Raw genomic sequence first — 72089 nt, 5'->3', positions numbered from 1 at the left:
ATAGCAGCACGAGCACGAGCACGAGCACAAGTACTGGCACGAGCACTAGCACAAGCTCAAGCACGAACACCATCAGCATCTAGCAGCAACAACAAAGTATATTTGATTAGGATTTTCAATTTAGGTTTGTTGGATGCTTTATGGGACTTTCTTTGATTTTCCTTTTTTTTTATGGCTTGCATACCTAGAATAAAAAGTTGTAAAGAGACGATGAAGATGGATTAAGGTTTTTCTCTTGATTTTATAAGTTTCTTTGTCTAATCTATTGTTTAGGAGTACATTGAAAAAATAATTTGGAAATGACTTGAGGGGATATTTGTTGGTTTAGTATTATTATTAATGTTTTTCTTAAAAAAAACAATTTAGCTAAAGAGAAAAGAAATAAAAAGTTAAGCTTGTGAGCTAGCTCTATTTGCACTTTTATGGTGTACTAGGTTTTTGGATTCATCATTTAAAAAGGGCCCAAAGCTCTTGAGTCTGATATTACAGACAGACTCACTTAAACTTAAGTAAGTTTATTGTTATTATTAATATTATAAATTTTATTATTTATATTATAAATATTTTTAAGTTTATTATTATTACTACTACTATTATTATTATTATTAAAAATATTATTTTTCTATTATAAATTTTATTGTTTTTATTATAATTAATATTATTAATATCATAATTAAGAAATTTTAAAAATATATTATTAATTTTGAAAAAACAACCATAAATTTGTTTGAATTGTAAAATTATTATTATTATTATTATTATTAAATTAATAATTTTCAAGAAAAATTTTATTATTATCGAAGAAAAACAATATGTTTTATTTGAGGGGATTAAAAACTATAAAAACTTAGGTAAGATAAGTTTAATATTATTATTAATATCATAAATATTATTAAATTTGAAATAAATTTTATTACTATGAAAAAAAAACATATATGTTATTTAAAATGTAAAATCAATTATTTTTATTAATATTAACTTAGGTCTAGAAGGGCATGCTAGATCCAAGTTGATTGGAAGTGACAAAGGGAAGACCGAAGTCCTTTTTGTATTGCAGCCCTGTCTTGCCCAAGACAATTAGGTCAGGAGCTAGACCCTAGGCTAATGGGTTCGTGTTAGGACCAAATGCTCTTGGGTCTTGCATTCTCACCAAACTCTAATATGTTTTGATTGTAGCCAAATCCAAGACTTTTGGGTTCCTCATTTTAGAGGGGCCCAAAACTTCTGGATCTGGTTTTGCAATCAAACCCACTTACATTTGGGTACATTTATTGTTATTATTAATATTAAAAATATAATTTTATGTATTATAAATTTTTTTAATTTTCATATTATTAATATTAAAATATTATTATTTTAGTTTATAAATATTTTTATTTTTATGATGATTAATATTATTAATATTAAAATTATTATTATTTGTATTATAAATTTTATTGTTTTTATTATAATTAATATTATTAATATCATAATTAAAAAATTTAAAAAATATATCATTAATTTTGAAAAACACAATAGATTTAATTTGAAATATAAGATTATTATTGTTGTTGTTGTTGTTAAATTAATAAATTTGAAGAAAAATATTATTATTATCGAAGAAAAATAATAAGTTTTATTTGAGGGGATTATAAACTATAAACATTTAGTTCAGATAAGTTTAATATTATTATTAATATCATAAATATTATTAAATGTGAAATAATTTTATTACTATAAAAAAAATATATAGATATGATTTGAAGGGTAAAATCAATTATTTTTATTATTATTGACTTGGATCTGGAAGGGCATGTCAGACCTAAGTTGTTTGGAAGTGGTAGGGAAAAGACGCAAGCCCCTTGGGTATTGCAATCTTACCTATCCTAAGACAATTGGGTTAGGAATCAGACTATTGGCTAATGGGTCATTCTCTGGATTCGATGTTCTTGGTTCCTGCGTCCTCAACAAAATATATGGGTTTGGATTGCAGTCAAACCCAATGTTTTTTAGTCTCTCATATAAGAAAGGTCTAAAGCTCTTAAGCCTGGTGTTGTAGGCGGACCTACTTAAACTTTGGTAAGTTTATTGTTATTATTAATATTAAAAATATAATTATTTGTATTATAAATATTTTAAATTTTAATATTATTAATATTAATATTTTTATTATAATTAATTTTGTTAATTAAAAATATTATTGTGTTATAACTTTTATTTTTTTTATTATAATTAATATTATTAATATCATAATTAAGAAATTTTAAAAATATATCATTCATTTTGAAAAACAAACATAGATTTGATTTCAATGGTAAAATTATTATTATTATTATTATTATCATCGAAGAAAAACAATAAGTTTTATTTGAGTGGATTGAAAAATATAAAAATTAGGTCCTATAAGTTTAATATTATTATTAATACCATAAATATTGTGAGATTTTTTATGTATGGGGCATGGATTTTATGGGACCCTTTCCTAGTTCTTTTGGTTTTCTTTACATTTTGTTTGTTGTGGATTATATTTTAAAATGTATAGAAGCAAAGGATACCCGTGCTAACAATTCTAAGGTTGTTGTAGGATTTCTCAAATCTAACAATTTCAATAGGTTTGGAATTCCAAGAGCAATGATAAGTGATCAAGGCACCTATTTTTGAGATCAAACTGTTGAAGCATTGATGCGAAAATATGGAGTACATAACTGAATAGCCATAACTTACCACCCACAAACCAACGGACAGGCTAAGATTTCAAATCGAGAAATAAAGAACAGCTTGCATTTAGAGGATGCATTTTGGGCATACCGCACATCATACAAAACTCCAATCGGAATGTCACCGTATAGGTTGGTTTTCGATAAGTTACGACATTTACAAGTGGAAATTGAATATCGTGCCTTCCGGGCAGTGAAACAACGCAATCTTGATGCTAAAAAGGCAAAAGAAATATGAAAATTACAGTTGCAAGAACTTGAAGAAATTTGATTGGAAGCATATGGCAATGCAAGGCCATATAAAGAGTGAAACAAATATCTTCACGATAAGTTTTTACAGTGCAAGCAATTTTTTGTTGGGCATATAGTATTCCTTTTCAACTCTAGATTGAAATTCATGCCCGAGAAATTATGATCTAGATGGATTGGACCATTTGTTGTTTTAAATATTTTTTCTCATTGTGTTATTGAAATCTAAAGCAGTGAAACTAACAAAGTTTTCAAGGTAAACGGCCATATACTAAAAGCTTCTTCAATCCACCATCATTGGGTATAAACTATGGCCAAGTTGCGGACAAGCTTCCACCACCATCATCCACCGCAAAGCTTCTTCAATCCACTTCAATTCAAAAGGTCCGATTATATGGTTCGGACCCTGCCATAATCAAAGCCTTAGCCAACACCGGAATTGGAATTGTGACCGGCACTGCAAATGGTGACATTCCAGGACTAGCCTCTGATCCCAATTTTGCCAAGAGCTGGATCAACACAAACGTGCTTCCCTTCTTTCCAGCTAGCAATATCATCCTCATCACTGTCGGCAACGAGGTCATGAATTCCAATGACCAGAACCTCATGAACAAGCTCTTACGAACAAGGCAAAATGTACCAAATGCTCTAAATGACGCATCGCTCGGGGGTAAAATTAAGGTCTCCACAGTTCATTCGATGGGATTGCTTAAGCAGTCTGAGCCACCTTCTTCTCGAAGCATTGATCAAAGTTATGGGGATCTGATGAAGGGCTTGTTGGAGTTTAATTGTGCGAATGGTTCGCCTTTCGCAATCAATCCTTACCCTTACTTTACAGAAGCGATACAAGGCCTGAGACTCTGGCTTTTTGCCTTTTCCAGCCGGATGCAGGACGAATGGATGGAAACACTAAGATCAAGTACATGAACATTTAAAGGAGATGCTCAGGTGAGAGTAAATCTAATTGCAAGTGCGAAAACTTTGTATCACTAGATGATCGAATAAAAATGCTACTGACAAGTGGTTTAATCAATTGCAGGTGGATGCAGTTTATTCTGCACTGAATTCTATGGGATTTAAGAATGTTGAGATTGTGGTGGCTGAGACTGGATGGCCATTTAAAGGAGATGACAACGACGTAGGGCCAAGCATTGAGAATGCCAAGGCTTACAATGGCAATTTGATTGCAGTCCTTCGATCGATGGTGGGCACTCCACTCATTCCAGGAAAATCAGTGGATACATACCTCTTTGCTCTTTATGACGGAGACTCGAAACCTGGACCTGGTTCTGAGCGATCATTTGGACTTTTGAAGACTGATCTCACCATGGTTTATGATGCTGGACTCTCTACAAGTAGCCAGGTAAGAACAAAATTTACGTGCATTTCATTGGTATTTCGAGTTTTCAACAGCCAAGTGTTCTATTCCTCAGCTTTCCTTTGATTTGGCATTTAAATTTATGAGTTTGGTTGGGAAGATGGGTTTTAAAACATCACTACGCATTTTGTTTGTTAATAGAATGGACGGTTCCTTTTCAAGAAAGAAAAAGGCCAAAATGTACTAACAAAAAGCCCCTTGAAATTAACTTTTGAACAAAAAATATCCTGATTTTCTATCCTAAATATTATGACTTTTGGAATAGACTTGTTCTGTTAGGAAATTATCAAAAAAAGAAAAACCCAGCCCATAACATCTTTTTAATCGCTCTCTATGTCTCTATTTATAATATTAAAAAAAAGGAAGAAAGAAATATTCAATTTTTTAATCTAACATCTTTATCAAAAATATTTGAAATACATGGAATCATCATTTTTAGACAAATAAATCCAAAATATTCTTTCATATTTCACCTGCAAAAACTCATTTAATTTATTGAAATAGACCCGATCACTAGCAGCAGCATCGCAACCGCTAATAGCAACAGCTACTAGCACTAGCAACAATAACAGCAGCATGAGCATGAGCACGAGCATTATCAACATTAGTAGCGGCAGCAACAAAGTATATTTAATTAGTATCAGAAACCTCAATTTTGGTAGATTTTGTTCGTGAAATTGTGAATATTTTTACATGATGCTTCTTTTATAGTTCCTATCCATGCCTTCCATGTTGCCACTGTTTCTTTCGGTTCATCTCCGTCGTAATAGTAGTTTATACTCTCTTCTGCATGGCAAGAGGATCCTATGCTGGTTTGAGATCATTTCAGGACTGAAAGTTAATTTTTATAAAAGCTCACTTTTATAAATTAATTTGGATAACGAATACACTTCAGGTTTGGCTAATGCAATTTTCTGTCGCAGTGACACCTTCCCAATCAAATACCTTGGGTTACCTCTAGGTGCTAACCCAAATAGGCTCTCCACTTGGAAACCAGTATTGTCCACAAACAAAGCAAAGTTAAGGTTGCTTGGCACGAGGTAATTAAGAGTAAGCCCCTTGGAGGTCTCGGGCTGGGTTTGATTCACAACAAAAATATGGCTTTGATGTTTAAATGGCTTTGGAACCTTGATAAAGGAGTGTTAGGAGGTTGGCAAGAAATTATCCTACGGAAGTACTGACCACATTTTGCAAATGGCCTTCCTGTGTTTGTAGGTTCTTTATCTTGAAATTGGTGTGGCATGGTATCTGCAATTTCCTTAAATCACAACATAGTTGTTTCCCTCCAATCCAATGTCGGGTTCAAGGTGGGTGATGGGAGAAACATCAGGTTCTGGTCTAATTCCTGGCTAGGCTACGCAGCCCCTCTCTAGTTCATGTTTCTTAGGCTTTACAACCTCTCCCTGCAGCAATCATTAAGCATTGCAAAAGTTCATAACCCAACTGATAACTCCATCAATCTTTCTTGGAGAAGACCCCTTTAATCCCGAGAGCTCTACATGCGTGAAAGCTTGATAGCAGAAGTGGAATGTGGTCTAGTCTTCTCTGATGGTGAAGACAACAAGATTTGGAATTCCCAGAACTCCAATGTTTACACAGTCTGCTCAGGGTGCCATCTTTTTTATGGTTTTAATGTTTCAGCAACTCTTCACTCCCCTGCTCTAGTTTGGAAAGGGTTTGCGCCTCCAAAAATAGATGTTTTCATATGGCTTCTTCTAAACGATAGTATCTTCACAAAAGGTTTCGTAGCTGAGAGGAGAATCATCAATTATGAGGAAGCTTTTTGTCGTTTTTGCTATAAGGAGATTGAGACTATACATCATCTATTCCATCTTTGTCCTACATCATGGTCTCTATAGGGTAGACTCTTTAGTTGGTTTGGGAGTGTAGGCTGCCTACCAAAAGACTCAAATCAAAACATTTAGGAATGGTCTGGCCTGGTAAAAGGAAAGTTTTAGTGTCACGCAATTACCCTTCTCTATAAAGGATTATACTGGTCAATTTGGAAAGCACGCAACCATATAATCTTTGACTCCAAAACTCTAGACTGAGATGTGATTTTTGACCTCACCTTTCATCGGTTGGCCTTTCGGTTGAAGTTCTCTGTTAAAAATTTCAACTATATAGCCTCCAATCTTTATAGAAATCCTGAATGTATCATAAATTGGACTAACTAGTCGGGGCTATAAATTCCTCGCTCTCTGTATGTTTTTTAATCCCCCCCACCCCCAAGTAATCTTCCTTATTTTGCAGCCCTCATCTTCTTAATGGGGATGCCTTATTTATAATATTCTTGATTATTATATAAAAAAAAGTTTTATTGACGTGATCTATTATGCTTTAAGACTCTGACTAAACCAAAAACTCCAGCAACACCATCTCTAAAGCTGTAAAAACAAAGCAACATGGTGCGTGCCCAAGTCTGGTGTATCAGATGCACAGTTGCAGGCCAATCTGGATTTTGCTTGTGGACGAGGGATTGATCGTGATCCGATCCAACCAGGTGGGGCTTGTTTTGAACCGAACACAATAGCATCTCTTATGCCATGAATCTCTTCTATCAAACTTTTGATAAAAATCCTTTGAACTGTGATTTCTCACAATTAGCCATTTTCTCTTCCAACAACCCAACGAGTTCTCTCAAAACACTTCCTTCTTGGTTTTACTAATCCCTCTTCATGTTACAGCATTTGCGCATAAACTACAGCTGTGTAATATTCTTTTATTTTTGTACTACAGGCTATAATGCTTGCACTTGCCCAAGTGAGGACCCATGTAAGAGCCTTTTGGAGGTGACGGGTGCATTATGCCATTCTCTTTCTCACTTAAAGTGGTGAAGCCATCATCTTTTTACTAGTAAATTAAGGAGATTCAGTGTGTGTGTAAGCTTGCAAAGAAATGTTCATACAATATTTTTTGCTAGAACGACCTATCCTCCATCTATTTGTGAAATTAGTCGGTCAAGTTTCTTACAACTGAGTAATGCTTAAGGTTATGCAGCAAGATTGTGTGATTTGATCAATGCAAAAAATAATAAAATATATATAGCCTTGTTGCAGGTCGTTAATAAAAGGATAAAAAAGGAAATGAAACCATAAAACACATGAAAAACAAATCATTTTATAAAATATATATATAGCGTTGTTGCAGGTGTCTTCATTAACAAAAAAAAGTCCTTCACCAAAACTTTTACTGTTTAGTCCACCATCTATTCACTAAATTTAAACACAAAGAAACAAAAACATTTAAAAAAAAACATTACAAATCACAGGAAGCTCAAACACCATTAAATCCAAACCCTCCAACACCTCTCAGTTGCATCCAAATCCTCGATTTGCGTGACATTAGGAGTTACAATTTTCTCAAGAATCAACTGCGCAATTTCATCGCCAACCCTTACCTCGATATTAACATTAGAGTAATAATCTCAACAGGGCCTTTGTAGTGAGCATCTATGACACCAACACCCACATCAATCGAGTGCTTCCATGCCAATCCCAATCTCAGTGCTAAAACAACAAATATCAATTTTAGAAATAAAACCAAACCATCCGTGAACATAAATTAAAAGGTACAATGCGAGATTTACCAATACAAGCATATGTTCCTTCAGGTATAGCAATGCTCAAATATGTAGGGATAAGAGCTTTTAATATTAAAAATATTTTTATTTTGGTTTATAAATATTTTTATTTTTATGATGATTAATATTAAAAATATTATTATTTGTATTATAAATATTATTATTTTTATTATTATTCTTATGTTTTTATTATAATTAATATTATTTTTATATAAATTTTATTGTTTTTATTATAATTAATATCATAATTAAGAGATTTTGAAAATATATCATTCATTTTGAAAAACAACCATAAATTTGATTTGAAGGGTAAAAATATTATTATTATTATTATTAAATTAATAAATTTAAAGAAAAATATTATTATTATTATTATTAAATTAATAAATTTAAAGAAAAATATTATTATTATCGAAGAAAAACAATAAGTTTTATTTGAGGGGATTAAAAAGTATAAAAACTTAGGTCAGATAAGTTTAATTTTATTATTAATATTATTAAATTTGCAATAAATTTTATTACTGTCGAAAAAAAAATAGATGTGATTTGAAGAGTAAAATAAATTATTTTTATTATTATTAACTTTGGTCTGGAAGGGCATGCCAGACCTAAGTTGCTTGGGAGTTGCACGGGTAGACCGAAGTCCCCTGAGTCTTGCAGTCTTCACTAGCCCAAGACAATTAGTTCAAGAGTCAGACCCTGGGTTAATGGGTCCGTGTCAGGACCCAATGCCCTTGGGTCTTGAGTGTTCATCCAACTCTATTGGGTTTGATTGTGGCTAGACTCAAGGCTTTTGGGTCCTTTATTTAAGAGGGGCCCAAAACTCTTGAGCCTAGTGTTGCAGTCAGACCCATTTAAACTTTGATAAGTTTATTGTTATTATTAATATTAAAATATTGCTATTTTGGTTTATAAATATTGTTATTTTTATGATGATTAATATTAAAAATATTTTTATTTTTATTTTAATTAATATTGCTAATATTAAAAAAATTGTTATGTGTTTATAATTAATATTGCTAATATTAAAAATATTATTATTTGTATCATAAATTTTATTGTTTTTATTATAATTAATATTACGAATATCGTAATTAAGAATTTAAAAAATATATCATTAATTTTGAAAAACAAAATAGATTTGATTTGAAGGGTAAAATTATTAGTAGTATTATTATTAAATTAATAAGTTTGAAGAAAACTAATATTATTATTGAAGAAAAACAATAAGTTTTATTAGAGGGGAATAAAAAACTATAAAAACTTAGGTAAGATAACTTTAATATTATTATTAATATCATAAATATTATTAAATTTGAAATAAATTTTATTACTATTGAAAAAAATATGTGATTTGAAGGGTAAAATTAATTATTTTTATTATTATTAACTTAGGTCTGGAAGGGCATGTCAGACCCAAGTTGCTTGGGAGAGAAAGGGGGAAGACCCAAGTCCCTTGGGTTTTGTAGCCCTACTTGGTCCAAGACAATTAGGTCAAGAGTTTGATCCTAGGATAATGTGTCCGCCTCAACATTCAATGCTCTTAGGTCTTGCATCCTCCCCAAATATAATGGGTTCAGATTGCAGCCAGACCCAAGGTTTTTGAGTCCCTCATTTAAGAGGTGCCAAAAGCTTTTGTGCCTTATATTGCAGCCTAATCCACTTAAACTTAGTAAGTTTATTGTTATTATTAATATAAAAAATATCATTACTTATATTATAAATATTTTTAATTTTAATATTAAAAATATTATTATTTGTGTTATAAATTTTCTTGTTTTTATTATAATTAATATTAATAATATCATAATTAAGATATTTTAAAACTACATCATTAATTTTGAAAAACAAACATAGATTAGATTTCAAGGGTAAAATTATTATTATTATTATTATTAAATTAATAAATTTGAATAAAAATATTATTATTATCAAAGAAAACCAATAAGTTTTATTTGAGGGGATTAAAAACTATAAAACTTTAGGTCAAATAATTTGAATTTTGTTATAATATCATAAATATTTTTAAATTCATTCATATTAATAAGTTTGAAATAAATTTTATTACTATATAAAAAAACATATATGTGATTTGAAGGGTTAAATCAAATATTTTTATTTTAATTAACTTTGGTCTGGAAGGGCATGCTATACCAACGTTGCTTGGGAGGGGCGGGGAGCATACCCGTGTCCCCTTGGTCTTGTAGTCCTACCTGGCCCAAAAATATTGTGTCAAGAGTCGGACCCTAGGCTAATGCGTCCGCGTCTTGGGTTTTGCATGTTCACCAAACTCTAATGGGTTCATATTGCAGTCAGACTCAAGACTTTTGGGCCTGTCATTAAGAGGGACCTAAAGCTCTTGGGCTGGTATTACAGTCAGACCCACTTAAACTTGGACAAGTTTATTGTTATTATTAATATTAAAAATATTATTATTTGTATTATAATTAATATTGTTAATATTAAAAGTATTATTATTTGTATCATAAATTTTAAAGTTTTTATTATAATTAATATTATTAATATCATAATTAAGAAATTTTAAATATATATCATTAATTTTTAAAAAACAATCATAGATTTGATTTGAAGGGTAAAATTATTATTCTTATTATTATTAAATTAATAAATTTGAAGAAAAATATTATTATTATTGGAGAAACACAATAAGTTTTAGTTGAGCGGATTAAAAACTATAAAAACTTAGGTCATATAAGTTTAATTTTATTATTAATATCATAAATATTATTAAATTTGAAACAAAATTTATTACTATAAAAAAAATATAGATGTTATTTGAAGGATAAAATCAATTTATCATAAATATTTTTATTATTATTAACTTGGGGCTGGAAGGGCATGCTAAACCAAAATTGCTTGGGAGTAGCAATGGGCAGACCCAAGTCCTTTTGAGTATTGCAGCCCTACTTGACCCAAGACAATTGTGTCAAGAGTCAGACCCTAGGCTAATGGGTCCACGTGAGGACCCAATGCTCTTGCGTCTTGCATTCTCACCCAACTTTAATGGGTTAAGGCTTTTGGGTCTCTCATTTTAAAGGGCCCAAAGCTCTTTGGCCTGGTGTTGTAGTTAGACCCACTTTAAACTTGGGCAAGTTTATTGTTATTATTAATATTAAAATTATTATTAGTATTATTATTTAAAATATTTTATTGTTTTTATTATAATTAATATTGCTAATATCATAATTAAAATTTTTAAAAATATATCATTAATTTTGAAAAACACATATTAAATAAGTTTTATTTGAGGGGATTGAAAACTATAAAAACTTAGGTAAGATAAGTTTTATATTATTATTAATATCATAAATATTATTTAATTCATTCATATTATTAAATTTGAAATAAATTTTATTACTATAAAAAACACATATATGTGATTTGAAGGGTAAAATCAATAATTTTTATTATTATTAACTTGGATTTAGAAGGGTATGCCAAACCCAAGTTGCTTGGAAGTGGCAGGGGGTAGATCCAAGTTTCCTAGGTCTTGCAAAAGCACCTGGCCCAAGACAATTGGGTTAAGAGTTAAACTCAAGGCTAATGGGTTTGCAATGCAGTCAGACCCAAGGCTTTTGGGTCCGCAATTTAAAAGGGGTCGAAAGCTCTTGAGCCTGGTGTTCAACCAGACCCACTTAAACTTGGGTAAGTTTATTGTTATTGTCATAATCCATTTTTGGATTATTATTATCAAATTCATTTTCTTTTTTTTAAAAACAAAAATAAAACCAAAACACTATCGTTTTAAACCACATTGTTCTCCTTTTTCCCCAGCTTGCGTAGAGGCAGGGAAGAAGGAGATTTTTAAAATCTTCTTTCCCTGCTAACTCTCTCCCTAGACTTGACACCACCTATACCCACCATACCCTGCAAACATGGTAAAGAAATGAGAGGGAACCATGCCATAGGGCGGCTATGCAGAAGCTGCCCCATGCCACCTTACCCTGTGCTTGGACAGGGTAGGGTGGCCCTTCCCCTTGCTTTGAAGAAAGACAGAGAAAAGAGGGTGAAACAAAAGGGGAAGAGAGGAGATTTTGGGGAGGTGGATAGAAGTTTTGAGAGAGAGACAAAATAGAGAAATGGAATAGAGAGGGGGGGAGAATAGAAAAAAAAACGACGACAAGGAGATTGTTTTTGAAACTAGAGAGAAGGAAACAAGGGGCGAAAAAAAAGACAGGGGAAAGGAGAAGAGATAATAGAGAAGAACAATAACCTCACTCTCTTTCTGGTTTCTCTCTCCACCGTTTGAAAAAGCATCATTGTCAGCGTCTCACCATCTTCTTCCCCCTGCGGGTTGCCCTACAACAATCATGAAGAAAAAGAAAGAAGAAACCAGTGCCTTTGCATAGAAGGGAAAAATAGCAGCAACAATTGGTTTTTTCCACCACTGCCTAGAACCAACATCCGATTGCCACTAGCAGCACTGCCAACGATAGCAACACCACCGCAAGAGGGAAGAACACCATAAAAAACATAAGAAGAATCAGAGAAAAGGAGGGAATGAAGAAAAAAGAGGAATAACATGGAGAGGTAGAGAAGAAGAAGAACTATCGACTAGCCACCCTCAGCTCCCCATTTTGCAACAGTAATGCCACCGCCACCACCATCGGCGAGCACCACCATGAGCCACTACAAGTGAGTCAGCTTCTCGCTCTTCTTCATCTTCTTCATAGCCTACACTGTTTACTGGGCCATACAGCACCAAGCCAGGCCAAAATGGTTGGGCCAGGTGCGGCCCAGTCCAAACAAAATCTTGCAAAAAAAAACTCCTTTAAAAAATGTTGATTTCCCACAATTTGTTATCAACTTTGCTTAATATTGGTTTACAAATTTGGTATTAAAATACCCGATTCTCATCGAAACATTGCAAAACATTATAAAAACAAAATTTTTTTTTTTTTGTTTTCATTCATATAGCCAAGTCTCTCAAAGATAAAAAAAAAAAATTAAAAAAATTCATATCATATTTTCATACAACAAAACTTCAACAACAAAAAAAATTTGCATGCAGTTTAGATTTGATAACCTTTTTATTAAAGTTATGAGAATTAGGCCAGTATTTCAAAAATACCCCAAAATTTTTTTTTTCTTTTAGTATTTGGGATTAGAAATTTATACGTAAAACATATTCCTGACACTAAAAAGATAGTTCTTTTTATAGATGTTAGAACGATTAGATTTTACCCATAAGATAAGGATCTTTTTACTGAGGAGGACTTTTTTTAAACCTTAGACAGACCAACAATTAGAAAACACGACAAGACTTTATTTTTTTATCAAACAATTAAATAATACAGCCTACCTTAGGGTGTATTTGGGGTGCTAATACCTTCCCTTTACGCAACTAGTCTCCATGCTCGATTTCTAAGACCAATTAAGGTTTCTAGTGACCAAAATACTAGGTGGCGATAACCATTTTCCCTTCCCACTAATAAAAGACAAGAATTCCTTGTCTCCCAATATTTGCCAGATATATACTAGAGTGGACGATCGCCATTAACACTGCGCGGGCATGTGCGACATAATGAAAACTCCGATGGGGACCCTATGGACTAAGCTTTCTTTATGTCTATTTTTTGTGTTATTGTTGGGTTTGCATGGTTGTTTTTTTAAATATGCATTTTCCTTTTATTATTTACGCTTTTATTTTTACATGTATCGTTCACACATTGTATAAAATAGATTCATGCATCATTCACTTTTTTATGTGAGAGTTTACACTGAAAAACTTTAGGTTAAGTGGGGGATTAGCAGCTTACCTTATGACTTTTAGTCAAGGTTAACTCTGTGTAAACCCCAATTGTTCGCTGAGTGCTTAGACTAGTAATGATTGGTCCATATGTCATCCCATTACCTAATGAGCCCCTGCATTACCTTCACGAGGGTGATCATTAGGATAACAAGAGACCATTTTAAGACCAGGTAGAAAGCCTACCCATCATGTAATGTCCCAACAACTTGTTTTTAGAGTATAAGCTCCCTAAATAGCCATCCATATCTAATGACCATATACAAACATTTACATCTATTCATTGTAAATAACATACATACATGCATCAGGTTGAAAAATAGGTCCCTAAAGAATCTACAACACCTAACTTTGAGCAAGAAACATGGAAGATGAAGAGTGTACTCACCGTGATGCCTATTTTCAAGAAGAGTTGGTGTAACAACCCGGCTTTCCAAGCCCAAAACAACAGTAAATTTTTTTTTTTTTTATATATATATACTTAATACACATGGTGCCGGTAATCAGTGAACCTGAATCCTCACATAATCAAAGTACAATCCATACAATAAACATTTCATTTAAAAGTGAATCTTACACAAACACGTAATATTAAGGTTGCATGATTTGAAGTTCATATTAAAATATATACATAGACATGAGTTTGCATTCCTATCCTACTAATAGCCATCCCAATTTAAACAAAAAGGATCTAATAAAAGTTATACATTCAGTACATTGATCCATGCAAAATACATTGTGATTTAGAATGCATCTACATGATTCCTAGCAAAAGTAGGTTCTCGTGTATCGAGTTTCCTAGACATCTCGTTGGTGTGACATCCCTGCAGCAGTACAAAACATTTAAGAGAAGGCAAATACTTAATAATAATGGTACTAACAGTCTGGCAGTTAAATGAAGCATTAACATTTAGATATAACAACTAGTAGTACATATAGATGCACAAGTTTTCGGATGCCATTAGCCAAAGCTAATCATTCATTTTTCCCGGCCATCCATCCGAATGCCATTAGCCGAAGCTAATCAGTCCTTCATCCCGGCCATCCGTTCGGATGCCATTAGCCAAAGCTAATCATTCTTTGTCTCTTTGTCCCGGCCATCCGTTCGGATGCCATTAGCCGAAGCTAATCATTCTTTTATCCCAGCCATCCATCCGAATGCCATTAGCCGAAGCTAATCAACCATTAGTCAACATTTAAGCATTCGACAATCTAATATCGGTTCTAACAATATGGTAATACTCAAGTTAAAATATTTCAATATTCAACGTATGAAAAAGAAAGGTGCAAGTCACCTACCTGCTCCACTTGTGGGTTGTTCTTGTCTTGATGATGATCCAATCCCGACTGCACCACCTAAGACATTAATGGTCACAAATCAGCATAGTTGTATTTATTTTTTTGAATCACATTCATCATCACACTTATTTCAAGAGTTCATATGTTCACATTCAAGTGTTCCATATTTTACACCATCATATCATGAAATTGTTACTAGCATTTAAGTTATTTCTGCCTAGGAGGCTTATTGTAGAAATCGGCAGCGAGAATGGTTCGCTGCAGGCTGCCAGTTCGGCGACAACTGTTTCGTTGCCGGCAGCCAGTTCGGCAGCGAAAACTGGTTCGCTGCAGGCTGCCCAATTTGGCAGTGAGAAGTGGTTCGCTGCAGGCTGCCAGTTCGGCAGCGACACCTGTTTCGCTGCCGGCAGCCAGTGCGGCAGCGACAACTGTTTCGCTGCCGGCAGCCAGATTGGCATCGAAAACTGGTTCGCTGCAGGCTGCCCAATTCGGCAGCGAGAAGTGGTTCGCTGCAGTCTGCCAGTTCGGCGGCGACAACCATTTCGCTGCCGGCAGCTAGTTCGGCAACGAAAACTGTTTCGCTGTTGGCGCCACAGTTTCGCTGCACAACGCACAACTCCGCAGCGAATACTAATTCGCTGCAGCCAACACAGTTTTGACAGCGAATCAGAGTTTCGCTGCACAACACACAATTCAGCAGCGAATTAGCATTCGCTGCAGAAGGCTCAGTTTCAGCACCGAAACAGAGTTTCGCTGCACAACACACAAATCGACAGCGAATATTAATTCCCTGCAGAAGGCTCAGTTTCAGCAGCGAAACAGAGTTTCGCTGCACAACACACAAATCAGGGGCGAATATTAATTTGTTGTAGAAGGCTCAGTTTCGGCAGCGAAATAGAGTTTCACTACACAACACACAAATTAGCAACGAATATTAATTCGCTGCAGAAGGCTTAATTTCAGCAACGAAACAGAGTTTCGCTGCACAACAACGCAGTTTTGGCAGCGAATCAGAATTTTGCTGCACAACATACATTTTCGCGTGTACACACACCACACATGCTGTGACAACCTCAGTATATACACCGTCACTAAGTTCCAGCAGAACACACACATCGAAGCCATCAATTTCAACACATAATCCTTCAACAAAATTCCAGCAGAACATACACATGGAAAACCATCAATTACAGCATATAATCTTTCAATAAATTCCAGCAGAACACATCAATTACAGCACAACAAAATCCCAGCAGAACACATTAATTACAGCCTAACAAAACCCCAGCAGAATACATTTATGACAGAATGAAATCTTTCAACAAAACCCCATAGTTAAAGCCAGCCCTCTACCATGATTTGTTATTTCCATTTTATTTATTTTTTTCTTTGTTAGATGTTCTGAAATTGGCTTCATTTCACTTCTGTTTCCTTGTTCTCCTAGTTAATTTCAGTTCCCTTCACAGCTGGCTTAGGTCTTAGATCAATTTTTCTTAGGGTTTTCTTCTTCATTTCCGTTTCTGGTCTTAAGGGGAAGAGGAAGGGAGTTTCATGACCCATACCTTCTGAATTTAACTAAGTTTGAGGAAGGTTTGACACTATTCTTTTCTCTTCTCCTGCTGGTTCTCCTCCTTATTCTTCCTCCCACGTTTTCCAGCCCTCTTTTTCCTCTCCTCTAGGCAGCTGTCCACTCTTCTCTCAAGGTCTCATCTTTCCCTCACAAGTTCACAAAGAATTATCTACTGGTTTGATTTAAGTTTCTGTTGTGAAAGAGAAAGGGAAGAACGACATGCAGCTGTTGGTTTGGGAAGAAGATGGATCATTCTCTCTCCCCTCCTTGTATTTATACTCCCCATCAAATGAAATGGGTTGTTTGGGGGCTGGTTTAGATGTATCCTTATCCTTGTTTTGGTCTATCTAAAACCGGTTTTACCCCTCCCTCCCAGCTCTGCGTCGCTGTCGATCGAGAAATCGGCAGCGAAAACTGCATCGCTGCCGATTTCTACCTCAGCAGCAAAAACTGCGTCGCTGCGATCCAAAAATCGGCAGCAGAAACTGCATCGCTGCCGATCAAGAAATCAGCAGCAGAAACTGCGTCGCTGCTGATCAAGAAATGGGAAGCAAAAAATTGTGTCGCTGCCGATTTCTGTATCGGTAGCGAAGGCTGCGTCGCTGCCGATCCATAATCGGCAACGAAATACTGCGTCGCTGTCGATTTCTGCATCGGCAGCGAAAACTGCGTCATCACCTCTCTCTCTCTCTCTATATATATATATTTTTTCTTTTGGGTGTTTACAGTTGGAGTCTCTGAAGACAAGCATGGCTCACCTCACTAGCTTACTCGAGCAAATACTAGGAAATACCTCTGGTGAAAGTCCTCCTAACCGACCCATCACCTTCAATTAGACTTCGACAACAACTTAGCTTGAAGAAAGAATGAGTGAACATAGTCAAGAGCCTCAATGTAATCCAGTATTTGTGCAATCAATGATACATGTACCAACCCTGACAGTCATAAACACATTTGCCAATGAGTCCTACAAGGCCAAGTCATCGGATAACATCGATCAAGATAAAATGGCAACACTGGAGGCTAGAATTAGAGTCATTGAATGGGTGAATTTATATGACCCAGTACGAGCAGCAAAGATGTGTTTGGTTCCAAATATGGTTGTCCCCAAGATGTTTCGTGTTAATGATTTCATCAAATATAGTGGAACACAATACCCATGACCCACCTCAAGTCCTACTACAATAAAATGGTAGAAGGAGTATATGATGAAAAACTACTGATGTACTTTTTTTAGGATAGCTTAAGTGAGACAACATTGAGCTGGTACATGGGATTGGATAATACAAAGATCCAAAGATGGAAATATTTGGTGGACAAGTAGTACAAGTACAAGTACAACATAGACATTGCTCCCGAAAAAACCTGTAAACCCCAAAAAATTAATAATAATAATAAAGGTTGCTTAAATTGCAAACTAACTACATGGAAAATAAAAGTGAAGAAATTCATGCATAGGGTTAAACAAAAACAGGAATTCAGAAATTTTTGGATATAAATTTCCAAGTCGAATAATTCGAGACATTATAAATTAACCCGATAATGTTGAGGGTTCGATTTAATTGAGCAAAATAAACTTCTAGGGTGGAGTTATAAGAAAAGAAAAGAATACAACTTGATTCTAAGAAGAAGAAAAAAATACAGGGGTAAAAATAATACACTTAAAGGAAATGGGGCATAAGTACAAATAAGAGAAATTATAGAGTATAAATACTCCTCTCCTCACCAAAAATCTACAGCAACCAAAAGGAAATAAAAGAGGGAGTTTTGTATCCATTCCCTGACCCGAAGACTTATCAGTATACCTAATTTCAACAGAACAGGAGCTCATATGAGAGAGGTATAATTTTTCTAAGATGACACATGAATTCTGCCAGCATACAGGTTTTGTGAAGAAACAAGTCTAAAGTACTTCTCAAAGCATCCAAACCGTCATCCAAATCTTTATTTTTAGAAATTTAGCTTCTCTAAGTCAAAAGTCAAAGCTTGAAGATTTTATGCAAGGCTATTTCTTCTCTTTTAGGAAAATAGTTGTTGAAAGGCTTAAATGTAAGTTGTCTACTTAGAAAATACTATTTTATAGAAAAAGGATTAAGGTTTCCTAGGATATAAAAAGAAAGAGAAAGGAAAAGAGAGAGCAGCCAACCAAGAGAGAAAAAACGCCCCTTTCGTCCAACAACACCCAAAATCATGTTTTCTTCCTTCTTTTTTATTAATTGTTCAGTGGGCATGCAAGGCTAAAATTTTTTTCTTGGTTGCAAGGACACATAAACCTTCAGATTTCAAGAACTGTAAGATTTATTTCACATTTTCTTTTTAGTTTATATGATGAATATATTTGTTCTCCTATGCTTATTTTTTCTATGATTGTTTATTTTAATTGCTAGAGCGGACTCTAAGTTAATATTGTAGACAATTTGTTACTAAGTTTGATATCAAAACCGGAGTTGTGGTATATGAACTTATAAAACAACTGAGTTTAATAATTGTGGCGAAACTATGTTATTAACCTTAGGGAGAACATTCGAACAAATCAAACATGGACTACGAACAATTATGTTGTCAAGATTAATCAATTTACCTAGTTCTTAATGCTACCATTCAATTAAATTACTACTACAGACATTGTGGTTATTTGATTGTTAGAGTTAGTTATACAGCGGATCCGTTAATTAACTAATGTTAAGAAAGGATAAATGTTCAGAATATAAAATTGATGTATCATTTCAGTGATCAGTTCTATTTTTCGTAGGTGGATGTTTACTTGAAACCAATGTTTGCTTTCTTGATAATTTTCTGATTTTATTTAATTTCGCTTGATAGTTTTTTGTTGACTTTTGCTTTAGCCTAGATAACCTCCAAACCCCCCCTCAAATTTCATATCATATAGCATAAAAATCTGAACTGGACCTTCCTTGTGAGATCGACCCCTTGATTGCTCTATACTATCTTGTGTGTTGTGTTTTAAGTTAGGGTAATTAATTTGTGCGATCGCGACATCGCAACAATTCTCCTCAACCAACTTGTCTAGATCCTCCTAAACTACCCCCTGGGGTGAAATTCCCACCTTCTTTCTGGAACTGTCCCAATGATTGTATACTTTTCTCTTTCTTTGGAAAAGGTGGTTTCCCAATTAAAAACCCAAAATCTCTCCTCTTAGCATGAGCCGTTTGACTTGCTCAACCAATGGATTCATAGCATCCCTTATCACCCTCTCTATACCCTAAGCAGCCTGTACCAAATCCTGAATAGACTGAAACTGCATGACTATCAATATCACCCTCAGCTCCTACCTCAGCCCATCACAAAACCTCTCTACCATGTGGCGCTCGGTAGGAAGGTAAGTAGAGGTAAAAATTGCTAAGTCCTGGAACCTCCTCTCATACTCCAGAACTGTCATATCCCTCTACTTCAGGTCCAGGAACTCCTATTCTTTTTCCTTTCTATACTGCCAAGAGTAATACCTTTCTTCAAATTCCTTTTGAAAATCTCTCTAGTTCAACCCTTCTCCTACTCTTTTTCTCTTATAGTTTCCCACCAAGAGTGGTCACTCTGTGTCAACAATTGAGTCACACAATCCACTCGAGTTTCCTTTGGCACTTGCATTTAATCTATGACCCTTTCCCCTTTCCACCTTTCTCAACCAATGTCCTATTACTTTAGCATCTTCTTCCCTTGAATAGGTTGTACAACCCATCTCCTGCATACCTTTCACCCATTCAACTAAGGTAACCACTCTCTATGCCAGAGGGGTAGGACTGGATGTGCCTACGGCCATCCCTGCTACTATTGCCTTGACTAGTTGCTTATGGTTGCTGGTGCAGCTGGTGGAGGCCTATTTCCCAGTCTATGGCTGCTTGTTTCTTCAGGCAGCAACAATTTTTCCCTACAGGGTGTAGGGTCATCCTAATGCCCCCTGGATTCTCCCATCTCAGAATGGGTTGATACTACAATTAGATGAGAGGCAGTGTCTACCAGTGGATCCCCTTCAGCTTTTTTACCATCCAATGAGTCATACTCTCTCCTCCTTATAGAAGATGAGTCTGTCACTGCTCCTTGTCGTGTGCGAACCATCCTGCAATATATTTTTGAAACCACATCATTATTTCAGTTCCTAAAATTTCAACTAGATGCTTTGATACCAAAATGTAACATCCCCATATCCGGGATAAAACAACAATCTCATGTCGAATGGAAAATGGAAAATAGGGTATTTTGTATTTGTGTATATATGATTTTCATATTAAAGTCTATCAAAATTTTGACAGAGTCTACACTATACCAAGAGGTCCCAAGTTATCAACATATAACTTGTTTACACTTTTAATATCTTACATCTCATAACTCAATCACGACCCAATCATCCTGGGTCTCAATCCCACAAACATCATCGCCAACACAACCATAATATCTATAACATTCATTGCACAACAAATATCATTATAGAGGAATAAATAAGATAAACAAGCATATATGAAACATGATTATATGAATTTCAGAGTTAAGTTTATCTATTCAAGTTTAAACATAAAATATACAAATTACATTATATAAATATTGCAATATTACAAAATACAAGGATATGCTCTCTAGAAATAGATAACAAAAAGTGAACATAAGCTAGGATCTACTCTTGTCATGCACGTGATGGTCCTGAAACAAAATACATATTATTGAAACATGAATATTACAATAAGTATAGTAGCACAATAATCCAATAATTTTTTTAAAAAAACAAATATGTATTCATATTCTATTGACTTCTCCCTTTTTGTTTCCATTGGAACTCTTTCTCATTCAAGATTTCATAAGATCAATGTAACGGACCCAGCTGCACGATTTGATCAATACTAAAAGATCCCAACATATGCTCTTAATTTGAGGGTAAATTTTTTTAAAAAAGAATTCTACCAAAATTTCAACATATTTTCATTTGTATTTAGGAAATCTCAAGTTATCGACTACTATCAATTTACTCAATCAACCCATCATCACAAGGTCCCATAATTTCGGACCTTATTTCAACCATCAATATTCAATACCTCATACAATCCACACAATATATATATCCTACAAATAAGTTTACTATGAACATAGCCCACAATTCATATTATAAAATTTAAAAGAAAAAGGGATACTAACATGTAAAGAGAGAACTTAAAACATGTTAAGTATTCTTAAACATTTCAAAAGGGTTAATTACAAGATAATTGATGTACTACATGCTGAGCTAAGACTTTTATATATACATCAAGGTTTACACAAGAGCATACTGCATAATCGCATTAATTTCATTATGCTTAAGTTAAATATTTACATAAGCTTAATAAAGTGGAGTCCTAAACTAATGATCTCCCTGGACATTTGATGGACCTGCTACACAAACAACCCAGTAAGCATACCATTATATTAATAAAAGAAATATATATGATCATATAATGTAAACAAATGAAGTATAATTTTTCTATCGAATCCATAAGAATTCTAACAATCAACTTATAATTTGCTTGTGAATCATAAAACACTATTACAACTCATTTGCATATCATTAATTTGAATATTCTTATTTACTTGCATGAACTGAGTGATTTTACATAATCTAACCTAGACATTTTTAGGCAATTATATCTATCAATTTCCCCCAGGTCATTCAAACACGGATACACTTTAAAAATCGAGTCATATCAATCGTTCTCAGGCGTCCCAACGCGGACATCATTAGCCAAAGTCCTATCATAGATGCCATTAGCTGAAGCTAATCTTGTAATTCATCTCCCAATAATTATATCACGGATGTCATTAGCCAAAGCTAATCTTGTAATTCATCTCCCGACAATCCTATCATGGATGCCATTAGCCGAAGCTAATCTTGTAAATACGCTAGACTTTATTTACATTGAACATGACATTCATTGTAATTGCATTCACCAGAAGAACTTTAAATTGCATAAGTGCAAAGATGAGGGAAATCACACACCTGCTCCGCTTGTTTTGTGGCCTCCCCCAGCAGAAGATCCAATCCTTGTCATTCCTCCTGAATCACAAGGAAGTCTTTGGTCATGATCCCTTCAAGCCGAATGTTATCGAGAATCCATATTCATTCATTACACATGTGCTACTTTCTATGTATGTTCATTTCCTCATCATAACCTTCATACACATATCATGTATATTTTCAGAGTTAGTATCTCAATGTGCAAGTGTCTGCACAACTCAATTCTTATATATATACATATAGTACTCACATGAAAGTCTAATTGTTATTGTCTTAAACCTTAACTGTTACTGTTTGATATGTTCCTATCTTACACCTCCACCATTACTGTTTGATCTGTTATTGTCTTAAACCTCAACTATTACTATCTTAGACCTGATCTGTTACTATTTGATTTGTTACTGTCTTAGACTTGAACTATTATCGTTGTAAACTTGAATTGTTACTGTTTGATCTGTTATTGTCTTAAACTTCAATTGTTACTGTTTGATCTGTTATTGTTTTAAACCTGAACTATTATTGTTTAATCTGTTATTGTCTTAGACCTAAACTATTACTATTTGATCTGTTACTGTCTTAAACCTCAATTGTTACTATCTTAGATATCTCACATTTTATAACAATCCCATTGAATTTCATGGATTTTAGCAACCAATTTAACATCTCTAATGAATTATTATGTCTCATAACTCTATTACATACAAAATCTAATAAGAACCAACAATCAACTATATTCCTTGAAATTTAAGAAGTTGTAAAGAGATATTCAAAACAATAGTTCTACTACCTACATTATTCATCAATTCACATCATGGAGTATAAAACAACAAAAGATGAGTACATGGTAGCTACACAAGCTTTTAAAGAAGTAATATCGATGAGGGAACTTATGGAGGAGCGCGAACATAAATAAGAGAAGATTCCTTTGTATTGTGATAGTCAGTGTGTCTTGCATATTACAAGGAATTCAATGTTTTATATAAGAAAAAACCACATAGATGTTCAGTATCACTTTGTTTGCGAAGTGATGAAAGATGAAAGTGTGAATTTTATGAAGATTCACACTAAGAAAAACCTAGCAGATGCTTTGACCAAACCAATCAACACTTATAAGTATATATGGTGGAGATCCTCTTATGGCCTAGCAGAAACGTAAGCACATAAATATGAAAAGTATACAAAGGATAGAACAATCATGGATGATCAAGTGTGAAGACTTGATTAAATCATCAAAGTTTTCAAGTGGGAGAATGTAAAGCCAGTTGGACATTAATTGGTGTCGCCTAGGTCAACAATGTTAGGAACTAATTTGGTGCCACTTGCAGCACCAATTAATGCCTCATGTCTTTTGCAAGACAAAGGCATGGATGCCTTCCTATAAATAAGCAGTGCATCCAAGCCTTAAGATGTACACACAAGAGAGAAAGAAGAGAGAAAAGAAGGAAAGTGATCCGACAAAGTTGTAGGGTATTTGTGAGAGAGTAAAATAGGTGTTTTCTCCTATTAATGGAGAGATTCTCAATTGTTCTCCTATTAGCAAAAAGAGGTTGTAATTCCCACATTACTTAGTAAAATCCTTTTATACTTGCCTGTGGACGTAGCCAAATTTAGGTCAACCATGTAAATTCTCGTGTGACTCATTTCTCATTTTATCATGTTCCTTGCCTTTTGTCTTGTCGGGTTTGCATACTAGTATACTAAAAAAAGCGTTACAAATCACAAGAAGCTCATACACCAGTAGATCCAAACCCTTCAACACCTCTCATAGTTGCATCCAAATCCTCGACTTCCATGACATAGGAGTTACAATTTTCTCAACAATTAACTGCACAATTCTATCGCCAACATTTACCTCGAAATCAACACTAGAGTGGTTAAACAAGATAAACCCAACATAAATAAAATGAAGTTTTGAACCAGATTACAAAATGCTAAAATTAAAAGGACCAAAAGATAACAGAAAAAATTAAATTAATGAAATATTACTATTCATAAATTACATTATAATTAAAAAAAACTATAACCGAAACAAACTTACATTGAAAGGTCGTCCTTCCAATGTACTTGGTATTTGTGGGTGAATTGATTCCATTGTGAAGGCACATCGCCTCTACGCTATGAAACCACGCTTGAAGAGGCTGCATCGTGAGTCGGCGCAGGTGCCTCTTCTTGATCGGCACCTAAGGACAAGTCATCCCCGTTGCTAGAAGAACTAGCTGCAACCATATGCTCATGACATGCTGTTGATTTCATTCTATGCATCGACATAAATTTATATGAATAATTACATAATTTAAATCGATTATTAAAAAAAATTCGGCAGCACCTCCCCTATACTGGAGATTACCCAAAGTTTTCAAACCTCCAATTATTGACAACATCCACAAACCAATTCACTCCATTGAAAAATTTTATATATAACCTAACATCTATACAAATTTAACAATAAAATAAAGAAAAGAATAACATTTAATTTTATATATTCAACTAACATCTATAGAAATTCATCAATAACAATTAAAATTAATGGAAATAATTAAACACATATCACGCAATAATAGAGTAAAATTGAGATAAAAAAAATTAAATTTAATCATATATATTCAATTACCATTTACAAGGTAACTTCAACAATAACAAATAAAATTCAACAAAGTATTCAATTATTATGGCAATACAAACAATAAAATATATTGAATAATTTTTTTTAAAAAAAAAACTATAGACATGAGGAATGAAAAATGCTTACCTTAATAGTGTGTTTATTTCAGGACTTTATCTACATACAATACAAAAAAAACACAATAAAAATATAATTATTAATAAAACAAAGAAAAAACGAGAAAAATAAAATTATTAAGCATATTAAATGAAAATACATACGTTTTAATTTGTTGAAGATTTCAAGAAAAACATAAAAACATTTGCAGTAGAAGAGAGAAAAAAGATGAGATGAAACGAAAGAAGAGAGAAATGAGCTGAAGGGGTGGTCGCTGAGATTTATAGTGCAGTTTTACCAATGGACTCATCGACGTCCTATTTAAATACTATTATTTTTAATTATTCCGTCGGTGAATTTTCAAATATCCGTCGGTAAATTTTGAATTTCGCACTAAAATTTTTAAATGACCCTCCAAAATTTTTGCAGTTCGTCAGCATATTCACGCAGTCAGAGATGCATTAATACCTGTCCTTTGGAATTTGCATAGTCCATCGGTAATTGTGAACTGCACCGACAAATACCGACAGATTGTATCCGTCTATAGAGACATTAGTGATTATGGCATATGTAGTAAATATTTTGCAACTCTCTGTAAAATACCGACGAAATATGTTCGTCGATGTCGATGATGATAGCATATGTAGTAAATATTTTTCAACTCTCTATAAAATACCGATAGATGATGTCCGTTTGGAAATCCGTCGATGATGGTACACTGTTCATGACAGATTGTGTTTGTATTACCTATTTATCCTCCTGCAAACACTTAAATTACAAACTGATTGCACAGAACAATAATAACAATTAATAATTATAAAATAAATATTTCGTGTTACAAAATAAAAAAATTGCTTTACACTTTTGTGTAATGATAGTTAGTCAGAATTTTCTTCTTCATTGTCAATTGAATCATCATCATCTCCATCACAATCTTTAATGTGGATATCCTCATCATCTTCATCAATATTTGCTTGTTTGTTAGTGCTCAGATCAACATTCAATTCATCTACATCAACATCAACATCAACAAGACTATCATCGAAAACATGAAAAATTGAATTTTCTTATAAGTCAATCGAAGGAGCAACTCGATATGGTTCAACCAACTCACTAACTTGAAAGATTTCATCTCGCACACTTTGTCTTCGTTCTCATCCTAAATAACCTCGACATGACCCCTGGGTTTCAATTTTAAAACGGATAACCAATCAACTATTGATTGGAACTTTCTAAAGGAAGGGGTGTATGTGTAATAAACTTGTTGATATTGCTTTACGAAAACAAAGACATCGTTTACATTGCGGAGTCTAGCTTTTAAATTGATTTTGATCAGACCATAGTGAGGATCTACTTTGATTCCTCTGTCAGTGCTATCATACCAATAGCATTTGAATAAAAATATTATATTATGCTCACTATGATATTGCAATTTGACGACCTCTTCTTATTTACCATAATAGTCAACTCCAACCTCATTACAAGTCGATTCTTTAACACAACCATTGATGTTGTATGTCTTTCTTCCATGCTTGTATTTTTCAATATGAAATACATATCCATTGACAAAATACCCATTGTAGCACTTATCGTTTCTTTCAAGGCTCGGGCTTAGAGAAGACAATGAAATAGAAACACTTCTTTCCATTTCATAAACCTTGTATATAATGTACAACAATGAACAATAAATGAGAATTTTATAATGACATACAATAAATTTGCAAGAGATAATGAGTTTGTAATAGTACTTACATGTGTTATGAACCACATCGCAAATTGTTTATCTTGTAATCGAAAGATTTTGGATTCGGTCAGCTGTGAGTTATTGGATAATAAATATTGTCAATGTTGCCTACAAGGTTTTCAAAATTAGTTGAGTTTATGATATTACAATATATAAATAGTATATTTTTAACAAAGTTTAAGTAGTACATATATTTACTGAATAAAAGGTCTCAGCTCATCAAAGTTAAATAGAACATAATTGTGTGCTTGTCTGAACTTTATTTCAGACAAATATCTTCCACTTACGATATTTTTAGGTGTGGGTTGTCCAGGATTGGAAAATATTGACAAGTTCCCATTGGAAGACACTTCACCACCATCATCATGTCGTGGAAAGCGATTGATTCTTGTTCTCAAATGAGGTACGAAATAGTACAAGATAAATATTGAGATCTCCTTAACAATATAGGCGTCACATATCAAAGCCTCAATATACGCCTTGTTCTTAACCTTTTTCTTAAAATTAAACAAGTACCTACATGAAATTAATCAAATATTTTCAATTAACAAAAACAATGAAAATACTTTTATATATGAATTACATTGTAACTGTAATATCTAACTGTTCGAATGGATACATCCATCTATACTGGACCGATCCTCTAATTTTTGCCTTAAACAATAAATGCATGGGTAGATGCTTTATTGAGTTAAAAAATGATAGAGGGATTATCATCTCAAGTTTGCATATTGTCTCAATGATATTTGTTTCAAGCCTTTCAATATGATCAACATTCAACTTGTTGGAGCATATATCTCTAAAGAAATGATTGATCTTCGTGAGTGCATCCCATATCCCTTTTGGCAACAAATATCGATAAGCTAATGGAATGAGTGTTTACATAACCACATGGATGTCATGACTCTTCATTCCATATAATCTACATTCCTACATATTAACCAACCTTGATATGTTTGAGGCATATCCATCGAGAAAACAAAGACTCTTAAGTCATTTGTAAACTAGTAGTTGTGCACGAAGCATGCTCTTGGTTTTGCAACCCGTGACCTATCAAAAACCAACTCCATATATTTACAGTTACATAACAAAGCTATATTCAATCTAGCCTTGATGTTGTCCTTTGTCTTCCCCTTCACATCCATGATGGTGTTGAAAATGTTCTCAAACACGTTCTTTTCTATGTGAATGACGTCAAGGTTATGTGGAGGAGATTAGTCATCCAATAAGAAAACTCCCAAAAAATACTTTGCCTTACCCAATTGTGGATCAAACCAAAACCAGGAAACTTCTACTTACCTGATTGGAAACCAAACACAATGTCACCGTACTCTGATACAACATCATGCAATTCTTCACCAGAAAAAAGCAAGGGTGAAACATCCTTTTCAACTCTGCCAACAAAGAAATCCTTTATGTTCTTTCTATACCTGTGATTCATTGGTCAGAAATGACAATGACAGTAAAAAAAGAAGCTTTACCTCCATTTGTTAGCGTGAATGTCTTGTTGTTTTCCATACAGTATGGACATGCTAGTTTTCCATGCGTGCTCCAACCAGAAACCATTCCATGAGTTGAAAAATCATTGATAGTCCCCATCAAAGCCACTCTCATAACAAAATTATATTTCCACGATATATCATAAGTTAAAGCTCCAGAGGACCACAACTACGTCAACTCATCAATCAACGATCAAAGACAAACATCTATATTCCAGCCTAGACAGCTCAGACCAAGTATGACAGTAGATAAAAACATGAACTCCAACCTCATACTCATCCCCGCTGTCAAGTTATAAGCCATGAGTATGACCAACCAACAAGAATAAGGAGCAACAAATAACCCGAATGGGTTGAATCTGTCTATACACAACTTCAGATGCATGTTTCTTAATTCAGCTGAAAAGTGAGGATGCACACTATTAAAGTATTTTCATGCTTTGCCAACAGAAGGATGTACCATCACTCCATCAACTGCATCATGTGATTAGTGCCATGTCATGTGCTCAACAGTCCTTCGTGACATGAATAACCTCTGCAGTCTAGGTGTGATTTGGAAGTATCTAATCTTTTCATATGCCACGAGAGTCTTTCCCCTACCAGTTCTGGGTTTGTAACGGGAATGCCCACATGTCATGCATTCGGTTAGCTCAACATTTTAAAGGTAGTATAACATGCAGAAGTTAAGGCACATATCAATTTTATTGTATCCTAAACCAAGGGGTTTCATCATGGACTTTGCAGCATAGAAGTTCTCTTTCAGCTTGTTCCCTTCAGGTAAAATGCTTCTCGCCCATTCGATAATTTTGTCATAACCGGCCTCACTCATCCCGTGATATGACTTGATGGTGAACACCTATGCTATGACCGATAATTTATTGTGGTTCATGCAACTATCCCATAATGATTCGTCAGAATCTCTCAATAGATCAAAAAACCTTGTTGCATCTGCAATAGGTTTTTCTTCTACAATTGGACATTGACTAATATTATCTTGATTCATTCTTATTTGCAACTCCATGCACGTTGCTAGCACTAAAAGTTGACCCAACCACCCTTTATACCATGCTCTCATTACAAACAAATAGTTCTATGTGTGCATACCAACACAGGTAATCCTCCATGAACCCTTTGTAAAGAAGATGCATCATTACAACATCTGGATGCATATACTTTATATTTTTACACTTCCTGCATGGACAACTAATACTGCCTCCTATAAAATTTTAGGGAATAGATGTTGCAAAATTAATAAAATCCTGAACCCCATTACAATAACTCATCCTCCGCAATCCTTGCAGTGAATCTTAATACATCAATGAATGATCATCCATGACCTCTATTGAATCTCTATAAAATTATGATGACAACATGTGTTAATTAACTATGTTAATTAAATAAATTTGCAAAAATATTGGTTTAACTCGAGATTATCCAACAAACTAATTAAAACTTATAAATATTCATTATCAATTATCAACATCCATACAAATTTATACATATAAATTTACAGAAATTACAACTCCGTAATAGTATTGATAAAAATTAAAACGGATCTGTTAAACAAGTTATTAATCATTTATTCACAATACATCTAATTCGGTAATTCAACAAAGTTTCAACAATTTACAAACAAATACAATTTTACAAAATCTAAAACAAACCATAACAAATACAAAATTATACATTCATACTACAAGTTTGTTTGAGAAATAACAATAAAACATGTACATATACTAATAATAATAATAATAATAATAATAATAATAATAATAAAATTGCCATTTAAATGTTAAAATTAAAAAAGATAGATTTTCTTACAAAAAATAATAAAATCCATAATAAATTAGAACACGATGTTGTAACCACAAAAGTTATAGAAAGACGACTTTTGTTGAGAAGAGGGGGGTATTTTTAGGGGGTGGTTGTTGAGAGTTGGGATGGGAAAGAAGAAGGAGAAATAGGAGAGGAGAGGTCGGCAGAGTGGTGATATATTAACTCTAACTGAGGGAATCACTGACGGAATACTTCTATTGGTGATTTCATCGGTAATTGTGACGGTGAATTAGTCACGTCACTGTACAGAAATTCCAATATGAATCCCTCAGTCATTTTGTCGATAAAATTGCCCGCAAAAACTGCCACATCATCAAACTTCTTTTTTTTTTTTTAAATATATATTTTGTCTGTAATTTAGTCGGTATATACTAACAATATTAGTTCGTTTGTATATACTGACTGAATTACTAATGGAATAGCATCTATCAGTAATTATCACCGCAATTTACCGACAAAATTATTCTCTCGTACGCACTATAACTTTTTATCACAACCTACTAATACACCATACGTCATCTATGTTGTGCCCACGTATTAGTAGGTTCAGATAAAGGAAAATTGTGCATGTTTATTTCTACAGAGAAGCTTTGAAACTTGGAAGGAGAACTTGTGTTCAAAGAATCTATAAGCAGATGCAATGGTTTTGACAATGCTTAGTGTTAGTTGCTAGGGCTGGAGGAACTATAAATTCTTTGAACACAAGTTCTCCTTCCAAGTTTCAAAGCTTCTCTGTAGAAATAAACATGCACAATTTTCCTTTATCTGAACCTCCTAATACGTGGGCACAACGTAGATTTCAACGTTTTCAATACTTATTTTCAACATGTACTTGGCGCCTAACCATTTCAACGTCATCCACGTAAATTTTTTTTAAAAAATTATTATCAATATTAAAAAACAACAATAAATTTGATTTGAAATATAAAATAATAATAATTATTATCATTATTATCATCATCATCATCATTATTAATAAATTTTAAAAAATTATTAATATTATCAAAGAAAAACCATAATTTTTTTTTAAAAAGATTACAAAAAAATAAAAATTTTAGCTGACAAATAAATTATTATTATTAATATTATAAATATTAGTGTTGGGTTTGACATTGCAGTCAAACTCAATGATTTTGAGTCCGTCATTACAACTAGACCCAAAGCTTTTATAATGTTTTTACATCTTATATTTTTATGATATTTTAAAAATAAACCCGTGACGTAGCGGTTTCTATTTGAAGGTTCACCACCCATATGATATTCTATAATAAGAATATATCCGAAGTCATCTGTACGCTTCTGCCCTTGACTTGTTATTTAATGCCCACTCCAGTTTAAAAAAATGCAGAATAGAAACCACTCCTCCTGAGCCATGGTGATGCTTCCTTATACTGTTGCTTTCCTACTCCTTTCCTCCTTACAGACAGTAAAAATCGCAAGTAAGTTTGCATCTCTTTCTATTTTAATTACCTTCTTCCATTTCTAAAGAATTTACCTTAACTGAGCTGTCTTCATTTCAGTCTATGAAAACAAAAAATGTTGGTGTTCTGTTTTGTCGTTTAAAAATTGATGTTTGATCATCTGCTTTAAATTTTCTTCTTTTTGTGCAGACTCGCAATCATTCATCGGTATAAACTATGGCCAAGTTGCGGACAACCTTCCACCACCACCATCCACCGCAAAGCTTCTTCAATCCACTTCAATCCAAAAGGTCCGATTAAATGGATCGGACCCTGCCATAATCAAAGCCTTAGCCAATACCGGAATTGGAATTGTTAGACTATTACATCTGATTTTAGCAACGGATTGCATATTTATTATTTTTTTAAAATTAGCAACAGGCTTTAGGAATGGAAAATCCGTTGCTAAAGACAACATAGAATCTGCAACAGAATATCCGTTGCTGATTAAAAAAATAAATATTTAAATTTTTATATAAAGTCAAAATTACACAGACCGTTGATGAGGTATTTTACTTTTACAATCTCAACCGTTAATTAGCAATCCTAAACTTACACTCTCTTCCCTTCAGAAACGTAAACAGAACAATAAACAAAGAACCCAGAAAATGCTAATTAACTCGCAGTGAATCTTCATCCCCTTCGTCCCCTGATAATAACATCCATAACAGTAGAAAAACAATTAACTTAGCATTCTCTCTTCATCGATCTGATCTTCCTTTGTCCCTAACATTTCTCTTCATCTTCTTCTCATTCGTCTCCAACATCCCTAACAAATTCAATCTTTCTTCGTAAACCACCAAAAACACAAACCCATGGCAACATCCCACTATACCCATCATTATCACCATCGAACATCCTGATTTACCCCCACTCTTTGTATATGGATTGGGTTTTACATTCTGTTCTTCAATAATCTAGGTAATTAATTTTAGGAATTATTTGTTTCTCTGTTGCAATTAAACTTACTGTTAAAAGTTTTAACCAAACTTTCACAATCTCAAGTGTTCTTCTGCCGTGTAGATTTCATCTTGCTCGCCCAGAACTCAAGAACACAGGTAACAAAATTTTTTTTATCACTACTTTGATTAATGGTTTTAGGCTATTCAGTCGACAAATTAAGGGTTTATGAACTGTAGTCAGTGCAAATCTATTTATGAACACAAGTTTCAATAGGTTTAGAACAGTAAATTATTGAATTGAGGGCTAAATATGAACAACCTTTAATTTTATCCTAAGATTATTCTCACTTGGTGCGTCATTGTGTGTTTAGAACAGTAAATCAATAGGTTTCTTGAATCTTTAATAGACTGAGGAAACGTTAATTATTGAATTGAGGGCTAAATATGAACAACCATTAATTTCATTTTTTTTCCAGTTTAAATTCATATCAAATTAAGTACCTATAGAGATTTTTGTATTTTATCCAGCGAAATTTATCCTCAACAGGGAGGGTGTAAAGGTGTAAAGGAGTGTCTCTAGTTTAACTGTAACTAGGTGTCCAATTTTATAGAAACATATTATCGACCTCCAAATTAGTCCCTATAATAAAATATCGATAAGGATAAGAGCATGCTCCTTAAGGAGGCCATTCAGTGCTTGGAGATTTGAAGGTCAAATTCAGGGATGAGAGGTCTAATCATATAGGTAATTGTGTTGTTGGTTCATCCATTATGTAGATAATCTGAAATGAGGCTTGAAAGATTATGCTTGACTAATATATTTTTAATTTTGTTTGGATTTATTGTGTTATCTTAGATTTTATGTTATTTTTCTTTTATGTATTAGGATTTTAATTCTGTTACCTAGGCATTATAAATTGTGGATTTCTTTTCCTTGTTCTCATTTGAGTTGTGTGGTACATTTTCAACGTTCTCAAAACCATAATTATTTGACCATCCATCTCTTTAATTAAATTGATCCTTTACACTTGGCCTTGCAAATACCAACCAAGACTTCAATAAGAATAGCATGAATGGTGAAACATTTAACATGTTGCTGTAGACAGAGTTATTAACTTTGTTAGGGAGATTTGAATATCAAAAGACAGGAACAAAATTAAATGACTATCATGAGATTGAATATCATAACATGAAGGAAAAGTTGTGTAACAACAGCAGAGCCAACAATGTCATAATCATCATAGTTGGTCCATGCTTTAGCCAAAAAGAAGATAGGATGAAGAGAGTTTCAAGTTAAACTACATGCTCAAATATTGAAAAATCCAGATAGATTCAAACTTGTAGAACCAATGTTATAGCTCAAATGATGGTTTAAAATAATTATTGAAAGCTTCATAGGGTAGAAAGACCAAAATGTTGAGTTCAGAAAATTAAACATTTCAAAACAATGGAAAAGAAAAGTAGCATAAACAACTCTCAACTTATAAAAGATCTCTACAATAAAAGCAAAAGAATGCAAGACACACTCTTAAAAAATACAAGCAAGTGTAAGAATATTATAAAGCAGATGTGAATGGGAGTAACTAGGCACACAAGGAAACTTCAACTGTCAATTTGCTTTGCTATGCTAAAGATTAAACTAGATGAACCATAGGTACAAGCATTGATATCATTGCAACAAATCTAAATAAAAGCAAATTAATGTTACACTTAATTTCATTTACCCCCTGATTAGTAGTAATACAAAAGCAGAACCCCCCCACATCAACCAAAACATTAAAATCTAACCAACCAGAATAAAGAACATATGGGATACAAAAAAAAAAAAAAAAAACCCGCTAGTGAAAGCAGCTTTACCATGCCTTACTCAGCAGAAAAAGTTTGCAATCCAGTCCACCATTATCAATTGTGCAACCCTTATCTGCCATGTCTGCAATATCTGTAGTTAAGCAAACACGAAAAGGCATGAGTAAATTGAGCAAGATAATCTTCTGTGGCAGTTATAATGTTTCGATCAAACCTAAATTGGTAGAGCAACTACCCTTATCGATCTTATCAATAACATAATCACTCAATGCCTCTTTTTTTTCCTTGTGTTCTTCCTGCAGAATCAACCCATATTAAGTAAAATTCACAAGTCTCATAAAAAAAAATGTTTTACAGTTCATGTATCAGAAATGGTCCCTTTTAGTTTCCCTACTGCCTTTGCTTCTTTTTAGTTTAAGAATCCTTATGCTATTTGGATTTACAGTTAGCATGCGACTTCAACAAGTCCTTTTCCTATATGAATTAGGATTAAGTCCTTCAACTGGTATATATAGGTTGCCAAGACTGTTAGCGTATTATTGTTCTCAGTCCAGATGAAAAATGTTTGGTTTATGTGTATAATGCATGACTTTATGAATCTGGTTCGCCACACATAAAGAAATATGAGGTTTAAAAATGATCTCTAGAGAATAAAGATAGATACATAAGAAACCACCTCTCCAAAAATAATCTTTTGGCTGCATTCCCAGCAAGTAGCAAGAGAATCTTGTGAAACTTCAATACCATATTTTGTAGCAGTGACAGGATGTATAACTAGTGTAGCACCATCCCCATCATATTTTCTTATTGATCATCACGTTAAAATGACTCTATAGCAGCAGCATTAACACTCATAGCCACAAAACTTGAAAGTTACACATAATGAACAAGTATGGAACCCAAAAAGGAAGAATGCTATTGAAATCAGATGTTGAAACTATTTTCCTTTGAATGGTGGATGGTTATTAAACAACTGCTAGAAGTCATTATAATGTTGACATGGGTGAATTTATTGAAGATGAAAACAATGTGAGAACATTTGATGTTGATCAATCGGATGAGATTTCTCAACCATGTCATGTCCTTCCTACTCAAACAATTGATGATCCAAATATACTTGTGGAATCATCTTATTATGAAGAAATCAGTCAACATGAATTGCTTCAGCTTGACGTAAATTGGGGAAAAGAAGATGAAAGGGTTGCGGAGGAGGAAGAAGAAGAAGAAGAAGATGATGATGATTATGATGATGATGCTGGTGGTGGTGGTGGTGGTGGTGGTGACGACATGGTTTTGTGTGATGATGATGACATGGCTAGGAGTGATGATAATAATGAGGAGCACGAATTAATTATATTTTGTAGTATATGTAATGAATTATCTTTATTATATGTATGGATGATTTCATATTATTTCCTCATATTACTTGACAAGTTTAGGCTTTCAATGTTATTTATTTGCTATTTTATTCAAGTTTGTGTTATGGATCAGATGACATATATTATTTTGATTGAACTTCGAAACCATTTCTAATAAACTGGTAGTTCCTGCTTACAGGCTTACAGGCAGTACATATACAAAGAATTTTTGTTCCTACTTATAGGCTTGTTCCTTCTTCCCTAAGATAATCCTCATATTGCCGGTCTGCATAGACAAACAGGTATAATGTGTATGCCTTGTGACATGACAAAGGTTGTATTTTTATCTTACATTTTTGGAAAACACCATTGTGGACTAAATTTTACTTAATGACAGGATATCATCAGCAGATTCACAAGAAACTGACCCATCTGTTTTAATTAATGGCCATTTTGATGGTCCTTTTGGTTCATCAGGAGCTGGTGATTAAATTACATCTCTTAACCACTTGGGCTGCCTTAAATATCTCAAACGTACTTGTTGATTATGAATTTCCATGCTTAGTCATTTCAATTTGCATGTTTGATTGTTATGCAGCATCAATGCTGGAATTAGCTAGAGTTACTACAGAATCGGGTTGGATTCCTCCTCAACCTATTATTTTTCTTTTTAACGTTACTGGTATGATGTGATCCAATTTGAATGTTACTTTTGTTCAGCCTTTTTAGGATGCATATGGTACATTGACTCAATGATTTGGAGAAAAGGGAACTGGATTTCGAGAAGAAAATGTAAAGCAGCCTATGAACTACATGACATGCAACTTCTTTCTTACATCATGATTGATCCAGGAAGCATCTTAAAGTTAGTTCAAAGTAATTCACATAATATCATAATGATTTTACCATGTTTTAGACATCACTCACTTTCTAAGCTGCTAGATATGGAAATATAAGAAATGAATTCAAACTTTATCTGTTGTTAGTTGGCAACATATGTTTTCCACTTTTTCTAATGTTCCTGAGTTGCGTGTAATGGTCCTGCTACTCTATGCTAATGTGTCAATCTTGGCTTTATTCATGCATTATGTCCTCCATATTGGAAATCACTTCCTCGCAGCCAAAATATTTGGCTGGCTAAATTACACTTTTTTTTTTTGCAGGCTCCATTCTGTCAGCAACCTCTTAGCTTTGATTATTCTCAAAACCATTAATGTCATAGCTAGGTGGGAATTTCTGTGTTACTGATTTACATGCAGATTTCTCTATACTAGGAAACTCCCTATTGCTAGGATTGTTCAAAGACTTCGTTACATGCAAACTCTTTTAATTCCAGTTCTAGGTGGTCTGTCCTTATATTTGTGAATCTTATAAAAATTAGTAAGGAGTGTGTAATGATGAGACTATTTTATTTGCTCATTCACCTTTCCAGCATCATACTTAAAACTTAAAAGGGATAATGCTTACATCTAATAATAATTGGTTAGGCATTAAGCACTGGCAATGACCGATATGGTGATTTGCTTAAGTCTACAGCTATGGCCATCAGCCAATACGTTCACTAGTGAAATAAAGGTAATGGAATCACGTGTTAAGGACATCATTGCCAGCTCCAATCTCATCATGCTTTGATCACTACCATTTAATTCCATGATTATTGTCTTAAACAAATCATGCTGTCTTATTCCATTAATTAATTAATCACCACTAATTAATTCCTGCTGTTTTTATTTTTATGCTTAGCTTCTATCCATGCCTGCTTCTTCAATGATATATATGACATGTATGAAGAACAAAGGAAAGAATTTTGCATTCCTTCTTTGATATAATTATGCAGTTTGGTTGGTTTTATATTTTATGAACTCAATAATTATTGATAGTAATGCATGTATTTTTTATGGTTTTTAGCATGCCTCGACGAGGATCCATATTAGATTCTAGGAGTGACAGGTCCACTTCAAGGAGTGATAGGTCCACTTCATCCAAATCATTTCAAACTCCATCAAGGCGTAATAACAAAGGAGCCACGTTTCAGCAACCTGTGTATCAGAACTCGAAGGAGTATTATATACCTACTTTGGGGAGTACACATCCTCCTCAACATGATTATGGGAGGGTTGATGCATATCAACTTTGTGAGGGGTTTCGCTTCCAAGATTTGCTTCAAACTCAATGAGGTTTCTCTCGAGATAACCAACTTGTTTATGGAGGACATAATGCATATAGGAGTTATGAGAGAGTTGAGGGTGATGATGGTGATACTGATGATGATGTGAACATTAGAGATGAAGATGAGGGAGATGGTAGTAATGATAGAGGTGTATGTGATGAGAGAGCTGGTAGTAATGAGAGAGGTGTATATGACGAGGATCAAGATGGTATCCCATCAAACCACAGTTCAACCTGTTCTCCATACATTTATGATCGAAGTGTTAAAAGGAAGGGTTTTGACACACAAATAGATCCAATACAAGAAAAAAAGAGCTTTGTTTGTATGGAACAACAGAGTAAGTTGAAACTTTTAAAAACTAACTTATTAAGGTTATATTTTCAGGTTTGAAAAAAATTTACTTATTATTATGTAATTATTTTTTTTAATAAAAGTTTGTTATTATATTTTTTCAGGTTCAATAACGCATTGTGTGAACGTGCAATCGGAGATATTTTGAGGTCTAATTTTAAGGGAGCATGGCATTGTTGGGAAAAAGTAGATTCAATGTGCAGGGATGAGCTCTTTAAGGAGTTTAAGGTAAGAATCAACACTAATTGTCATATTCTTTTCTTTGATATGTTTATAATATTCTTGTAATTTGTTTGTGTTTGGGTTCAAACGGAAATATATTCACTCTTTAATTGAGACTACTTTATTGATGTGTTGGGGTATTGCTTCTTGGTGCTATGGCCATTGTAATACTTTAAGTTTCAAATCATGAAGGCCATTAAATTGCATAGCAAAAAGGTCCAGATAGAAGCCAACAATTACACCTAAAAGCCAAGTCTGAATGGAAAGGGACGTTGGGGGTGGAGGTAGGGATGGAGAAATAAAACTACCAAGAATTTAAGTTCAGCCTAACACTACTTGTAAGAGCAAAATGTACCAAGGCATATGATAAAAAACAAACTCGATTGGATGCCTTCATATGGAAATGGTATTGATTTTTGAACCTGCATGTGGAATTTAAAATCTTGTCAGGATTCACTTGCTTTATATTCCTTTTCTTTTATCTGTGGGGTGTTTAGTTTTTTATATAGTTTGCTGAATCAATAAGATATGGATTAAGGAGTTGTCATATTCCTCTCCTTTTTTATTTATGGGAAACCATAAATATGCTTCTCGTCTCCAACACAGGTATTGTAGTAGGGACTGATTTGTGTTCTAATTTGTTTTTATTTCTTATTTACTCTTTAATATCATTTAATTTCTTTAGTTATTACATAATCTTGCAAATTATGAACAAGATAACACAATATGATTAATCATTTTTCATACTTTGAAATTTTGTGCACTCTTTTTACTTGGTATATATATATATATATATTATTTGGTAGAAAAATTATTCCTTTCCTGAGGAAGATGAGTCGATTGTTCATAAAATTTGGGAAGATAAGGCTAGGATTGCTTTGAATCAACAATTGACACGAGCTCGCAAGAAAGCCATGTCAAATGGAAACACTACAAATATTATAGATTGCCTGATAAAGGTCCTGCTTGGATAAACAATGATGACTGTAATCAAATGATCAAAAATGTTTGGTCCACCCCTGAATTTCAAAGGAGGTCGGAATCTGCTAGGAAGAATCGATTAACCAAAACAGATGGCAAAATAAGCACTCATTCTGGAGGAACAGTGTCATTTGCATCATATCGAGCTAACATGGTAAAGAATTTTCTTAAGATAATGAATTAAATTTTTTATATTTATCTTTTATAATATTTATTAATCTTGAAAGCAAGAGGAAGCTGGTGGAAAAGAACCCCCATGGGATGATGTCTTTTCAGCTTTGCATCAAAGTACTAAGCAGTCTGGTAGCTTCATCGACAACAAGTCTAAAAAAGTGGTTGTATGTATTTTTATTTTATTATTGTTATAACTTAAGTATTATTTAACATTCAAATGAATTTATTATTACATGTATTTTATTTGTAGGAAAATTATAAAATGGAGATGATTTCAAAGTATGGAACTAATCGGGAAAATCATCCTTCATTTGATGGAGCAGCTTAGTGTGTGGCTTCAGAAGGAGTTACAAGGGGTAGGATATATGGTGCACCTCGTATGCCAAAATCTATAGTTAGTACAAGCTCTTCATCACATTCCTACTCGGTGGAGTCATCATATCCGAGTTCATCATATCGGGCATTGCAAAAGAAGATAAAGAATAAAGAAGAGGAGATAAAGAAAAAAGATGATTTTATTCTTGAAATGAAAAGGCAGATGGATTCCATGAAAGAATATTTTGTGAACAATCTTGGATACCATGGTGGGACATCAAATATTGCCCAAGGTATGCCATCACCTTTGGCCCCATCAATGCCACCACCTATAGCTCCCCAGATAATGACACATATAGGTTCCACATCTCAACCAATTTATCGACCTACACCTCGACGACTATATCCTAATTCATCTTGTGTCGATCCACAATATCATGGTTCGTCTATGCAACCAGCACCATGATTGTATCTTTTGTTGTTTCTTTTTATTGTATTTTGACTTATTTGTATTAATGCAAGTTTAACTAAATTTTTATAATATGAACATTATTTTTATTCCATTTTTTTATTAGTGATGCATTTATTTTGTAATATTAATTTATGTTGGTTATATATATTTTACAACTTTTAAAATATCTATAAATAATTAATTAAACAAATTAAAATTCATTTTGATAAATAAAAAAATTAATTTAATAAAAATAATATATTCAGCAACGGAAAGTCCGTTGCTAATTGTAAATAATTCATCAATCAACAACGGAAAATCCGCTGCTGGTTTCGTGAAACAGCAATGGAAAATCCGCTGCTGCGAAATTAGCAACGGACAAATCCGTTGCTGCAAAATCAGCAATGACAAATCTGCATCGGATTTTGTCCGTTGCTAATTCCGTTGCTAAATTGTTTTAGCAACGGATTTTAGTATTATCTGCAACGGAGTAATCAGTTGCTAATTAATACATTTTTTAGTAGTGACTGCAAATGGTGACATTCCAGGACTAGCCTCTGATCCCAATTTTGCCAAAAGCTGGATCAACACAAACGTGCTTCCCTTCTATCCAGCTAGCAATATCATCCTCATCACTTCACTGTTGGCAACGAGGTCATGACTTCCAATGACCAGAATCTCATGAACAAGCTCTTACCAGCAATGCAAAATGTACAGAATGCTCTAAATGATGCATCGCTCGGGGGTAAAATTAAGGTCTCCACAGTTCATCCGATGGGAGTGCTTAAGAAGTCTGAGCCACCTTCTTCTGGAAGCTTTGATCCAAGTTATGGGGATCTGATGAAGGGCTTGTTGGAGTTTAATAGTGCGACTGGTTCGCCTTTCGCAATCAATCCCTCCCCTTACTTTGCCTACAGAAGCGATACAAGGCCTGAGACTCTTGTTTTTTGCCTTTTCCAGCCGAACGCTGGACGATTGGATGGAAACACTAAGATCAAGTACATGAACATGTTCGATGCTCGGGTGAGAGTAAATCAAATTGCAAGTGCGAAAAGTTTGTATCAATAGATGATCGAATAAAAATGCTACTGACAAGTGGTTTAATCAATTGCAGGTGGATGCAGTTTATTCTGCACTGAATTCTATGGGATTTAAGAATGTTGAGATTGTGGTGGCTGAGACTGGATGGCCATTTAAAGGAGATGACAACGACGTAGGGCCAAGCATTGAGAATGCCCAGGCTTACAATGGCAATTTGATTGCACACCTTCGATCGATGGTGGGCACTCCGCTCATGCCAGGAAAATCAGTGGATACATTCCTCTTTGCTCTTTATGACGGAGACTCGAAACCTGGACCTGGTTCTGAGCGATCATTTGGACTTTACAAGACTGATCTCACCATGGTTTATGATGTTGGACTCTCTACAAGTAGCCAGGTAAGAACAAAATTTACGTGCATTTCATTGGTATTTCGAGTTTTCAACAGCCAAGTGTTCTATTCCTGAGCTTTCCTTTGACTTGGCATTTAAATTCTGTGTTTGGTGGGGAAGATGGGTTTTAAAACATCACTACGCATTTTGTTTGTTAAGAGAATGGACAGTTCCTTATAAAGAAAGAAAAAAGGCCAAATTGTACCAAAAAAAAAAACCCCTGAAATTAACTTCTGAACAAAAAAAATCCTGATTTTTTATCATAAACATTATGATTTTTGGAATAGGCTTGTTCTGTTAGGAAATTAACAAAAAAAGAAAAACCCAGCCTATAACATCTTTTTAATCGCTCTCTATGTCTCTATTAATAATGATTAAAAAAAGAAGAAGAAAAAAATATTCAATGTTTTAATCTAACATCTTTATCAACAATATTTGAAATACATGGAATCATCATTTTTAGACATATAAATCCAAAATATTCTTTCATATTTCACCCGCAAAAACTCATTAATTTAATTTATTGAAACAGACTAGGTCACTAGCAGCAGCACAACAACTACTAGCAGCAGCCACCAACACTAGCACTGACACCAACAACAATAACAGCAGCATGAGCATGAGCACGAGCACGAGCACAAGCACAGAGACGAGCACGAGCACAAGCACGAGCTCGAGCATGAACAACATTAGCATCATAAACGGCAGCATTAGCGGTAGCAGTAGCAACAAAGTACATTTAAATAGGATTTTCAATTTAGGTTTGTTGTATGGGTTTATGGGACTTTCTTTGATTTTTTTTTTTTTTTTTTTTTGCTTCTCGGGTATCCTCACACCCTTTTTAAAGGGCAAGACTAGTCTCGTTCGAGGTTTGTGGCCGCCTCTCCCAACAAGGGATCAAACTTGCATTCTCACCTTTACAGGGATATAACGGTGCCTCACTACTAAACCAACACTTCATTGGTTTTTGTCTTTTCTTTTATGACTTGCAAACTTAGAATAAGAAGTTGTAAAGAGATTATGAAGATGGATTAAGGTTTTTTTCTCTATTTTATAAGTTTCTCACTTAAAATGGTGAACCCATCATCTTTTTACAAGTAAATTAGGGAGATTATGTGTGTGTGTAAGCTTGCAAAGAAATGTTCATTCAGTATCTTTTGCTAGAACGACTTATCCTCCATGTATTTTTTAAATTAGTCGGTCAAGTTTCTTACAACTGAGTAATGCTTGAGGTTAAGCAGCAAGATAGTGTGATTTGATCAATTGAAACAACAATAAAATATATATAGCCTTGTTGCAGGTGGTTAATAAAAAGATAAAAAAGGAAATGAAACTATAGAACAAATGAAAAACAAACCATTATATATATATATATATATATATAGCCTTGTTACAGGTGTCTTCATTAATAAAAGGAGCTCCTTCACCAAACCCAAAACTTTCACTACTTAGTCTACCATCTATTCGCTAAATTTAAACACCAAGAAATAGAAACATTTTAGAAAAAACATTACAAATCACACGAAGTTTAAATACCAATAGATCCAAACCCTCTAACAACTCTCACAGTTGCATCAAAATCCTCAACTTCCATTACATCAGGAGTTATAATTTTTTTAAGACTCAACTGCACAATTCTATCAGTTATGACATGGCATATGTAATTAGCATCTATGACACCAGCACCTTTGTAATCAGAGCATCTGTAATCTGTCAATCTCGATATCAAAGTTAAAACAACAAAACTCAATTTTAAAAACAAAACTAAACCATCAGTAAATATAAATTAAAAAGGAATTTAGATATTTTAAATATATTAATATTAAAAATAAAATTTTATTTTAATTTATTTTTAAATAAAAAATATTTTAAAAATCAACTACATTTCTAAACACAAGTCTATGTCCAAATAGTTACCTAGTGTAAACCAATATCAAAATATCAAATGATGCCAATTTTTTGTTTACAATAAATCGCATGGGACATGACCTCTTCTTTTTTTTTTTTTTTCCTTATATAATTTTTTTTTTTAATTACTTATAGCTTAAATGCGATGAACATAAATAGTTGCAAATGCTATTTTACTATAATGTTAAGCACATATTCCCCGATTTCAAGCTAAAATCTCATTCTAGAAGTTTTAACATCATGGCAAGCAGATAGTGATAACAGATAGTGAGATTTACCAATACAAGCATAAGTTCCTTTAGGTATAGCAATGCTCAAATCTGTAAAGATAAGAGTTTTAATATTAAAAATATTATTATTTGTATTATAAGTATTTTTAATTTTAATATTAAAAATATTATTATTTTGGTTTATAAATATTTTTTTTTTTGTGATGATTAATATTATAAATTTTATTATTTGTATTATAAATATTATTATTTTAATAATATTAATATCATAATTAAGAAATTTTGAAAATACATCATTCATTTTGAAAAATAACCATAAATTTGATTTGAATGGTAACATTATTATTATTATTATTAAATTAATAATTTTTAAGAAAAATATTATTATTTTCAAAGAAAAACAACAAGTTTTATTTGAGGGGATTAAAAACTATAAAAACTTAGGTCAGAAAAGTTTAATATTATAATTAATATCATAAAATATTATTAAATTTACAATAAATTTTACTACTATATAAAAAAATAGATGTGATTTCAAGGGTAAAATCAATTATTTTTATTATTTTTAACTTGGGTCTAGAAGGGCATGCCAGACCCAAGTTGATTGGGAGTGATATGAGGTAGACTGAAGTCCCCTAGGTCTTGTAGCCCTCCCTGGCCCAAGACAATTTGGTCAAGAGTCAGACCCTAGGTTAATGGGTTCGTGTAAGGACCCAATGCTCTTGGGTCTTGTGTCTTCACACAACTAAAATGGGTTCGGAATGCAGCAAGACCCAAGGCTTTTGGATCTGTCATATAAGAGCGGTCCAAATCTTTCCAGTCTGGTGTTGCAGCCGAACCCACTTAAACTTAAGTAAGTTTATTGTTATTATAATTAATATTGCTAATATTTAAAATATTATAATTTGTATTATATAATTAATATTGCTAATATTAAAAATATTATTATTTGTATTATAAATTTTATAGTTTTTATTATAATTAATATTATTAATAATTATTAAATTTTAAAAATATATAATTAATTTTGAAAAACAACCATAGATTTGATTTGAAGGGAAAAAAAAATATTACTACTACTACTACTACTATTATTAAATTAATAAATTTGAAGAAAAATATTATTATTATCGAACAAGAACAATAAGTTTTATTTGAGGGAATTAAAAACTATAAAAAATTAGGTAAGATAAGTTTAATATTATTATTATCATCATAAATATTATTAAAGATCATGATCTTGCTCTCTTTCTTTGTATTTTGTAATGTTTAAGTTTTATTTTATGTTATATTAATTTCTTGTTTCTGCTTTTTCCTTTCCTTTCCTTTACTTATATAATTATGTTCTTATCTTGTTTATTTATGTTTCTTTCTTTCATTATGTTTAGCTAAATTTATTATGTCAAGGTGAAAAGGTTACACTAATGGTGTAAGAATAAGTATAGTATAAACTCAAAATGGACTTTAATGCTTGATACTAACATGTTTTATATTTATTATCTTGCTCACTTTTAATACCTTGCTTGTTAAATAATTAATCTAGTTTTGTGTTGAAAATACTTGGCACAATAAATACTTGGCACTTTCATAGCCCAACTGTATGGTATGACTGACACCTGTGCTATGAAAGGAACTTGATTTGTTGTTAACATAAATTATCACCATGAATACCTAATAATATTTACAAGTATTGACATTACTCGAATAAAATAATTAATGTAATCATGTTAACAATGTAAATCTGATTGGAACCTCCTTTGTGTGTGGTTTCCAGTTGAGTAATAAGAGTTTATACTTGTAACAACCCGGCTTTTGAAGCCCAAAATAACAATAAATTTTTTTTTATATACTTAACACACATCGTGTCGGTAATCGGCGAACATGTTCCCTTCACATCATGAATATATAATCCATACATCAACAACAATAAACATTTCATTTAAAAGTAAATCTTACATAAACTCATAATATTATGTTTGCATGATTAGAAGTTCGCATTTAAAATATACATGCATAGTCATGAGTTTGTAATTCTATCCTACAAATAGTCATCACGAATTTAATCTAAAAGGATCTAATCATAGTTATACATTCAGTATATTGATTCATATAAAATACATCATGATTTAGAATGCAACTACATGATTCTTTGCAAAAGTAGGTTTTCGTTTATCGGGTTTCCTAAGCACCTTGTTAGTATGACGTTCCTATTGCAGTACAAAACATTTACAAGAATGCAATTACTTAATAATAATAATAATACCAATAAGAAAATGGTCTGGCAGTTTAATGAAGAATTAACATTATCTCATGTTTGAAGCTTGGCATTTGTAGTTCCTTCATGTTCTTGGTATACACAACTTGCAGTACATATATATGCACCAATTCTTACAATCAACCATAATCTTAAATCCGGCCATTCTTTAAGACATTATTTGTCGCGGTTAACTGTTCATTCACCCCGGCTATCCCCTTCAAATGTCATCATCCAAAACTAATCAACTGTTTTTCTCGGTCATCCCTTCGAATGCCATTAACCAAGGCTAATCATTCATTTATTCTGGTCATCCATTCGGATGCTATTAGCCGAAGCTAATCAATTGTTTGTCCCGGTCATCCCTTCAGATACCATTAGCCGAAGCTAATCATTTGTTTGTCCCGATCATCCCTTCGGATGCCATTAGCCAAAACTAATCAACCGTTTGTCCTGGTCATCCCTTCGGATGCCATTAGCCAAAGCTAATCATTCATTTATTCCGGTCATCCATTCGGATGCTAAGAGCCGAAGCTAATCAATTATTTGTCCTGGTCATCCCTTCAGATGCCATTAGCCGAAGCTAATCATTTGTTTGTCTCGGCCATCCCTTCAGATGCCATTAGTCGAAGCTAATCAACCATTTGTCAACATTTAAGCATTTGGCAAGCTGATATCTAAATTAACACGATATAGTAACATTCATGATAAAGTATTTTCATTATTCAACATTATTTAAAAGGAAGGTGAAAGTCACCTACCTGCAGTAGAAGCTCTACTCGTGCTCCCTTGTTGCTGCTGTTGCATTACATCGATGGTCCCTCCTACAATCACAAACTCATCTTATAAATTTTCCTCATTCAAGGATATGTTTTATAATAATCATATCAATAGCTAACAAATCTTTCTTTCAATCATTTCTTTCTTTATATCTTATGTTTTTCTCATTACACCCATTAATATTGTCATCCTTTATCCAACCATAGTTATCATTCCTTCAGGCCGATATTATAGAGAATCCATATTCATCCATTACTCATATGGTACTTTCTATGCATGTTCATTTCCTCATAATAACATACATACATATATCATGTATATTTTCAGAGTTAGTATCTTAATGTGCAAGTGTTCGTATGACTCAATTCTTTTATATAATATTCACGTGAAAGTCTACAGTTACTGTCTACCTTTGAACTGTTACTGTTCAATTTCCAACTGTTACTGTCTGATTTTGAACCGTTACTGTCTGACTTTGAACCGTTACTGTCTAACTTTCAACTGTTACTGTCTGATTTTGAACCATTATTATCTGACTTCCAACCGTTACTGTCTGACTTCCAACTGTTATTGTCTGACTTTGAACCGTTACTGTCTAGACATTTGAACTGTTACTGTCTAACTTTGAACTCTTATTATCTAGACATTTGAACCGTTATTGTCTAACTTTGAATTGTTACTGTCTGAACACTCATAAGATTTTTTACTATATCTAGAGTTATAGAACTCTGTTTCAAGCGAGATTAGTCTCGTTGGAAAGCTAATACACGAGGCTACAAGTTTTTTAAGGAAGGAGAACCCAATTCTACCTTTGAGATAATCAAAATTGCTCATTAACAAACACTACCCTATAGGGTATGTCAAGACTCAATCTCGATTGATGACTCATAGCTGGGGTTCTACAGCTCCATATTGAACAAGAACAATTTTCTTAGTTAGATATAAAGAAACTTGATCCTAATTCTCTCATCCTCTTACTCGGATTCTCTCCAAAAGTCAGGAGACGAATCTTTCTAGATTCATCTACCTTTCCATTTACACACAATATCCACAATTTAACTTTTCTCTTTTATCTCAACCCCTAGCCATATCACATATCGTTTAAGAGTATCAAAAAATATGTTTATAAAAGCCATTTTTTCTTATTTATTTCAATCTTCCCTCTTAACGTCAAAATAAAACATTCTTATCGATTTTACAAACTTTCTAAACAATATTCTTTTAAACACAATCCTTGACAACAATTTCAATCAACCATAAATAACAAACGAATAATATTCCAAACAATCCATATTGTCAAGTTATAAAGCATTATTATGAGTATAACATATCCAAATATTAACTTCATCAAATGGTGGAATTTCCAAAAATATGGGTTTAACCGAACCGACCTCAAACTTGCGGACCTATTGTGCGAGATACACAACTTCTATAACGAATGTTTGTTTAAGATCTCCACCATTCAAAATCTAGATAGAATCAGGAAGCACAACATATCTGAATATCGTGTTGATCCAACGGTGGAAGGTGGAGTTATAGTTGTCGGTTGATTTGCCATTAGTATATCTTCTCTCCAGCCTCTCTCTAAACTCTCTCTTACTCTTGCCAGTCCCTCCAATAGAGAAAATAGAATGATATTTATAGTTCTAACATCTTGTTAATTGCATATTTATCCCCACCCCTTTTTATCATTTATACATAAACTCCCAACCTTCTATTATTTGAATATTGACCTCTCTTGATCTTACATATTCATTTTGTCCTCACAAATGTTTTTCTTTGCAATGATTTAGTACTATATTCACTTTTCATTTCATTAATTTCACTATTTTTATCTTGATTTAAGTTTCTTTAATTTAATTTAACCCATTTTACTATTGGTTAAATTTCTCATCTTTTAAATACCCCAGAAAATTATAATCGGGGGTTTACAATACTATACTTATTTGAAGTACCATTAGTGGATCCTCTAACCTTGACATTTGTTTTTATCATTGTGATTAGTACTTAAAAGTGCATGTTTATCAAGGTTTTATATCATCATTTTGCACTTGAAGTATCAATAACTCCTTAACTAAAGTATGTTTTATAATAACAAGTTTGATATTATAAGATACCTTAATTTATGGTAAATGCTCATTTTAAATGCAGGACTATCACATAAATAAAAGGATTGATTGATGAGTTTAAGCATTGAAAGTTAAAGGACAAAGAGATGGCCAAACTTAGAAAAGAGATGTCGGTGCAGTCCAAACCGGAACAGTGCTCGGTAATTGAATCATATCTAGAGCTCTAGATCTCGGATTTAGGTCCATTTTATATGGATGGAAAGGTAAAACATAGGCCTACAACTTTCATTTGGACACCAAGATCTAAGAAGGCCGTTTTGAAGTCCAAAATATAGGAACAACGAAGAAGTCCGAAGCTGTCCTGCAGCCCAGACACTATTTAGTGTTCAGCCCATATCTTGAGTTCTAGAAGTCCAAATGACCTCATCTTTTTTTTGTTGGAAAGCTGAGACAATTTCCTAGAACATTCCTGAGGATTCTGGGCAAATTATGATGTTAGCAATGACGTCTTGTTCAGACAAGAAGATAAGGATTGTTATCAAGTCAAGATATGGCCACCCACTCATCAATTAGTCAACAAATCAATAGTTCCAAATTTTGGCCTATAAAAGGAGGCACTTACCATGTATTGAGGCATCTTGGTTTCCAGATCAAGATCATGCTCTTGCTTTCTCTCTTTGTATTGCTTATGTTTTTCTTTCATTAATATCAAGTTTATGCACTTCATTTCCTTTCTTTTACTTAGTTAACTTCTTTCTCATTTATGTTCTTATCTTGTTTATTTATGTTTCTTTCTTTCATTATGTTTAGCTAAGTTAATTATGTCAAGGTGAAAAGGGCACACTAATGGTGTAAGAATAAGTATAATATAAACTTAACATGGACCTTAACGATGGATACTAACATGTTTTATATTTGTTATCTTGTTCACTTTTAATACTTTGCTTGTTAAATGGTTAATCTAGATTTATGTTGTATAACACTTGGTACAACAAATACTTGGTACTTTCATAGCCCATACTGTATGGTATAACCGACACCTGAGCTATGAAAGGGACTTGATTTGTTGTTAACATAAGTTATAATCATGAACGCCTGCCAACATTTACAAGTATTAGCTTTATTCGAATAAGATAACTAATGTAATCATGTTAACAATTTATAATCTGATTGGAACCTCCTTTATGTGTGGTTTCCAATTGAGTAATTAAGAGTTTATATTATACTTGTTTGAAGTACCATTAGTGGATCCTCTAACCTTGACATTCGTTTTTTATCATTGTTTAATCCTTACATTAATCTTCCAACTCAAAGTTCTCATTAATTTCTTCATCTACTTCTATTACTACTACTACTACTACTATTATTTTTATTATTATTGTTGTTGTTGTTATTTACATTCTGTAATATATCCCTTTGATCTTTTCATAAACTCAGTATATAGGCTGGAAACCTGTGACCCGATCTTTTGGATCATTCTCAGGTGTAACAACGCCACGTACTGAGTATTATAATTATTATTATTGTTATTGTTATTGTTATTGTTATTGTTATTGTTGTTGTTGTTGTATTGTTATTTATAATTTATACAATTAACCTCTTTGTGGTTCGACCCCGGTCTTGCCGGGTTATTTATTAATTCGACACTCCTGCACTTGGGAAAAGACATCAAGCTTTTGGTCGTGTCACATTGTTTAATCTTCACATTAATCTTACATCTCAAAATCCTCTTTAGTATTACTATTACTATTATTACTATCATTACTACTACTACTACTACTACTACTATTATTATTACTACTACTACTATTATTATTACTACTATTACTACTACTACTATTATTATTATTATTAGTATTAGTATTACTATTATTATTATTGTTCTACTACTACTACTACTACTACTATTATTGTTATCGTTGTTGTTATTATTGTTGTTGTTGTTGTTGTTGTTGTTGTGTTGTTGTTATTTATAATTTATATAGTTAACCTTCCTATGGTTTGACCCCGGTCTTGCCGGGTTATTTATTACTTCGACACCTCTGCATTTGAGAGAAGACATCAATCTTTTGGTCGTGTCAATACGCTAGACTTTATTTACATTGAACATGATATTTATTGTAATTGCATTCACCATAAGAATTTTAAATTGTATAAGTGTAAATAGGAGGGAAAATCACGCACCTGCTCCGCTTGTCTCGTGACCTCCCCTAACAGAGATCCATTCATGATTGCTCCTCCTGAATCACAAGGAAGTTTTTCGTTATGATTCCTTCAAGCTGATATTATAGAGAATCCATAGTCTTTCATTACTCATATGTTACTTTCTATGCATGTTCATTTTCTGATAATAACATACATACATATGACATGTATATTTTTAGAGTTAGTATCTCAATGTGCAAGTGTTCATATGACACAATTCTTTTATATTCTTACATAAAGTATTCACGTAAAAGTCTATTGTTACTGTGTAACTTTGAACTGTTACTGTCTAGACATTGAATTGTTATTATCCAATCATTACTTTTTAGACATTGAACTGTTACTGCCTCACTATTATTGTCCAACTGTTACTGTCCAACCGTTACTGTCTGAACACTCATCCGATTTGTAACTATATCTAGAGTTCTAGAACTCCATTTTAAGTGAGGTAGATCTTGTTGGAAAGCTAAAACACGAGGCTATAAATTCTTTGAAGGAAGGAGAACCCAGTTCTGCCTCCAAGATAGTCAAAATTTATCATCAACTAATCAGTCCTACTGCTCTATAGAATCAGTCACAACTCATTCTCGGTTGGTAACCCATAAATGGAGTTCTACATCTCCAAATTAAGTAAGACCAGTTTCCTTGGATAACTAACATCCAAATATACAATTTATGTGAAGGAACCCAATCCTAATTCCCTCATCCTCCTACTCGAAATCTCACCGAAAGTTAAGAGACAGATAGATCTATCTAGATTCGTCACCCCCTTCCCTCCACACAATACTTTCATGAACTACATACCACACATCAATTAACTTAATTTTAACAATAAATACTTTTTCCCCAATTAATGTCTAAGAACCCTAACCTATAATTCAATATCAAGGCATTAATTTATTATCGAATTTGAAATGAATTTTTAAGATCATGTTTATAACACCTTACCTGGTACGAATTAAATTTTTGATCTTCAACTAGTTTAAGATTTTCAACTAGTTGAAGATTTTCAACTCCCTCCTTTATTTTCTTCTTGTTTAATTTTTCTTGTTAATCCCTTACTCTCAAGTGTTTATCTCATCTATAAACCCTTAATCTTGGATGGGTTTTTGAAATTTTAGTGTTTCTCTCTTGATTTTGCAAGAATGGATACAAAACCCCCTATTTTCTTTCCTTATGGTTCCTGCAGATTTTTCTTGAGGAGAGAGTATTTATACTCTATAATTTCCCTTATTTTTTAGGCCCCATTTTCTTTAAGTGTATTATTCTCTTCAATTAAATCCAACCCTCAACATTACCGGGTTTATTATAATATCTCGAATTATTTCGCCTGAAAATTTATATTAAAAAAATTTTGAATTCCTGTTTTTATTTAACCATATGCATGAATTTTTTTACTTTTATTTCTCATGTAGTTAGTTTGCAATTTAAGCAACCTTTATTTATTTAATTTTTTCCCAAGGTTTACATTAAAATAAATAGTTAATGTTAAAATAATAATAAAAAATATTTCTCATATTAACTAGTTTCATGCTATTGAGCAAAACACTTAATCCGAATATTAGATAGAACTAAACTTTTATGAGAAATCTCATAACATATAGTCCTACATTCGATTAAAATTTTAGGGAAATCAAGTTCGGGAAGATATTTTAAAAAAATGCTAATAGTCCGATAGTAAATGACATAAAATTCATCAAATGTAGTTTTGTAAATAATCTGATGAGCTAGCAAAGTCCAGCAATTTATTCTCCCTTCTTACCTTGAAACTAAAACTTACCTTGAGTAAAAGAGTAGAAATTGTGTAGAATCAAGGATCTAAAAGGGGTAAAACAACAAATCACTCCCTCAAGCAAGGATTTAAGAAGAAAACTAAGTGAGAGAGAAGGGAGACAAAGGGGTTGTAAGTCACGAAAAAAAAAAAAAAATTAAAGGGGAGGAAAAAAAAGCATCACCAGGTTAGCTTTCAAAGTTCATTTTAGTGTTGGAAAATGAGTTCAAAGTTGTTTAAACGTGTTTGGATGGAAAGAAATAGATTTAATGCATTGTTCTTGGATTTCTTGAATTAGGTTTTTAGAAGAGAATTTGGGAAAAAATGTGAAATTGTTGAAATTGATACGTTGTGATAGGATAGGTTGATAAAGATGCAAAATAATTGTCGCACGTCACCCGCGTGGCGTCGGCTTGATGATTTTTTTTCTCTGTTTGCTTGATTCGTTGGGAGTAGCCACCTAGTATTTAATTTAGGGCTACTAGGAAACCCGGATGCACTGGTCTTGTTAGAGATTCACGGGTAAGGGACTGGTTGTGGTTAGGGAAGGTATTAGAACCCCTAACTCACCGTACCTGAGGTAAGCTGCTTCGTGGCTTTGATGTGTTAAAGAAGTTTTAAAATTTTTGTCTTTTCATCGGATATTAGAAGTACGCCTTATGTGTAAGTTCATAATCCTTTACCGTGAGCAAATCAAAATATTAAATTCTTCTTTGTTCTTTGCAATTTTATCCTAAAAAAAAACATTCATAAACAAAATACAAACAACACATTCACTTTCACTATATTTTCTTTTCTTTTCTTTTGGTACATCCACACTACAAATTATAAAAAATTCAAAACTAAACAAAAATTACATTAAATAATTTTAAATTTACAAAATAGCCCCTAAAACTTCAGAAATTGCAGGAAAGGCCTTCTGCAACCGCAAGAACAGTGCCAGCGCGTCTTGTCCACGCGCCCCCACCACTGGCGGCGCCTGGGCTCACGCGCCGCCGCCGATAAAGGTGGCAATACCGATAGATTAGGAATGTCTTCTTCTTCTCGGTCTCCTTACGCCGGTGGTGACCTGCAGAAACAACAAAACCGCAACAACCAGTTGATTTTAGTTTTTTATTTCCTTTTTTTTTTAAATCTGCTTCGGTTTTTTCTTCTTTAGATCTGTCCTGTTTCTCTGCCTCCTCCCTTCTCTGTTTGTTTCTCTTCTGCCGATGGCATATCTTATGATTGCTATCATCCATGGCTACAGAAGTTGGTGACTGTCCAGTTAGGGGGGAGGAGAGATGTCGTATGTTGCTACAGTGGGAGACCAGGGCCTGTGGCTGGTTGAAACAGGGAAGATCTCTCGGCTGCGGGTTGGAAGGTGGTGCTCTTGGTTGCTAAGAGGAGCAGCTGAGAGGGAGAAGGCCTGGCGTGTGTGGCTGGTCTGTGGGTGCTGCTTCTTTGTTGCTTTTGGTAGTCGGCCGAAGGAGAAGAAGGCGCTGTTGATAGGGAAGGTGATGCTGCTACATAGGGAAAGGGACAATGTGTGGTTGGGAGGCGGTTTTGTTTCTATATGTGTGTGTGGGGAAGAATGGACTGGTTGTCGAGCTATTGGGTGGAGGAGATCGGGGAAGAAGAGGAAAAACAACTTGGGTTCTATGAGAGGGGTCTGGCTGCTGGTCTGTGGGGGGAAGGTTGAGAGAGGAGAGGGATGATGGAGAGGAGAGTGGTGGCCAGAGAAGGGGCCTGGTGAGATAGTTCGGGGGGGGGGGAGGAAGAAGAAAAAAATTAGGAGGGGGCAGCGACTCCTTTTGGGTCAGGGAGAAGAAAAGGTTGGGTTTTTTTTTTTTTTTGTGTTGCCTCCTCTCCCCCAAATGTTCAAAATTGCCCCCCCTCTTTTGTGTGTGTTGAAGGCTACTATATATAGGAAAAATATTGTTTTAGCCTCAAAATTGATCCCTCAACTTTCTTTTTTGTAAATTTGATTTTTCTTAATTTTTTTGTATTTTTGAAAACAAGCAATATCAACGTTGACACAAAGAGAAAAATCAATGATTTAAAAAATGATGTGTGAAAAGTCTAACATGTTCAAAAGACCTTTAAAAAATTGAAATTCTTTTTTTTAGACGACGTTGAAAATGTTAAAAATGATGCAAATATATTAAAAACATATTTTTTTGGATTTACGTTGTTGTTTGCTATTTTTGGATTTTTCAAAAATTTTATAAAAATGGTGGGTCAAAAATTGGGTAACAACAAATGCCCCCTCTTTACAATGCTTACGAAGAAAAACTCTACAATGTTTTGTATAATAAGCTTTGTAAAGAAAAGAAAAAGAAAATGATCTCATTATCTTGGGTGACCTGCCCTTTTTTAAGAAAAGTAGTCTATTTTCAGGAGTGACCAGCCTACACACTCACACTAGTCTATTTTCATGAGTGACCTCTGCCCACACACTCACACTAGTCTATTTTTACAGGCAACCTGCCCACACACTCAAAGTGGTCTGTTTTCAGGGGCGACCAGCCCACACACTCACACTGGTCTATTTTCACAGGCGACCTGCCCACACACTCAAATTGGTCTCTTTTAAGGGGCGACAAGTCCACACACTCACACTGGTCTATTTTTACGGGTGACCAGCCCACACACTTACATTGGTCTTTTTTCATGGGCGACCTGCCCACACATAACCAAAGTGGTCTATTTTCAAGGGTGACCTACCCTTTTGATTGGATTTACCTGAGATATCATATGGTGATATAACAAGGACCAAAATCGGTGTGCAGCTCGGTCAACCTGAAATCCCATCTAGCGATTCCCTTTAACCAAAGCTAAATTCTACGTGGTTAGGCTCAACTAAGATCCCTTCGCCAATCCCCTTTAACCTGAACCAAAATCCTTTGTAGTTAGGCTAAACTGAGATCCCTTCACAGATCCCCTTTAACCAAAACCAAAGTCTGTGTGTGGTTAAACTAAACTAAGATCCCTTCGCTGATCCGCTTTAACCATAAACAAAGTCTGTGTGTGCTTAGGCTAAACTTAGATCCCTTCACCAATCCCCTTTAACTAGAACCAAAATCCTTTGTAGTCAGGCTAAACTAGGATCCCTTCGTCGATCCCCTTTAACCATAACCAAAGTCTGTGTGTGGTTAGGCTAAACTGAGATCCCTTCGCCAATCCCCTTCAACCATAACCAAAATTCTTTGTAGTTAGGCTAAAATGAGACCCCTTTGTCGATTCCCTTTAACCAGAACCAAAGTTTGTGTGTGGTTAGGCTAAACTGAGATCCCTTTATGGATCCCCTTTAACCAGAACAAAAATCATTTGTAGTTAGGCTAAACTGAGATCCTTTCGCAGATCCCCTTTTACCAGAACCAAAGTCTGTGTGTGGTTAGGCTAAACTGAGATCCCTTCGCCGATCCCCTCTATCCAGAACCAAAATTATTTGTTGTTAGGCTCAACTGAGATCCCTTAATCGATCCCTTTTAACCGGAACCAACGTTTGTGTGTGGTTAGGCTAAACTAAGATCTATTTAACGATCCCCTTTAACCAGAATCCTTTGTAGTTAGGCTAAACTAAGATCCCTTTGTCGATCCCCTTTAACCAGAACCAAAGTCTATGTGTGGTTAGGCTAAACTGAGATCCCTTTATGGATCCCCTTTAACCATAACCAAAATCATTTATAGTTAGGCTAAACTGAGATCCCTTCGCCGATCCCCTTTAACCACAACCAAAGTCTGTGTATGGTTAGGCTAAACTGAGATCCCTTCTCTGATCCCCTCTATCCAGAACCAAAATCCTTTGTAGTTAGGCTAAAATGAGACCCCTTTGTCGATTCCCTTTAACCAGAACCAAAGTCTGTGCGTGGTTAGGCTAAACTGAGATCCCTTTATGGATCCCCTTTAACCAGAACAAAAATCATTTGTAGTTAGGCTAAACTGAGATCCTTTCGCCGATCCCCTTTTACCAGAACCAAAGTTTGTGTGTGGTTAGGCTAAACTGAGATCCCTTCGCCGATCCCCTCTATCCAGAACCAAAATTCTTTGTAGTTAGGCTCAACTGAGATCCCTTCATCGATCCCCTTTAACCGGAACCAACGTTTATGTGTGGTTAGGCTAAACTAAGATCTCTTTGACGATCCCCTTTAACTAGAACCAAAATCCTTTATAGTTAGGCTAAACTAAGATCCCTTTGTCGATCCCCTTTAACCAGAACCAAAGTCTATGTGTGGTTATGCTAAACTGAGATCCCTTTATGGATCCCCTTTAACCATAACCAAAATCATTTATAGTTAGGCTAAACTGAGATCCCTTCGCCGATCCCCTTTAACCAGAACCAACGTTTATGTGTGGTTAGGCTAAACTAAGATCTCTTTGACGATCCCCTTTAACTAGAACCAAAATCCTTTATAGTTAGGCTAAACTAAGATCCCTTTGTCGATCCCCTTTAACCACAACCAAAGTCTGTGTATGGTTAGGCTAAACTGAGATCCCTTCTCTGATCCCCTCTATCCAGAACTAAAATCCTTTGTAGTTAGGCTAAACTGAGATCCCTTCGTCGATCCCCTTTAACCGGGACCAAAGTTTTTGTGTGATTAGGCTAAACTGAGATCCCTTTGACGATCCTCTTTAACTAAAACCAAAATCCTTTGTAGTTAGGCTAACTGAGATCCCTTCACCGATCCCTTTTAACTAGAACCAAAGTTGTGTGTGGTTAGGCTAAACTGAGATCCCTTCGTAGATCCCCTTTAACCAGAACAAAAATTATTTGTAGTTAGGCTAAACTGAGATCCCTTTACTGATCACCTCTAACCAGAACCAAAATTCTTTGTAGTTAGGCTAAACTGAGATCCCTTCATTGGTCCTGTTTAACAAGAATCAAAATCCTTTGTAGTTATGCTAAACTGAGATCCCTTCGCCGATCCCCTTTAACCAGAACCAAAATCTGTGTGTGGTTAGGCTAAACTGATATCCCTTCACCAATCCCCTTTAATTAGAACCAAAATCCTTTGTAGTTAGGCTAAACTGAGATCCCTTTCGTTGATCCCCATTAACCAAAAAATATGTTTCTTCTTCAAGATGATAGGTTTAAATTGAAGACTCTTCTTCGTTGATCTTCTTATTTCTTTGAGATTTCCCTAATGTTAGGGTTTATCTCATCTTCCTCCCGTTCCAGGGTCAAAACCATGATTCTTTGTCGTTCATCAATTTAATGATTCTTTCTTTGTCCCCAATCTTGCTGGACTAACAAGAATTTTTCCTACAACAAATCAAAAATATATGCGATGCTTTGACGTTTGATGACATGCATACATCCTTACCTGATTTGCAATATAGGTCCCCCTACTTCAATGTTCCATCATCACAGGGTGGCTTTGTTTGTTATTCAAAGCTTTCTTTATTCTTTCAATGTACTGGCTCATTTGTGTGCTAGCCTTCCACTTAGATGTAAGTGTAGTGCCTATCGTGGGCTGTCTATGACGATTACTACTCTCATTGCTTCTCAAGCTTGACCATGCTTCCAAGTGTGGTGTTGCTCGATTCATCATGAAGGAGTTTAACAAATCATCCATCTCCTAGATTCTTTCAAGAATTGTCCTTTGATTGGTTGTGCGTGTTTTGCCAACACCCATCAAGAGGTTTTCAAGTGTTTAACCTCATTTTAGATTGCCAATCAGTTATGGACTTGCCCCTAGTTGAAACAATACTCTTCAAGTATATGTTATCATCAGTCTTCTTGGGAACTATCCAATCATCCAGACATGCATCTCATAGCTTGTAGCATAAAGGATTATGGTTGTATTCTTAGTGTTCTTCTCAATAGATTCCTCTCAGCTTTTCAATCAGATTGTGAAAGGAAATGTCTCAGCCTCATCAATGATGTTGCTTTTATCACCCATACTCATGCGGTGAAGTGTTCATTTGGCTTCAAAACAAATTGTCCCACAGTCAGTCTTCGAGGTGGGTGCCTTTCCGACATTCATTCAATGTAGTTGTGTGATAACATTTGTCGATAACCATGTTTCAAAGGATGACAATATGAGATTGTTCTTCAAGTGTAGCATTGTTCCACATTCAGTCTTGGTGGTGTGCATCTTTTCACCACTCAATTACATTCATTCATGTATCCTCATCGATTGCTAGCCATGTTTCAAAAGATGATGATATGAAAGCATCTTTCAGGTACATCTTTGTTTCTCAATTGTTGATGGGGTTCACTAGAGCATGGACTATTTTTAAATGACATTGTCCCCAGTATGATCTAAATGTGCTCGTTCATTGATTATCTTTCTTTGGACACCATGGTCTTCAGTTCACTGATTCATCATTTAATCATCATTCATTGCCTTATAGCTTATTTAAATACTCCTTGTTTTTCCTTCTCCGGGTCCACTGTATTGCCCCCCAGCTACTCAACTTTTCAAGGAGTGTCGAGGAGCGTCAATGTCATTTCTATCAAGGATTTCACAGACTTAATCGATGTTCTTTTGTGTTCAATAATCTTCCTTGTTCTGGAATCGAATCTCACATTACAAAGATTATGTCTATTCAAGTCTAATTGTTGAAATGAAATCATAGAGATGTTAATTTTGAAAAGATCTTTTGAAAAATCAAGCATTTTTGGTCCAAAACCCAACACGTTATTCAAAATATATAGTCATTTGATTGTCATGTATTTTGAAAACAGAAATTGACCCGTTGTAAGACTAAAATGGATTTTTTTTTCATGGCTCTTTGTATCCTTTTTAGAATCTGATTTTAGGTATATCTTTTGATGATCTATGATGAGGTGACCATTGTGTGAATTTCAAAAACAAGATGCTCACATCAAACCTCAGGCTTTATGAAGAGAGGTTGTTTTTTTTATTTTATTTTTTAACCTCTTATTTTATCAGTATTCATAATAACCAATAGCTTAATTCATGAAGCTATGACTCTTATGAAAAGGCTCTTCAAGCTTTGAGAGCGCCATTTATCGGCTCAGATTGCTTACTTGATCAAAAGGGGCTTTTCAAAGCACGTAATGCAGGCTATGGTTCATGACTACGAAAGAAAGGAATTTCACAGGCTCAAAAGGTGTTTAAGGGTTTTAAAGACCTAGGATCAACATCAACTATTCATCAACTCTTTTTTTATTGTTATCTTTATAGAGAAAGCGACATATAACCTTGTTAACCTCAAATATCAGACTTCTTTTAACATAAGTCATAATGCAAATCCACCTTTCCTTGATGAATAACCAACCTCAATCATCTAATAACATCAGAGGCTTTATAATGGATGCCAAAAGTCACATTTATAGCTTAGTCTTTTTTTCTGGTATTGACTTTTGTTATGCCTTTTGTTGATTGAAATTTCTTTTGATCTTCATAGACTTGATATGCATTCTCCTTCCTTTATCTTTGACTTGTCTTTAAGTGAAGGCAATTTCAACTTCTTTTTTTCTTTTTCTTTTTGCTTTCTCTTTCTCATAGCCTTCCTCAAAATTTTCTTATATGCGTCTATGTGTTTTCTTTTAGCTCTCTCTCAATCATTGGACTTTTGTTCTAAGCCTTCCCCTTTATCCATTAATTATATCAATGTCTTTAAAATATCTCTCATTTTCCCCTAGTATGGGGTGTGATCCTAGTTAGGGTTTTTATGAAAAGAATATTCTATCCAGCTCAAAATGGGACTACAACGGATATAATCTTTGGAAAGTGAAGGGATATCAAAGATGGCCTTTTCTCATTTCAAGCAAGGTTGGTTAGAACTGATAAACTTTGACCTCGTCTAGTGTAAGGGTTGAGACTTGTAAGCCTCATGATTCACGAGTCCATAACTACTGAAATCCACTACACGTCATTATGAATATTGTTCAAACCTAGTTATATGGTGTGTGGTGCAATTTTATGTGTGAGCTCAAAATTTGTTCAGTCACCTCTTGTTGTTTATCATGTCATTTTAACAAACATCAAGTCATTTTTGTAATCAAAAAACTTTTAATCTTCAGGATTGATTAACCTTTATCACATGTTGGCGTTTCATCAAAATATTTTGTTAGAATAAAATGCTAAACATCTATTGATTTCAAAACAACAAAAAGACAAAAACAAGACATGTTTCATTAAAGGATAAGATGTGATCCCAAAACAAAATGCAAAATTCCATAACAATATGATTGACAATTCATCGCCATTATTGAATCAGCTTTTCTAGCAATATCTGTGTTTTGCCAAGCATTTTTGATCACATGTCATTCTGAAGATGTTTGGGGGACAATATATCCAATGACACCCTCCTTCACAGGCTCCACTTGTCTCTTGCTCATCAACTTTCGGACTCGCTTCTTGAAATTCTTACAACTGTTCAATTGAAATGGCTGAGGACCCCACCATGACATCACATCTCTTGTTTGGATTATACCACATGGAAAAAGAATGTTTATCTTTGGCAAAGACATTGGAGTAGTCGATGATACAACGAGACTTGGCTAGACCATATAATTAAGGTTTCCCACCATCAGAGTCTTCTTTTGATTCATCTCTCATCATTGTTCTGGAATCCTTGGTAGAAATGTTAATCTTTCCCATCTTGATAGCTTGTTCAATTTTTTTGGCAATCCACACAACTTCATGTTAATCTTCCAATGTTGTTGTTGTTGTTGTTGTTTTAGGATTGTTGGAAACCTCTCAATAGCTAGGTAATCCTAGCAGCGCATAAAAACAAAAAACATTAGAAATCACACATTGTCAAAACTAGAAGAGAACCTGATGAATCTAAAACTCTTTTATTTCCTTTTTGATTCCTCACTAACGGTGCAACAAATAGTCTTCTTCATGTTGTTTACTCCTGGTTTTGTGTTTTAATACCGATACTAGTAGGAGAAAATTATAGACGATCTGAAACTACTGCATCCCTTCTTGGATTTCCCACTTGCAGATCCACAAATAAATTCCTGTCAAGAGAGCTCTGCCACGTAGAAGTTCAGTGTCTAATCATTTTTTTTTCAGACCAACATCTTGTGCTGCTAAACTAGAATTGAGCTCACAATTAGGGTAACTTCGAAGAAGACTAATGCACCATGCACAAGAGGCTATTAGTTATTTGGTTCCATTAAAAGATGTGGAGGCGATGAACAATGAAATTAAACAAGAACAAAGGTTGTCATTAGTTGATGACTGAAGGCATTGCCGCTGTTGTTCATGACTGAAAAGGAGAGGTGCAACTTCAATTGGACGTGGACAAGTAGAGTTCCCGCAGAAGACTGTGCAACCATTCTCTTTCCATTTGATGCTCAACACTTGTTCAAGCAGATCTGAGTCCAGCTACTTCACCTTTGATGCTCTCAGCTTTATTTTGATAATGAGCCTCTATCTGGCATCTTTCTTCATTTTAATTATCTTTTTTTCAATCACGTGTAGGATAGCTTATGTGGGGGAACCTACCTTTCAACCCAGTACATGCATGATAAATGTATGAACATGTAATCTATATGATGAACTTGGTCTTTGAAGGGTGACATATGATTGTAACTCTTGCACGATGAAACAAGAATCTTGATCCTTGCCCAAACTCTACAATGAAAATTTTCTGAGTGATGGTCATTGTGTCACCCACAAGTCTTGAGTTCAAGATGCTTCAAAAAGGGTTTGCCTTGATGTAAATAAAGATAGCACATACAACCTAAGGACATGTTCTATTCATTATATGAACATGGGTAGGTTTTCTACCTGGTCTCAAGAGGGTCTCTCGTTGTCCCAGTGATCAACCTCTTGAAGACAATATAGGGGCCCAGTAGGCAATGAGATGGCACATGTACCAACTGTTACCGGTTTAAGCACTTAACGAAGAGTTGGGGTTTACACAAACTTAAACATTGACTAAAAGTGTAAGGTAAGCTGTTAGTCCCCCTTCTAACCTGAAGCTTGTGCGTGCTTTAAAAAATTACAATACGTGATGCATGAGACAATTCTATATAATGAATGGATAAAAAAATAAAATAAAACAAAACACAAAAAACTTAAACACATCAAAAACACAAAGCTTAGTTCAATAATGTTGAACACTGTAAACCCCAGGAAAAATAATAAATAAATAAAAGTGAAGAAATTCATGCATATGGTTAAATAAAAATCGAAATTCAGAAATTTTTTAATATAAATTTACGGGCGAAATAATTCGAGACATTATAATAAACCAGGTACTGTTGAGGGCTGGATTTAATTGAAGAGAATAATACACTTAAAGGAAAAAGGGGGCCTACATGCAAATAAGGGAAAATATAGAGTATAAATACTCTCTCCTCACCAAAAAAAAAAATATGTAGGAACCATAAGGAGAGAAGATAGGGAGTTTTATACCCATTCTTGAGAAATCAAGAGAGAAACACTAAAATTTCAAGAACCCATCCAAGATTAAGAGCTTATAGATGGGATAAACACTTGAGAGCAAAGGATTACCAAGAAATTGAACAAGGAGGGAGTTGAAAATCTTCAACTGGTTGAAGATCAAAATCTTAATTTGTACCGGGTAAGGTATTCTAAACATGATCTTAAAAAAATTTATTCTTTAAATTCGATAAAGAATTGATGCCTGGATATTGAATCACAGGTTAGGGTTCTTAGACATAAATTGGGGAAAAAGTACTTATTGTTGAGATTAAGTTATTTCATGTGTGTGGTATGTAGTTTATGAAACTATTGTGTGAAGGGGAGGGGGAGACAAATCTGGACAGACTTGTCTCCTGACTTTCGGTGAGATTTCGGGTAGGAGGATGAGGGAATTAGGATTGGATTCCTTCATAGAAATTGTAGATTTGAATGTTAGCTAACTAAGGAAACTGGTCTTGCTTAATTTAGAGATGTAGAACTCTAGTTATGGGTTACCAACCGAGACTGAGTTGTGACTGATTATGTAGGGCAAGAGGACTGATTAGTTGATGATTAATTTTGACTATCTTGGAAACAGAACTAGGTTCTCCTTCCTTCAGAGAACTGGTAGCCTCGTGTCTTAGCTTTCTAACGAGATTAATCTCACTAAAAATGGAGTTTTAGAACTTTAGATACAGTTAAAAATCTGATGAGTGTTCAGACAGTAACAGTTGGAAATTGGATAGTAACAGTTCAAAGTCAGAGAGTAACGGTTCAAAGTCAGACAGTAACAGTTGGAAATTGGACAGTAACAGTTCAAAGTCAGAGAGTAACGGTTCAAAGTCAGACAGTAACAGTTGGAAATTGGACAGTAACAGTTCAAAGTCAGACAATAACAGTTGAAAATTGGACAGTAACAGTTCCAAGTTAGACAGTAACAGTAGACTTTCACGTGAATACTATAAATAAGAATATAAAAGAATTGAGTCATACGAACACTTACACATTGAGATACTAACTCTAAAAATATACATGATAAATGTATGTATGTGATTATGAGGAAATGAACATGCACAGAAAGTAACATATGAGTAATGGATGAATATGAATTCTCTATAATATCGGCTTGAAGGAATCATAACCAAAAAAACTTCCTTGTGATTCAGGAGGAGCAACCAGGATTGGATCTTCTATTAGGGGAGGTCGTGAGATAGGCGAAGCAGGTTCATGATTTTCCTCCTATTTGCACTTATATAATTTAAAATTCTTCTAGCGAATGCAATTGCAATAAATTTCGTGTTCAATGTAAATAAAGTCTAGCATAAATACAAGATTAGCTTCGGCTAATGGCATCCACGATAGGATTGTCGGGAGATGATTCACAAGATTAGCTTCGGCTGATGGAATCCGTGATAGGATTTTCAGGATATGAATTACAAGATTTGCTTCCACTAATGGCATCCATGATAGGATTGTCGGGAAATGAATTACAAGATTAGACTTTGCAGGGTCACCCAGTTTATGCAAGTAAATAAGATTAATCAATTAAGAATATACAAATGAGTGTTAATTGGGTTTAAGAGATTTACAAGCAAAATATAAGTTCTATGTTAGAATTCTCATGGATTGGATAGAAAGTTAATACTTCATTCGTATTCATTACATGAGCATACATATATTCTTTATCAACATAATGGTATGTTTATTTATGTAACAGGTCCATCAAACATCCAGGAACATCTTTAGTTTAGGACTCTACTTTGTGAAGCTTATGTAAATATTTAACTTAAACAAAAGGGAATTAACGTGTTTATGTAGTATACTTTTGTGTAAACCTTGATGTATTTATAAAAGTTCAGCTTAGCATTTAGTATTTTAGTTATCTTGTAATTAACCCTTTTGAAACATTTAGGGACACTTATTATGTTGTAAATACTTTCTTTGCATGTTAGTATTCCTTTTCTTTTAAATTTTATGATATGATGTTTGGACTATGTTCATATTGATCTTACTCATAGGATATATATATTGTGTGGAATTATGAGGTTTGATATAAGGTCCGAAATTATGGGATCTTGTGATGTTGGGTTGATTGAGTAAACTGATAGTAGTCGATAACTTGGGATGTCCTAAATGTATACAAAACTCTACCGAATTTTTGGAAATAAAAAAAACATTACCCTCAAATAAAGAGGATATGTTGGAATCTTTTAACATTAATCGAGTCGCACAATCGGACTGTTACAAACACAATATCGTCCCCAATGGAGTCGCCATTCTGTCGCACGTCACCCGCGTGGCGTCGACTCGGTGATTTTTCTCTCTTTGTTTACTTGATTCATTGGAAGTCGCCACCTGGTATTTAATTAAGGGCTACTAGGAAACCCGGATGCACTGGTCTTGTTAGAGATTCACGGGTAAGGGACTGGTTATGGTTAGGGAAGGTATTAACACCCCTAACGCACCCTACCTGAGGTAAGCTACTTCGTGGCTTTGATGTGTTAAAGAAGTTTTAAAAATTTTATCTTTTCATCGGATATTAGAAGTACGACTTACGTGTAAGTTCATAATCCTTTACCGTGAGCAAATCAAAATATTAAATTCTTCTTTGTTCTTTGCAATTTTATCTTAAAAAAAAAACATTCATCAACAAAATACAAACAACACATTCACTTTAACTGTTTTTTCTTTTCTTTTCTTTTGGTACATCCACACTACAAATTATAAAAAATTCAAAACTAAACAAAAATTACATTAAATAATTTAAAATTTACAAAATAGCCCCTAAAACTCCAGAAATTACAGGAAAGGCCTTTTGCAACCGCAGGAACAGTGGTGGCGCGTGGACTCACATGTCGCCACCGATGAAGGTGGCAATACCGGTGGATTGGGAGCATCTTCTTCTTCTTTGTCTCCTTACACCGGTGGTGACCTGCAGAAACAACAAAACCATAACAACCAGTTGATTTTAGTTTTTATTTCCTTTGTTTTTTTAAATCTGCTTTGGTTTTTTCTTCTTTAGATCTGTCCTGTTTCTCTACCTCCTCCCTTCTTTGTTTGTTTCTCTTCTGCCGATGGTAGATCTTATGGTTGCTATTGGTCGTGGCTGTAGAAGTTGGTGACTATCCGATTAGGGGGGAGGAGAGATGTTGTATGCTGCTGCAGAGGGAGACCGGGGCCTGTGGCCAGTTGAAACAAGGAAGATCTCTCGGCTGCGGGTTGGAAGGTGGTGCTCTTTGTGGCTGAAAGGAGCAATTAAGAGGGAGAAGGCCTGGCGCGTGTGGCTGGTCTGTGGGTGTTGCTTCTCCGTTGCTGTTGGTAGTCGGCCGAGGGAGAAGAAGGCGTTGTTGATGGGGAAGGTGATGCTGCTACATAGGGAAAGGGACAGTGTGTGGCTAGGAGGCAGTTTTGTTTCTATGTGCGTGTGTGGGGAAGAAGGGACCGTCTGTTGGGCTGTTGGGTGGAGGAGATCGGGGAAGAAGAGGAAAAACCACTGGGGTTCTATGAGAGGGGTCCGGCTGCTAGTCTATGGGGGGAAGGTTGAGAGGGGAGAGGGACGATGGAAAGTAGAGTGGTGGGCAGAGAAGGGGCCTAGTGAGATAGTCCGGGGGGTAGGAAGAAGAAAAAAATCAGGAGGTGGCGGCGACTCTTTTTGGGTCAGGGAGAAGAAAAGGTTGTGTTTCTTTTAGGAGTTTTTTTTTTATGTTTCCTCCTCTCCCCCAAATGTTCAAAATTGCTCCCCTCTTTTGTGTGTATTCAAGGCTACTATATATAGGCAAAATATTGTTTAGGCCTCAAAATTGGTCCCTCAACTTTTTTGTTTTTGTAAATTTAATTTTTCTTAATTTTGTTGTATTTTTGAAAACGAGCAATATCAATGTCGACTCAAAGAGGAAAATCAATGATTTTAAAAATGATTGGTCAAAACTCGAACGCATTCAAAAGACCTTTAAAAAATTGAATTTTTTTTTTACGACGTTGAAAATCCTAAAAACAATGCAAATATATTAAAAACATATTTTTTTTGGATATTTGTATTTTTTTGCTATTTTTGGATTTTTCAAAAATTTTATCAAAAAGGTGGGTCAAAAATTGGGTAACAACAATAATGAAGGATGGAAAAATAAATGAGCATGAACATGGAATGTAATAAAGTTTGTATAATTGTGTGTGATTGTGGTGTGCTGATGCATAAATGATTAAATTGTATATTGGGATATAATAATATGTGGAAAAGTTAAGTAAATAAATGGCTAATGTCAATGCAAGCTAATATGTATAGGTAGAGAAATTAATGTATTGCAATGCAAATTATTGGAAAGAGTATTAAATTATATGTTCATGAACAAGTTAGTTAATTATGAAGGTATAAGGAATGGTGTGAGGATTTATTTTGATGATCATATGACATATTTATTTTGTCATGCTTAGTAAAATCAAATATAAACAAAAAAAATTAAATTAAGGAGTTATGAAAAAGAAATAATTGAAGTATAAAAGTGTAAATCAATGAGGATTGAAGGTATTTACTACCGAAAATAAAAGATGCATTTTAAGGGAAATTAAGTTAGGAAAATATATATTTTTGATAAGAGATACCAACGGAAGAATTAATTAGTATGAATGGAATTAATGTTGAGACGAGAAATTATTGGAATATGTAATGTGACAATGAAATTATGTACTTGTTACAATTCTGGATATGAATATTGTAACAAGCATACCTTCCTTTTATTTATAGGAGAAGCATTCATGGCGGAAACTTTAGAGGAGCGAGCTCGAACACCTGGAGCTATAGGTAGGTGTTTAACTCTTTAGCTATGTAAAGTTATTGTAGTTATTCTTTTGTTTTCTTATATGTGATTTGGGTTGTCTTTGTTATGTATGTTTGATAATTATTAGAACTAAATTGTGTTATGGATGTAAGAGAATAATGAGAACACATGGTTAAGAATGAAAAGAATTATTCGATGAATGAAATGAATTAATATAAAAGATAATGAGTATGACTTAGTTGTCTTAATGGTCAGAAACTAAGGAGATATAAACATTTGATTTTGAATTAGTTTCCAAAGTGGTGGAAAGCTAAGGTGAATTGTATTAGACTTAGCCATTTGTAGAGGCATGGTTAAGGTGGTACGGACAAATGACTTAGTCATTAGGAACAGAAACTAAGGTGTGGATATAGAATTTAGTCATCTATGTATGAAATGGCTAAGGTGATAATGAATTTGATCAGGAATTCAATAAGACCTGGATTATTTGTGTGATTACTTGATTGCCATTAAGATGAGGACCAGGGTGTTAAAAGAAGTAAACTTTACAAGCAAACTATGAAGCTTGGTAATCGAGAAGTCATCTCAAGTAACCAAAGTTGGAAGATATGTCTACAGAAAATTTATTAGAGATTATGGTGGAAAAAAAAATGTGAGTAAACTATATATATGTGTAAATAAATTATGTTGCATTGTTGTAGGTCCTTCTCGTACCGCAGGACAACCTTGATTGTCTTCTTTTATGGGTACTTATTTACTAAGTATATTTTGGGTATGTGGATTATATAATATTCTAGTTCACTAAGATTTGAAATTATCTTTGGTCTTGTAATTAATGTTAAGTCATATACCACTTTTTAGATAATTAAATCTCTTTTGTGTAGACATTAAAGAATTTTAGTATGCATGTAGATAAATTTATAATATGCTTTGTTTTAATAACATCATGCATGAAGAGAAAAGATATATGACACTACTATTAGAATGGAAAATGGTGAAGGTATAAGTCGAAGTGGATGAAGTGATGAGAATTCAGTTTTTGTTGAAGAAGTTCTAGAATGGTTGAATCATAACTATGCAGGATAAATTATGTTTTAAGTTGATGTCAACACTTGAAAAGATCAATTTATAGAGGAGACTTTATTTAAATTTTGGTAGCCAGTATAATAATAAGCTTAAAATTGTTGCCAAGATAGGGATCAGGGATCATGATATATATATATATATATAGACACACATTCATATGAAAAAAAAATACTAATTTTTCAACGAGTATTGGATAAATTAAATTGAGGGTGTTACAAGTTCTTTCTATTTTTAATGGCTCAATAATTATTAGAAAATTAATAAAGGGTATACTTATCTTACATAGTAAAATAAATTATTTATCCCAATAAAAAAAAAATAGAATTGTATACCAATAGTTTTGTTTGTCTTTTTGTTTCATAGAATATAGTAAAAAAATATCTTCATCTCTGGAAAAAGACAAAAGGAAAAAAAATAGGCATGCGTTTATGGGTTTTTTTTTTTGTAAACTCCTAAAACATGAATGCATGAGATTTAGTAAATAGAGAAGAACCTATTTGTAAAAGACAAGAGCTCTAACTTGAAGTATGAACCACACATAAGTGAATAAGGAGAATTTGGGATTTAATATGAGAAAGACAAGAGTGAAGGGACTAAACTGAAAATATATAAACAAATGAGGGACAAAAGCAAAAAAAAAAAAAAACTTGTTAGCCTTAAGAAGAATAAGAGGCCCGATGGCAGAATAAAAAGGAGGGGAAAAGGAAGAGACACTCTTCTCTTCAGCACCTTATTCCAAAGAACAGCTGGACAAAATCACATGCAAGCAAACACATAAGAGAAAAGAAGAGGTTTGAGTGAAGATTAAAGCCTCGAAAGCAAAACAAATTGAGGGAAAGGAAGACTGGAGGTTAGCGACAGTAGAGGAGGAGTGGAAAGAGACCACGAAAATATGAGGGAGAAGAGTTTTTAGGGAGTAGAAAATGCAACTAGGATAAACCCAAAACTTTCCTAGAACAATTTCTAATTCTATGATCAAAATATTTTGATTATGATTCTATGATCATATATGATTTCTTTCCAGTATTTTAGAGGATGATGTGACTCCTTTCTTTTCTTCCATAGCTAGGACCATGAGACACCAGCTGTTTCCTTTGAAACGAGGCAATAAAAACGTGGTCAGCAGCTCTCCAATCTAGCAAGAGGAACATGGAAACCAGCAGGAATTTTGCAAAGAAAAAGGAAAGACAAGAGTAAGGGTGCATGCTGCAAAGTCTTATTTTCCTTATTCTGTGTCGTAGAAATCCCATCATTTATAATGATCCAGACCCTTTCTCCAGCTTCCAATATCCTTCTTTAATTAAATCCCTCATTTTAGCACTTTTCAATTCAGTCCTTAGTCCAAAAAAATCCTTCAAATCAGGCCAGCGAACTTGGGCTAAACCCTTTTCGCGGCAGGATTCTCTACTTTCACATTAGATATTCAAATGGGAATATCTTGAGCTTATGATATTGAAATCAAGCGATTCAAAAGCCCAAATTCATCTACACGTCTAGGACTACAACTTTGATGAAGATTCAAAGTGAGATAAAATTCTTTTAGAGAACATAATCTGGAAGTAATCTGATTGGTCAAAAAGGGTCTCATAATCTAATTCTGAAACTTACAATGCCAAGCATCCTGATATGACTGAGAGTATGACCTAAGAAAAAATCAATAAAATTTGTGACAGAAATAGAGTCTTTAGTGCAAAACTCGGGTTAGGATCCTTCTCGCGACAAAATTCTCTACTTTCATGTTAGATATTTAAACGGGAATATTATGAGTTTTGATATCAAAATCAAGCGATTCAAAAGTCTCAAATTCATCTACCCTTGTAGAGCTACAACTTTCATGAAGGATAAAAAATGAGATTAATTCGTTTTGTAGAACAGAATTGCAACCAAACTCGGCTGGAAACCTTCTCGTAGCAGTATTCTATGCTTTCACGATAGATTTCAAACAGAAATACCTTGAGCTTATGATATCAAAATAAAGAAATTCAAAAGCCCAAATTCATCTACGTGTCCTGAACTATGACTTTGATGAAGGATTCGAAGTGAGATAAAATTGTTTTAGATAACAGAATCTGACAAGAATCTAGTTGGTCAAAAAGGTTTTCTTGATCTGACAATGCCGAGCATCCAAATCTGATAGAGAGTCTACCCTAAGAACAGTGATCCCTATGACCCAATAAAGGTGTAGGTCAAATTCTCAACATGTCATGAGTGACAAAATATAGCTAGGATGATTAGAGATCGTACAAAACCAAGTCAGAATCAAAGCCTAAGTTGGAACAAAAATTTGCGAAAGCAAAGTAATCAATTTTTTTTTTAATTAAAATTCTGAGGGATTTATATAAAGACTCCTTATCAGCCTAAGAAACCTGATGCTTTTGGTAGCAAAGGAGGAGGATAAAAAGAGTAGAAAACAGCTCAAATAGGGTTTGAAAAAATATTTCTTTCTCCTCCGCTTTTGTCAATTTTCCAGCAAACATGAGCTACACTCTTGCACTTTGTTCAAAAGGGGTACACACCATCTTCAGCACGTGGGGTCCAAAAATGAGTAACAACACATGTTACAATAAACAAGTATGGATCATACAAGAGGTTGTGGTGTGTTGAAACATGAACATGTAAACAAATTTATATGTGCATGCTCTTATGAAGTTAACTTTGAATATTTAAAATCTTAAGAAATATCTTGTGTTTTATACAAAGGAAAAGATGTTAGA

At 33.9% G+C, this 72089-nt stretch overlaps 1 protein-coding gene, 1 long non-coding RNA gene and 2 pseudogenes across 13 annotated transcripts; all 4 read left to right on the top strand.

The window, feature by feature from the left end:
• The window catches only part of LOC118050924 (glucan endo-1,3-beta-glucosidase 7-like), an 8238-nt pseudogene extending 1078 nt beyond the window's left edge, over positions 1-7160 (top strand).
• LOC140954521 (glucan endo-1,3-beta-glucosidase 7-like) lies at positions 1793-3880 on the top strand (annotated as a pseudogene).
• Positions 7161-32332: 25172 nt separating the features above from the next.
• On the top strand, positions 32333-40638 carry LOC118050922 (uncharacterized). Of its 12 annotated transcripts, none has more exons than XR_012167791.1 (11): positions 32336-32719; positions 32822-32856; positions 36064-36166; positions 36262-36347; positions 36463-36501; positions 36585-36740; positions 37028-37090; positions 37773-38371; positions 38490-38613; positions 39816-39926; positions 40013-40638. It is a non-coding gene; the product is annotated as an uncharacterized lncRNA (long non-coding RNA). The 12 variants fall into 12 exon arrangements; XR_012167793.1 differs by having other exon boundaries at positions 32337-32719; positions 36585-36656; XR_012167799.1 differs by having other exon boundaries at positions 32333-32719; positions 32804-32856; positions 36463-36740.
• Positions 40639-41088: 450 nt separating this feature from the next.
• Positions 41089-54874, top strand: LOC118050916 (uncharacterized). The gene is made up of 5 exons (XM_035061382.2): positions 41089-41551; positions 41643-41966; positions 42493-42721; positions 54087-54184; positions 54449-54874. Exons 1-5 carry the CDS (start codon positions 41186-41188, stop codon positions 54872-54874), a joined length of 1443 nt encoding a protein of 480 aa, XP_034917273.2. The 5' UTR covers positions 41089-41185.
• Positions 54875-72089: the final 17215 nt, after the last annotated feature.

This window comes from Populus alba, chromosome 14 (assembly GCF_005239225.2).
Source record: "Populus alba chromosome 14, ASM523922v2, whole genome shotgun sequence".
NCBI classification, from domain to species: domain Eukaryota; kingdom Viridiplantae; phylum Streptophyta; class Magnoliopsida; order Malpighiales; family Salicaceae; genus Populus; species Populus alba.
Note: the sequence above shows the minus strand (reverse complement) of the source record. Positions and strands in the feature narration are given on the sequence as shown.

Bases quoted from the DNA above. Each gene is read 5' to 3' on its own strand.
- LOC118050916 (XM_035061382.2), top strand. From the start codon at position 41,186: ATGACTTCCAATGACCAGAATCTCATGAACAAGCTCTTACCAGCAATG. The intron at 42,722-54,086 runs GTTTGTTGTATG...CAGAAATTGCAG, and splicing joins AAATAGGATTTTCAATTTAG to GAAAGGCCTTCTGCAACCGC. The intron at 54,185-54,448 runs GTGGCAATACCG...CTGTCCAGTTAG, and splicing joins ACGCGCCGCCGCCGATAAAG to GGGGGAGGAGAGATGTCGTA.